Source organism: Drosophila yakuba, chromosome 2L, assembly GCF_016746365.2.
Source record: "Drosophila yakuba strain Tai18E2 chromosome 2L, Prin_Dyak_Tai18E2_2.1, whole genome shotgun sequence".
NCBI lineage: Eukaryota > Metazoa > Arthropoda > Insecta > Diptera > Drosophilidae > Drosophila > Drosophila yakuba.
In genome coordinates this window covers 30,405,886-30,477,974 of record NC_052527.2, presented here as the reverse complement: position 1 = coordinate 30,477,974, position 72,089 = coordinate 30,405,886, and the positions used below count along the sequence as shown (strand labels likewise).

The following is a 72,089-nucleotide window of genomic DNA, read 5'->3' as shown; positions in this document are numbered from 1 at the left end:
GATGGTATCTTTAGAAGATTTAATTTTCCTGCCGTCCATATAATAATAAAAAAAATAAAAAAATCATCCCCAGTGCCATTGGGGGCACTCAAGATCTTCGCGATACTGGAGGCTTATGTTACCCTGGTGCCAGTGGAGGCACATGCTGATGCTATTGGAAACGCACCAGGAAGAGGCGCTGTGGGCGGAGTTAATCCTGGCGCTACATAAAACGCACATGGTAACAGCGCTACTGGCGCATATGGTAATGGCGTTGCTGGTGGCGCATTTAATTATGGCGCTACAAGACAAGGAGATTGTCTCGGCGCTACTGAAGGAAGACATGGTTTTGGATCTGCTAGACATCTGGAAATCAACCCTTTAAAAGTATCGGTATGTACAGGCATTATAATATTGGTGGTAATAATTTGAATGGTAACTTTAATGAAAATATGAATCAGCACTCTCAAAATATAAATCCACGAAAATTAATTGATTTGCCAGTATTTGATGGCAATCCAGAAACATGGCCGTGTTCTCAACAATTTTTTGGGAATCATCAAATGCATATTCGCAATTGGAGAACCTTATGAGGTTGCAAGAGAGTCTAAAGGGGGCAAAAGGGAAGAAGCTATTAATTAATCCTGTTAATGTAGGATTTATTATGGAGCGACTAAAGTTAAATTAGTAGTCAGACGAACATGGTCCATCAACTAGCGGCCGTAACAGAGAATAATTTAAAAAAGCTAGTTTTATTCGCTTCGAAAATAGATAATCTAGTAATTTTCTTGAAATCGGCTAGTGCTTCCCAACATTTACAGAATCCGTCGTTGATAGAAAGCTTAGTAGGAAAGATGCTACTTAGCAAACGTATTCAATGGATTGAATATTTATCACAGATACTGTCATAACCCAATTTAGACGACTTCAGCCGTTGGTTAAGTAATATGGCTAGAAGTATAGCAAGGGCCATAGTTACAGATCCAATAAATAATAAAACTTCAACGGGTGAATATAAAGGTCCGCACAAGTCTGTGCTTCATTCCACAAAAAGAGAGCAAGGTCAGAATAAGGTGAAATGCCTTAAATGTCACGGTAAACATTATTTAAATATATGTGAGCACTATTTAAAGGCTATTGAGAAAGAAAGAAAGAAATCGTTAAGGATCTGCGATTGCGCTATGGCTGCTTACGGAATGGACACACTCTGTCAATTTACTGTAAAAAAATGGATGTAAGAAGCAGCACCATGTATCAATACACCCAGATAATTCCCAAGAAAAAGAAGATAAAATTGAACAGAAAAGGCTACGATCAATACGATTATTACGAAAACCCAAAAATTTTTCTTTAAGGTTTTGGCCGTAGAAATTATGGGTCCAAACAAAAATATACTTCAAACGTACGCATTTCTAGACGAAGGATCATCTGCTTCATTGATAAAAAAAAACATTACAGATATGTTGGGCGTATGGGAACCAAAACGAAGGTTGACTTTGAATTGGATAGAAAATCACGCAGAAGAGTTTTTATCAATGGAATGCAATCTTCGCTTTAGAGCTTCTGGAGCGAATAAAAAATGGTATAACCGGAAATTCCGTACCTAAATTAGATTTACCATTGCAGTCAGTAGATATTGGGAAACTTACAAATAAGTTTGGGATGTCGTGATATTAAAAAAAATCTTATCGATGATATTTTTTTATCAATACAAAATGACGATAATAATTAAAATATCACAAAAAAATCGATATATTTGATATTTTTAATATATTTTTTTAAATACATTTTTTTCCCCCCACAATAAAAATATAAAAGTTTCTCATTAACTTAATTTTCATATTTCATTACATATTTTTATTTTAACTTAATATATCATAACTTAAATACATGGATTTCTAATACAGATCATAATTATAATATTAAGGATAATAATACAGATAATAATAAAATTTCATATATTAATGCGACTCGAGTTTGGAATCGTAGCAGCATCGCAGGTGAACGCTACGTCCTCCACAGAACTCAAAATCTTGTTGTTAGTGCTCCTACATAGATTGAAAATAGATTAAAATTTATGATGATCTATCAGAATACATAAAACTTCTTTAATACTTGCCTTAGATCTGCAAGGCATTTTAAAATGCGACACACATTTTTTCAGGAGCCCTTGTAATCTCTACCCTTCTCTACACACCGCATTGGCATGTTGTCTTTGCAAATCATAAAAACGATTGCTGTTGGGTCACGCAGCCGCCAAAACTGTGCAGTAGACTAATCTCATGCTCTTTAATATTGTAAGCCGAAGTAGTCAGTGGTAGCAGTTGCGATGCCCATAGTGCAAACCGCTGTTCTCGCACGAATTTATCTGTACGGTGCTCATTCCTTGTTCTCTTTGTTATCTACCTACGTTAAGCTTGGGCGCTGCATTTCGGCTGTCTGTCCCGCCATTTGTCTCTTCTTCGTTTTTCGGCAAAGACTCAACTTGTGCATTCGATAGAGCTCTTTGTCGCCCCTAGCTGCCGTAAACAATTCGGAAAATAAACAGTATCGGAAAATAAACAAACATTCTTCGATTTATTATTATTAGCAACAGCAACAGCACACATACATACATAAGCCATATGTACATACAACAACATACAAAACATCGTAATGTTTATTTTTAAGGTGCGAGGACATGTTAGACGTTTTCCACTGGTTTTTAAATTTCTTTCGAACAGTTTGAATTTTGCAGTCCCGTTTTTTATTTCTATGTAATTTGATTTGATATTCATTCATATTCATATATATTCATATTATTCATGTTCAGAGTGAGCGAAGGGAAAATATAAAAAAAAATATCACAATACCGATATTTGGGCAAAAAAAATATCACGATATAAATATATAATTTTAAGAAAAAATATCGATAATGGATATTTTGATATATTATCAGCAACCCTAAAAAAAGTACACACGACTACGAAATTTGCCAATAAGCGGATATACAGATGCTGATCCCAAAATTCTAATTGGAATTAATAATTGTCATTTGATTGCAAATACTAAAAGTATAGGTATAGATACAAAAACGCCATTGGGTTGGTTTGTGTATGGCTCGAACGGAGACAGACAGGACGATTTACCTCGATTATCAGTGGTCCTACATGCGTGTCCAAAAGAAGATAACTCAGATCAAGATGTTAAAATAATGGTTGAAGAATACTTCACAAAGGAGAACTTTGGAGTAATAATACCGAAAAAGCCATTTAAATCGGCGGATATTTCCAGAGCGAGGGATATATTGAAAAATACAACAAAAAAATTTAGAACGAGGTTATGAGACTGGTCTACTTTGGAAGAATGATGCGATTAAATAATAATAGCTACAAGATGGCTCTTCAAAGGATGCTCGGAGTAGAAAACAAAATAAAAACGTAAGAAAAGATGGACGAATATGACAATGCCATAATAAACTTCGTTAAAAAAGGGTACGCTGTTAAAATGTCAGAAAAAGAAGCAAGTCTCATTTGACTAAGGACAAGTACAGGTACAAGTTCAAAAAGAAGATTAGGATTCTTTAAGATTCTTTTGAAGAATCTTTCGTAATGCTCAGGCTGAAACATATAAGATGACTGTCCTTATATTTGGAGCAGCATGTGTAGGAACGCTTGTCGCTGATAATATTGGATCCTATACGAAAAGACGAACAAAACAAATATGCCTAAAAGCAAGCAAGGGTTTTTGAATTTGCCGTTGCTTATCGGCTGATTAACGTATTGAAAGTTAATTAGGGTCTGTCCTTACGTAAAGAATTCTTGGTAGTATAACAACCAATGAAATGATTTATAAGCGTATAATAAATATTAACTATATGTTTAAACTATATTTATAGTATAAATAAATATATAAATAAATTTATAAATAAATGGAATTCAATTAAGATTTTTTAAGCTATCTTAATAAATACGAGATTAGTTAGGATAGTATAGTTGCTCCCTCACAGGGATGATACCATTATTCCAGTGTCAGTGTCACAATGACAAGGGAAAACCTCGTGTCAGAGGAAATAAGGGCCATAAGATAGATCTAGACCCTTAGCTCGAGCTATTGGTTTCCCAAACATCCAGCAGACCACAACGTAGGTTCTCAAGCTAATCAGGGTGAACCTAACCAAACATTGGCCTGGGCAAGGCTTCAGTTGCATCAGCTTCGTTATATTGAAGCCAACCTCTTTGCTATTGCATTCGCCAAAATTATCATTGTGCACCCCCAAAAAGCTGTTGAGCCGCAGAGAGGAGGTTGTACGCCCAAAAACGAGCCCTTCTCTACGTTTTGTAAGCCCACTAGATGAGCGCAATCTAGGCAGCCTTCTTGTTGGATATATGGGCCAGTAGAAACGTTTCAGCAAGCCAACAATTTGAATCCATAAGCAAGTAACAAGTTTCTACAAGCCAGATTCGACGCTGAATTAACCCCAGAAAGCCGCATCAAGACAGCAAAATGTGAATTGTGAAAGTGCGAGAAGATCACTAGTTAACCCATAACCTCACAGAGCTTTAACATTACCAAAAATTGGGAAAAATCAAACAAAATTAGTCTGCAACTAGCTATGTGTGCGTTAGCAACGGAAAGAAATCTGAAGAATAGCCGAAATATGTTTTTTTTTTTGGTTTTCCTTTTTAAATACAAGTATTTCTTAGTAAAAGTAGTCGAAAATGCAAGGAAAAGCAAGGAAAAGAAAAATTATCAGAGAATGCTGCAGTGGAATATAATAAGTTGTAACCAAAAATTGGCAATACTAAACGTATAACCTGAAAAGAAAATATCATGAAAAACTAACCTATATATAATGGCAATTTAAAAGAAAAGAATAAAAGAACCATAATGTCTGGCGAGAATAAATGTGGTGTGCGATTGCCGTAAAAATGATTGAAAATAAAGTATTTAATTGCCTAAATAAAAGTGAATAAAAAAAACTTAATAAGGTGAACAATTAAATAAAAGTTTTAACATCGGAGGTACAAAATATAATGTGTACATCTTCGATCATAACCCCCCTTTTCAGCCAAATCGCCGAAAGCGCTTTCGACCATCTGGAAATGGAGCGGTAAGTTTTCCAACTCTTTTATTTAATTGTGTTTTGACCATAAAATTGAGCTGAAATAAAATAATAAAAAAGTAAAGCTGAATTGCGCCTACGAAGCCAAAAATATGTAAGAAGAAAAGGAATCAAAACAAAGATTCTGCGACGACCACAACTTTTGTCTGCACCTGAGCTAGATAGTGATATAACTTTTATTGTTTACCTTTTCATATACCCTTCTTACATATTATACTTTGAATATCTAAACTATATTATTATTATTATGCCATATTATCTTTCCACAGCGCCATTCTCACGACTTTCTTAGATTGAGTATATTAAAATGAAAGTAAATGAAATTAAAACGTGAAAACTAGATTGATTATTCTTAAATTTAAATTAAATAAAATATATTTTCTCATGAAGCTTATATTAGTTATATAATGAATAAAATGTATAGATTGAAAATGAATTATTGCTAGGGTTTATCGAATAGGGGTCATGCTGATCGAAGATATGTTAGGGTATTAATCGGTTGACTTGAGCATAGAGACCATTTAAAACAATGCTTACATATAGTGTGGATGTAATGGTCATGGATGGGCTTCTTTTGTTCGCTGTAATAACACCTATTACGCTATACGGAGCTGGTCGGAGGGTGGATACATATGCGCTTCTGGCCGAAGGATCCTCGGACACGATGATCGATGACGAGCTGCGAAGGGATCTTGGAGTACAAGGAGAGCGTCGGCAGCTTAACATCCAATGGTTCGGAGGTAGAGCGGCCAGAGAGCCGGACGGACCACTCGCCATGCGGTAAAGAACTGCCGATGCAGACATTTTTCGATAGGATGTCCACGGCGTGCATAGGGATGCGCGTCTGCCGATGAAGCCTAACTGCAACGCGGTCCCGAAGCTGCTCATCGGCCTGGATCACGGACATCTCGGATTGCCACTAAGAACGAGGCGGTTCGCTAGAGAGGGACCGTACGCGGCCGCAACTAAGCTGGGCTGCGTTGTGTACGGCCCTGTGAGTGGGCGATTGCCAAATACGCTACCAGAAGGGATTACTCTGGAAGGACGTCAACGTTAAGTCATCTCATCGTGCGTGTGCAAGTTGCAGCGAGCGCAGCCGATGCCCCCGAAAATGGGACACCATCCGGAAGACAGATTGGAGGCGGGTCGATGGCCATTCAAATTTACCGGATTGGACTATTTTGGGACACTGTTGGTGACTGTGTCCCGCCACAAGGAGAAGCGTGGGGTCGCCTTGTTCATGTGCTTGACGACAAGGGCGATTTATTTAGAGCTGGCGAATCACCTGTCAACGGATTCCTGCATAATTGCGATCAGGAACTTCGTCTGCTGGTTCAAAAGTTATGATTTTAGTAAAGCAAAATTATCTAATGCGCCACTGTGCGGTGTAAGGGGCTGGATGGATCCCGAGGTTTCCTCCAGTGGGCTGGAGTGAAATGTCCTGTGAAGTAGGTGATGCTTTCGTTAGGCCGACATCTTGCTAAGGCAAGACAAACTTTTGGATTTCCTCCTTTTAGTTTTTCCCATTGGCGTATGATATTTTTAGGCGCTTTACAAGGGCTTTTTTCATGTATTTCATTGCATATTCCAGGGTCGTGGAAGATATGGTTTTATGAAACTTATGCACCATATATCGAGAGAAATAGTCAATAAAGACCAGAATATATTCATTGTTGGGTAAAGGACCTAGCAAATCTGACGCCACCCATATCCACGGGCCAGTGGGAAAAAGATTTCTATCCATTGGTGCTGGCCGGATGTCTTGCGATACCAGGCAGCAATCTCTACAAGCTTTAAGGAATTTCTCTGCATCTTTATCGATTTGTGGCCACCATACGTTGGACCTCAGGCGGCGTTTCATTTCTGTCTCACCGGAATGCCCCTCGTGGGCTAAATCCAGTACTCTTAGTATATATCGGGTCGTCAGAATTTGGGGTGTTGTTGTATATCGGTTCTTCCTTGGTCGATTTTGTAAGGCTGCCCGCATCAACGAGTTCACATGTCAGCATTTGCTTCCCTTTTCTCTTTTTGAATTTCTTTATGTCGTATCGCTATCGCACTTTAACCAAGCAGTACAAGTGAACGGGTTCAGCTCTATCGGTCTTGCTTTAACACATTAATGCTCATTCTCAGACAATTTGTTGCTTTACTTACATTAACAATAAATGAAATAAGCAGATAATCCAAGAACACACGGAGAGAAAACAGCACAGACTTGCACACCCGTTACTTTGCCAGAAGCGCAAAAATTTTGTGCTTGAAACTTTTAATGAATTACAATCTGTGTAGACTATCAGTGTGCAATTAGTGCGCAACGTAAAACTCAGCCACTACGTGCTGCATCTTCCAAGAAAAGACTGTAGACTGTTAGTGGGAATTCTTACAGGTCACTGCCTAGCTGCGGCACGCGCAGTCAAACTGGGTATTACCGACAACGCCAGATGCCGGAAATGTGATGAATCCGAAGCAATTGAAACCTTGGAGTATCTCATTTGCAAGTGTCCGGCCCTAACAAGGGCAAGAATAAACTACCGGTTCTGGCATCGCTAGAAGATGCCTCCAGGAAGAAGCCAGGCGAACTACTTGCCTTCGCGGAAAATACCTCGATCCTAAAGGATTTCGAGAACCGCGAAAACATTCTCTTGGTCCATAAAAGAAACATTCGGACAGCTATGGCCTATGCGCGTCCCCGTGAGGGCCTTCCGACCTAACCTAACCCAACCTCAGTGTGCAATTAAATAGAATAATGCGAGTCGAAGATCACCAGAACAGGCGCATTTATGAGAATCGTCACAACTTTGAATCGTATGTCTTCAAGCTCAGCGTTCCATGTAAAGCTTCAGTTACCTGATGATAGTGGATACAGAGGTTTCATAATCTGGGAGAAAGTAGAAACGAATAGGCGAAAGTACGAGGCCAGTGACAGTTTGAGGAGGAGGCAAGGAGATTAACGAAGCTATCTTTCGTGAATTAGGACAAATCTTCCCCACCCGTACTTCATAACTTTAATACTGAACCGTTGTATTGAGAAAACTGCATTTGCTGCTGTTAAGGGTGAAACCAGCATCAGTAAGAACATTCAAAACAGTTTTTAGCCTTTCGAAACCCATCTGCTATGTTGGTGACACCATCATTATATCATTCATGTAAACAATCACAAAGGAATGGGCAAGATCACCAAGAGCATTAATGTCACTGAAGACAAAGGGCGCATTTTTATTGCCAAAAGGACTCGTCTGAAACTCAAATTGACCATCTGGTGTTTCAAGTAAAGTATATTCCACAGATTCAGAGTGAATAAGAATTTGGTGAAAACCACTACTTGCCATATCCAACCATGTAAAATAATTTGCTCCGCAAAGCCTAGCAATTTGGTCACATATAAACGGCCACGGGTATTTATCCGAAATCATATTCGAATTCAGTTCTCTAAATCAACACAGAGACGTTCCTTTCCGTTCTTCTTTTTGCCTAAGGGAAATGCCCCGCAACCTTCGGCAAGCGATCAACAGGACTCCACAGCTGATCAGTTGGCAATCGCAGCAAACCCTCAAATGTTGCTTAGATCGGCAGCTAAAAAAGATTCGGAGCAATCCGATCAATCCGTTGTGGGGGGAGTCCAGCCTGGGATTGCTACAGATTCCGTTTTGTCCGCACTCGATTCCCAACGAGAGATTCCATCCGTCCCGAATAGTTTACCACCACAAAGGAATATTGAGTCCGGACTACAGGCACAAGTTGGCACTTCAAAAATTCAACCTGCAGTGCCAAAACCAGGCTTTCCACTGATCAAACATCATCTGATGTATTGTCTTATATACAAGACAAAACAAAAGCCGACAACAGAAAAGTGGAAAAATTTAACTTTTTTACGCTAGAGACATCTTATCTTTTAAGATAACTGTCCTAATGAGCTTTTCTCGACCATATGTTCTGGTGATTTTTGGCCGGATAGTATGGTTGTGAAAGAAAAAAGGGTCCGTGGGAATTAAACTTCCCTCACGTGGCCAGATCACTGCATCATCCCCCTCTACTACTTCTACTTCTTTATCTTCAAAAAACTAATATCCAGTCTCACTATCTGTTATCAAAATGTATGAGGCTTATGTAGTAAGCTAACTAATTTGTATTCAGATAGCCTTTCCTTTGCATCCCATATTATTGTGTTTACAGAGACTTGGTTAGAACCGAAGGTACCTAACTCTGAAGTATTCCCCGGTATGTACACAGTATACAGGCATGATCGTCCCTCCAGGCGAGGAGGTGGAGTCTTAATTGCTGTTAGGTCTACCATCACGTCAGAGGAGGTACTTTTTGACGAGATCCGTAACTTAGAATTCTTATGAATTCTTATACGTAAAGCTGTCATTTTCTGATAGATATGTTTATATTACGAGCTCTTACATTCCGTCGTCTTCTGAATTTCCGGAAAATATAAACCATTTGTCCGCTATCCAATCCGTTTCAAATAGACTGTCCTATAGAGACTAGGTGACTTTAATATACCAGGCCATGACTTTATTGACGGCTTGCTCGACATATTGTTGTCGCAAGTTAATTATATTCGAAATTCTCCAGGTCGATTATTGGATCTATGTTTTGTTACAATTCCTGAAAGTGTATTTCTGACTAGAGGTGCTACTCTAGTCAACCAGAAGATCCATACCATCAAACTTTCGAGGTGACAATCGACACAGGTACCGTAATAAAAGAGAGACCAGATAAGTCAACCAAACGAATTCAATTTTTTTGTAGGGCAAACTTTCGGAGGCTAAATCTTTTTATATCTGGCTTTAATTGGTCCGATCTTTATTCTTGCAACATAATGGCCTATGCCATAAATATTTTTTATACTGCAATTACATAATTTTTTAACTCTTGTGTTGCGATGTACTATCCATCTATATCTAACAAAAAGAGTTGACACATCTAAGAAATGTTAAGTCCAGACTTTATATAAAATTTAAAAATACCGGTTCTCAATCTATAATTTCTAAATATGTAAGTGCTCTGTTAATTTTACCGTGCTTAATGCTCAGTGTTATAAGAATTATTTAAACCGTTGTAAGTTCCAGTTCGCACAGGATCCCAAACAGTTTTATAATTTCGTTAGCACTAAGCGCAAAACAACCAGTTACCATTCCTCACTATTTTTTGAAAATACTACGGTAACATCGGATCAGGCAATAGCTGATCTATTTGCCAAGTTTTTTTTAAACCACATATTCTCCGTTACCTCATTCCGAACGCCCTTTTTACCTTATTTATTAACGACTTTCCCTTAATTATAAAGCATACGCGTGTACTTATGTACGCTGATGATGTAAAATTATGTCTCCAGTATAAGGACATTTCTCGCCATTTGGACTTACAATCCGATCTAGATAGCTTTCAAACCTGGTGCCGTGATAACGTATTAATCTTAAATGGCTCTAAGTGTAAAGTTATGACCTTTTGTCGTGCCAACTCTATGCACGCGACTTACACTGTAAGTGGGTGCACTTTGGACAGAATAACACATGTTGATGATCTTGGTGTTCTTCTGGACCATAAACTTAAATTTTCAGACCATATTTCGTCTATTGTCAATAAGACCAGGGGTGTGCTTGGTTTTATAAAACAGTGGTCAAAGGAATTTGATGATCCTTACATGACCAAAACCTTATTTATATCTTTAGTCCGTCCGATCCTCGAGTATGGATCACCTGTTTGAAGTCCACAATATGAAGTTTACTCGGACCGAATTGAATCGGTTCAAAAGAACTTCTTACTTTTTGCCTTACGACGCCTTAATTGGGATGCAAACCTTAGATTACCTCCTTATTCAAGTAGACTAATGTTAATTAACTTACCCTCCTTAGCTAACAGTAGACAATGCTTGGAACAGTCTTTATTTTTAACCTTATTCTATGATGTTGATAGTCCCGACTTGGTTAGTCGGCTAAACTTCACTGTTCCAAGCAGATTTACTAGAAATAACGTACCGGTAGTTTTAAATCAATGTAGATCTAATTATGAGTTGTATGATCCCTACAGAGTATTATGTTCTGAATATAATAGATTCTTTTCTATTATCTCTAATTCTGACTCTCTGCCGTTCTTAAAGCGATTACTGTTGTAACGGGGATTTCTTCTATTCCCATATTTCGCCACTTCGTAGTCAGCGTTGTCACAAACCGAGTCGCATACACAGCTTAACATTGGGCACCAGTCTGGCGGCTGTTGAGTAAATTCAAAAACATTGCGGTTTCGCTGGAGAAATACTTCCTGGAACACTTTCCAAGTCATACCGTTATACGAAATTTGCGTAAGCCACGGGGATGCGCTTCCCTTCATGTAGTTGCACAGTGCCATAATAAATTTACTACATTGAAGGGGCTGCTCCGAAAATTATATCAGTAGTTGCACAGCACTTTCCTGCCTCTAAGTTTGCAGATTTCGGTAGAGTTACATCATGACTATGCTGCTGCCCACGTTACGGCGTTGCTTGCACGATTTTCGCAAGTTCAGCGAAATTCCGACTTTGCATTTCTGGACGCCAGGGTGCGGAAAACGGCACACCCACCTATAGGGATCCCACATATCGGGTCGTCAGGATTTTGGGTGTGGTTGTCTATAGGTCTTGCTTTAACACATTTATTCCCATTCTCAAATAATTGGTCGCTTTACTTCTTCACATTGACAAAAATAAGCAGAACATCAAGGAACACAAGGGGAAGATGAAACAGTAATGTCTTACACACCCTTTCCATTGCCACAAGCGCAATAACATGCAAATAAAGACAATGTGCATACCCATTCATTTCGCGACACATATATATATATAAATTTAGCCATATATATATATGTTGGAGCATTGGTAGCATTATTTGAATTTAATTCAATAACATGAATATTGTATGTGATATGATGTATGTGTAGTAAAGAAGAATAGAGAAAACAGAACCACCGTTATTGCTATCTTGTGTTCTTTATATCACCGAGAGTCAGTGAGAGGACTTATTGTAAATTCTCTCACTGAGTGTGACCCGTGCCACGTGTTTGATGTGTTGCGTCTTCCTTTGGTTCGTCTCGTGTACATCACCTGGAGAAGTGTGTGAGCGAGACTGGACTGGCTATTGGCTGTATGTGCGGAAGCGCAGGATGGTAAGTGTAACATGAGCAAGCTGCGCAATAGATTTTGGGGACGACAGCGCGTACATAACAAGAGAGAAGTCAGTCTTAGTAGAATACTGCTAGTACACAGACGATATTAATTGTGAAAGGACGACAAGTGGAACGATGGCACCAACAAAGGGAACGGGGCGCCAAGAATACTGAAGCATACGCTTCGACATATATATTTAATACTTTATGATAAACCACTTTTAGGAGTAGCGTGCATTTTTCTGTGAAGCTCACGAATTGATTTGGAAAATTTTGTAAGGTGGAAGTTAGTGTGGATAAATTTCACTTCGATTCATAAACCTGATTTCTGCAATACATACTTCAGTAGTTTACACACACATTTTTATAATTTTTGATTTAATAAATCTTTAGTCTATAGTCTAACTTACGAATACAAACTCAAAAATGCATACATATGTAATACAAAATATATAAAAAAGCAAAATCAGTAAGGAAGGGAAGGCAGCATCTGCTACCCAGTTAATGTCAATTCATCGTTTCGGAAAGTTTGTTGTTTTGTACATATATAAACTGTGTCTAACAAACACCTTTTATAATTTCACATACGTGTTATCTACCTTAACTTAAAAAAACTATATATTAGTGTTGACATGGGTGTTTAGGTAGGTGCATACATATGTCTTTTGTGATATTTATTAAGTGCATGTCGACATTCTTTGCAGTTCATGATTCTTCTGAGGTAAAGTTGAAACCTTATCAACGTTTTTCATAAAATAATCATACAATCCTAAGCTTCATAAATGGTTGTAGTTATGTATGCCATCAAGAGTATTTCCTCCGCTTAACCCACTGTTATTTACATATGTATGTAGCTCGCTGAACATGTATGTACTTACATATGCATGTGTAGGAATATTGGATTTGTACATCCTGCAACTGCACAATTTATCGTTACTAAATATCATCATTAAGTAGTGTGCGACGTTGGCAGATTCTGATCGGCAGTGTTGCAGTACAACATTTTCGACGGAAAAATACATATGTACAAATGTATATCCAATTGATTTTCCCACTAATGTAATTTTTTAAGTTGGTAAACAACTACCAAATTGATTGCTTTGTGTTTATGATTTCTTATAAAAATTATCTGAATTATCATTAAAAAAATGTGTCCTTCCAAATTGTAAAAGATCTAAAAATAGTTCTTTGAAGCCTTTCGAAGATAACAGGTTAATCACATTCTTTTTCAGGTATTTTTTGTATTGATACGAGAAAAATTTAAAATATAGAAAAAATTAAAATGAACAACAATACAGATCTGCATAATTCCGTTGATCAGGACTATTCCGAATTTCTCAGCGAGTATTTACTGCAAAACAATTCCCAAAGTATCGAACCGGAAGCCAGTTACGAAGGTTTGTATAACAAAAATATTGGGAAAGTCAATCATATTTTCTTTTTCAATGTAATTTAGATGGAGAATTGGAAGCAGAGTGGTTGGTTTCCGCTGGTTATCCAGAATTGACAAAACCCTTCAAACAAGTAAGTAAATCTTAAAATTTACATCGAAAAATTGTTGCTCTGGTTTTCAAAATCGTAATAATTTTTTGATTTGTATAACGGTCACTTTTGTTTGGCGAAATGAAAAGTAAATACCTTTTTTTTATATGAAATCAGATCTTATTTGCTAAGGGAAAGAAATAGTTTACTCAGTGGTCTACTGATGTTGATTCCACATGATTAATTAATTAAAAGGAGGGCCAAAAGTATTGTTTGTAAAATATAATATTTAATTTAATTACTTAAATGGTGAAAGTGCAGTAAAAAAGTAATGTCGAACATCAAAATTAAAACTGTGAAAAAGGTGGCACCTCTAAATTCTATCAAGCCCTCCAATTTCTGCCTTCTCCTGGCTTCAATACAAGCAATTGCAAATATAAAAGGAATTTTTCACGTTGTTTGATTTTGACAAATAAAATAAAACAGGTATTTGAGCAGCAAGAAGCGATGAGAAACGAAACATTCTAAAAACTATCGAAAATCGAATTAAAAAAAAATTACGATAACTGGAGAATTCCTGATTATTACTATTCACTACAGTGTACTGGTTTTGACAATAAATTGTGTCAATGACACATAAGACCCATCTCGCCACCAATCTTACCTTCCAAAAGTGTCTTCTCAACTTCAAAAGATTTGGTTACAGTTGGTGACTCTGATGCCCCCATACTGAATATTTATTGAGTTAGCATTTAGAAAAGCACAAAATATTTTTCAAATCGCAATTTTTTAATCAGGTTTTGGTAAATTCCATTTAATGGCAGAGGCGTCAGCGGCGGCGCTAAGTGTGCAACCTCGGACACTTTTATGTCTGAATATGCCTTACACTTCTATTATCCGTTAACTTACATTCTCTCTGAAGACTTGCAGAACTAATTAGATGTAAAAACAATGATAATTAAATAGTAAAATAAAAAAATAGTCTTTTGTGTAAGGAAATACAAAATTAAAAATTTATCATATTACAGTGTGTGGCCGTCCACTATAAGATGTTAAGTGAGCGAAGGCGGCTAATACCTGTATATATAGACACGAATAAATATCTGCTGTGGTTGTCCGATTCTAACGCGTTTTACACCAAGCGAAAGATAGAGCATAATTTTAAGACTTACAAAAACTTATATGATTTACGAGAAAAAGCGGTCAAAGTGTATTATTAAAATTTAAATAAAATTGGATCTGATGAGGGATGTCGGGAGAACTTGTATAAATACCTACAATGGTATCATTTCCATTGTTTGTTTTCTAAAAGTTGTTCCTTTTAATATTCGCATTCTTTTTAAATTCATAACTGCATTAAATTGGTGAGCCTTCCAGATAAAACTACTCTTAATATATAAAAAATAGTTTTAGAACTTTCTCTTTGGAAATCAGAGTACTTTTAAAAGACTTTTAAAATCGTTTATTACAAAAATTAGTTTAATAAAATGATTTAATAAAATTTAAACCAAAAACCTGCTAATTTATTATATTAAATTAAAGTATTTTCCAATTATGTACTGGTATGAGATCGCTACTTATTGTTTGATGTTCTAGAACACATAGAAATCTCTTTGACTGAATAGTTTTTGCGCAAAACTGAAAACCCAACATAATAGGAAGCTTCATAACACCAAAAATACTTCAAGCTGATGAAGGTCACAAGAATGTCATCCCACATTCCCAAAATACCCGTTACTCAGCTAGTGAAATTCAATTATTTTTCGGGGGCAAAGTATTTTTGGTATACGAATATAAATTGGCTAGAAAAATAATAAAAAAAATATTAAAATGGGTGTGACAGTTTTGGGAGGTTTGTGGAAACAAGCTTGCGCTCCGTCTGGAATATACATCTCAATTTCCTTTCCTTCCGGATCCTAATCCTGATCAAGAATTTGTATACTTTATTTGGTTGGAAACACCCCTGAGACTAGATTTATTTCGGGACTTAAACGGTTTCCGTTCAACACTTTTTTCCTATTTTAATTTTACTTAGTTTTATTGCTATTATTTTATTGCCGTGTTACGTCGGCGTTTTAGTGCCCGTGTCCTGGATAAGGACTAGGGCCAAAGAAGGGGCATCCGATGTTTAGGCACCAGGTTGTCAACGTAAGCTCGTCGATTTTGGGTCGTGGGATCAGAGCAAACCTCTCACTTTTCCAACATAACGAGAATAAATATTAAAAGTGCCGTTCGTACCGTTCGTCAGTCAGCAGTCCTCACTGCCTCATTTCTGAACTACTGCACTTCTCGTTTCAGCAGCCCTTTGAAAAATGTTTACCTACTCATTTTGTTGTAGTTGAATTATTGATTAATATTTGTTGGCTAGTGTCATTTCTAATACAAAAATTAAAGGCTAGTATACAAAGATTATAAGAAGTTAACTATAATTGTTTTTAATTAGGCGTATCGAAATTATTACCGGACAACGATGAACACGTTAACAAAAATTATTGGCTATTCACGACCATAAACGTCGCTCTGAAGGCTTCTGTCTTTGCATATAAAAAACAAAGCGTACTCGCAGATGAAAAGTTTTTATACCCGTTACTCGTACAGTAAAAGTGTATACTAGATTCCTTGAAAAGTATGTAACAGGCAGAAGGAAGCGTTTCCGACCATATAAAGTATATATATTCTTGATCAGGATCAATAGCCGAGTCGATATGACCATGTCCGTCTGTCTGTCCGTCCGTATGAACGCTGAGATCTCAGAAACTACAAAAGCTAGAAAGTTGAGACTAAGCATACAGACTCCAGAGACATATACGCAGCGCAAGTTTATCGATTCATGTTGCCACGCCTACTCTAACGCCCACAAACCGCCAAAAACTGCCACGCCCACACATTTGAAAATTGTTTTCATTTTTATATTAGTCTTGTAAATTTCTATCAGTTTGCAAAAACACTTTTTGCCACGTCCACTCTAACGCCCACAAACCGCCCAAAACTGCCACGCCCACACTTTTGAAAAATCTTTTGATCTTTTTTCATTTTTGTATTGGTCTTGTAAATTTCTATCGATTTGCCAAAAAACTTTTTGCCACGCCCACTCTAACGCCCACAAGCCGCCAAAAACTGTCAGTGTTTAAGACTCTCCTTCTCCCTTCCACTAGCTGAGTAACAGGTATCAGATAGTCGGGGAACTCGACTATAGCGTTCCCTCTTGTTTTTATTTAAACAATACTAAACATTTAGTTTATATCAATGAAATACATTTTGATGGAATTATATATATTTACGAATTCAGTCCGAGAGTTTCATAAAAAAAATAACACGGTTGGTTTGTGATATATTATTAATCGTTTTATTTATTCCAATAGAGGAAGAACTAGAGCCTTTGGATTATCACTTAGTTGGACAATTGATTTCGATGTTGAAATGGGCTGATAGCGTACTCAGAACTGAACTGCCTTATGGGGACATGTTTGCGTTTATATAGACAGATTGGGATAGCTTAAGAGTGAAGTTTAAAATAATTAGGTTATAATTGTTTATTAAGAGAGAAGCTCTCGAAAAATATGAAAGAAGCTCCCGAAAAATAGGAGTAATTGGAGAATCCTGAGACCATTGCGTGGGCGGAAGTTTTTGTTATTTCACTTGGCCTCGCCAAGTGGTCAAATGTTTATGATTTGTTATTTCAGTTGGCTTCGCCAAGTGATCGAATGTTTAGGGGACGACGTTGGCTTGCCACAGAGTCTAGACTTTGGAATATGATGCTATGCGTAAATGACAGCTAAGCTTAATCGAAGGGCTCTCGATCTTTGATTATATTTTGTTCTTAGACATTAATGTGTGCGTGTGAGTTGTTACAATAGTGTGTGTGGTTTTGTACTTAGACATTAAAGTGAGTGTGTGAGTTGGGGAGTTGTGGGTGTAGAATTGATATGTTACTATATACATATATATTCGTGCACCAATAATTTGTAGACTGAACAATAACGTAATACACACAATCAAAAAAAAAATACAAAAAGTAAAGATACTCTATGTTGAGATACATATATATAGGTGTATTTTGGTATTTATGTTATTCTGCGACACGCTTCAGTCGCTATTTGATCCTCAGATTGCTTGAATTCCGCACTTGTTTTGGAAGTGACTGCTTTTACTTTGTCTTTGCTGGTTTTATTTTTCATTTATTTAATTTTAGTATTGCCAGCAACATTAACAACACTGCGATGCAATAAAGTTTATGTTGTACGCCTAGGACGACTTCAACGGTTTAGGAGTATTCCCTTTTGCCGGCCCTTGATTCTTCCAGTCCAAGTCCTGGTGCACTGGGATTTTGTGCAGGATTAGATCTTTGCTCCTCTTGACACTTTACTTTGGACCGAAGTCCTTGGCTCTTAAGACAGTCTTCAGTCGAGTATGATACCGACCAAGAATAGACTTTCCGAAAATTGCTTCCCGAGTATTGAACTCCCGAGAATTGAACACTTTATCGGTGGGCTGAGACCTTGTTATACCGGCTTAGAGATTTTTTTCTGTACTACTCCGGTGATTGGTCTTCTAGGCCAAGTGTTTCCACCTAGGAGTTATAATTCTATATTTTCCCCATTTTGGAAGTTAATGCCCTGTTGGTGAACTGTGCCCGTGACTGGAGTAGAATTTCCCTGTGACGGATTGCGGCCACTGAACTGGTCATCGGACCATTTTCTTTGTGGCGTTCAAAGTCTTATGATCGTACAAAAAGAATGTACGTAACAGCCGTTAATTGTTATATTCTTATTTACTATTTCGTTCTACAGTAGTGTCGTTTATATTCCTTATATATAAATTAACAAATTTCGGAGTATATTTACTTGAGAGGCTACAACCGTCGCGTTTTATTTCCAAAAATGCGTTTTCTACTAAGTACAATATAGGCTGTTAGGCAACGTTTGCTGGGGCAATCGTGTTAGCTTATATATTCCAAATATTCTAATGTACAAGGTGCTTACGAAAGTAAACAGGACTTTTTGCATCTAGCGCCCTCTAGTGGCGCCATCTATATGTCGACTTGTGCAATAGAATCAGCTATCCTTTATCGACTTCCAGTAAAAATGTCATGACATTTCATCAATTGGAAGTGAAGTTATTGCGTTTTAAGTGCCAGTATGTAAAGTCAACATTAAATTTTGTTTTAATATTGATACAACTTTTACCGAAATGTTTTAACTGATGAAACAAGTTTATGGCGATAATTGCCTATCCCTGCTACGGGATTGGTTCGGTTTGAATGTTTTTAAATGTGGTCGTGGGGACATAAATGACGATGTGAGCTATGCGAGCCATCAAAATCGGGCCTGAAGAAGTCAAAAGTGGATTCAATACTGATTTGTTTTTAAGGTTCCAAGGGTATTGTCCACAAAGAATTTGTTCCACCCGGCCAAAAAGTTAATGTGTAGTGTGTAATCTTTGGTCAAATAATCGGCCGCAAGCGTCGATTGATGAGACGGCGCATTATCGTGCAATAAACGCTAGTTTCCATCTTCGCGGTATCAAAAGCCTACTATGTAACATACCTTAACGCCCAACTTGACGAGTAACTTACATGGCGGAGGTACATTAATACTATGAAAACTTACCTACATACTGTACTTTGAGGTCCAGCCTTGAAAATCTCTGCTGCTTGGGAACGCGGTTTTTTAGAAACGACAAGATTCATAGAAATTTTGGTATTCTTCTTGTAACAGATGAATTATCCATACCTAATGCTTTTGTGACATGGCAAACAAACCAAACGTCTTGACACTAGCGTTTCAGTGTTTCGTTGAATTGGATGTGTATAACTGTATCTTCTTCAGGATTTGCCGTAAGAACCCGTTTATTATTGAAGCACCAGCAACTTAAATACGGATGGCAACAATATTCGGTTAAACTTGTGTTACCTTTGGGTTGTTTTCGAAACGACGTAAAAATCTATTTTTTATATTGTTGCTCCAAGTAACTAGCCAAACAATCAAAGCCATTTGTTGCCAGAAATGGATTTGACATAAGTGACGGTTTTAATTCAAGAGCACCGGAGTTCCTAAGATGCTTTCTTTTTACAAACAATAAGTCAATAAAACTGGTGATCGGGGTTCACTCACACCTGGCGATGTCTCTTTGTTTGCTGTGAGCACGTTTGATTTGCTAGATTGGATACATCAAACCGTACCTGTCCTGCTGCTGTCAGTTATAAGCACATCATGATTTGGGATAAAGTAGTCATCGGCAGGTATAACTCTTAGATCCACTTCTGTTATGTCTTGTATTCTCAACCGTGAAGACTACGTATCCCTTCCAAGTTTTAGACAACGTCCTTCGATCTATTGCTTTAGTGTTCAAGACTTCATTATTAATAATAAAATGATTAATTTATCTTTTAGGGGATAGAGGTTTCTAAAACTGACTTGGATCCCATACTTACTACTTTATCTAAGCCACATGCTGAAGCGATTGTACAACTGGTAAGGACCCTAAACAAAACGGTACGGGGGCGTACAAAAAACCGACAAAAACGGAAACCTGATATAAGAGATGTATTTCGCGAATTTGATGTAAGTATATAAATTCTTTTAGTTTACCCGTTATTCTACAAGTAAGGTCCGTTCGTGTGCCCGTCTGTATAAATATAAAATATATTAAAAATGCTGATTCTACTGACGGCTACGCTGTGCAAATTTGTTTCAGAACGTTTACATATATCTTCGGTATCCTTTGCTCTTGTACCTCTGCAGTAATTATATATTTGAAAAAAGCTGATGTGAACCAATACTTTTTTATTGCTTTTTATACCCGTTACTCGTAGAGTAAAAGGGTATACTAGATTCGCTGAAAAGTATGAAACAGGCAAAAGAAAGCGTTTCCGACCATATAAAGTATATATATTGTTAATCAGGAACAATAGCCGAGTCGATCTGGCCATGTCCGTCTGTCCGTCCGTCTGTCCATCCGTTTGATTAATGTTTTGGTCAATTTCGACCCGTTATTCGTAGAGCATTTCTTACCACCCATAATTACGCGCTTTTTTAAAAATATCAAAATAAAATATAAAAAAATAATTTAAGTGAATCTTATTTGCATTTTAAATACTGAAAATTGGTAATTATACCCGTTACTCGTAAAGTAAAAGGGTATACTAGATTCGTTGAAAAGTATGTAACAGGCAGAAGGAAGCGTTTCCGACCATATAAAGTATATATAAAGATCAGGATCAATAGCCGAGTCGATTTGGCCATGTCCGTCTGTCCGTCCGTCTGTCCGTCTGTCTGTCCGTATGAACGTCGAGATCTCAGGAACTACAAAAGCTAGAAAGTTAAGATTAAGCATACAGACTTCAGGGACATAGACGCAGCGCAAGTTTGTCGAATCATGCTGCCACGCCCACTCTAACGCCCACAAACCGCCCAAAGCTGCCACGCCCACACATTTGAACTATGTTTAAATATTTTTTCATTTTTGTATTGGTCTTGTAAATATCTATCGATAGAACTTTTTGCCACGCCCACTCTAACGCCCTCAAACCGCCCAAAGCTGCCACGCCCACACTTTTGAAAAATGTATTGATATTTTTTCATTTTTGTATTAGTCTTGTAAATTTCTATTAATTTCCCAGAAAACTTTTTGTCACGCCCACTCTAACGCCCACAAAGCGCCAAAACCCGTCAGTGTTGCAGACTCTCCTTCGCACTTCCACTAGCTGAGTAACGGGTATCAGATAGTCGGGGAACTCGACTATAACGTTCTCTCTTGTTATACCCGTTACTCGTAGAGTAAAAGGGTATACTAGATTCGTTGAAAAGTATGTAACAGGCAGAAGGAAGCGTTTCCGACCATATAAAGTATATATATTCTTGATCAGGATCAATAGCCAAGTCGATCTGGCCATGTCCGTCTGTCCGTCCGTCTGTCCGTCCGTATGAACGTCGAGATCTCAGGAACTACTAAAGCTAGAAAGTTAAGATTAAGCATACAAACTCCAGGGACATAGAAGCAGCGCAAGTTTATCGATTCATGTTGCCACGCCCACTCTAACGCCCACAAACCGCCCAAAACTGCCACGCCCACACTTTTGAAAAATGTTTTGAAATTTTTTCATTTTTGTATTAGTCTTGTAATTTTCTATCTATTTACCAAAAAACGTTTTGCCACGCCCACTCTAACGCCCACAAACCGCCCAAAACTTCCACGCCCACACTTTTGAAAAATGTTTTGAAATTTTTTCACTTTTGTATTAGTCTTGTAATTTTCTATCGATCTACCAAAAAACTTTTTGCCACGCCCACTCAAACGCTCTCAAACCGCCCAAAGCTGATACGCCTACACTTTTGAAAAATGTTTTGATATTTTTTCATTTTTATATTGGTCTTGTGAATTTCTATCGATTTGCCAAGAAACGTTCTGCCACGCCCACTATAACGCCTACAAACCGCCAAAAACTGTGTTTAAGACTCTCCTTTTCCCTTCCACTAGCTGAGTAACGGGTATCAGATAGTCGGGGAACTCGACTATAGCGTTCTCTCTTGTTTTTATACTAGTAATTTGACTAAATAACTATAGTAAATAATTAAAACGTATACAAAGTAAATTATTAAAACTGATGTAATTTAAAACAAAGAATTTTCAAAAAAAAGAAATTACATTTAAAATATTTCATAAAAATAATTCATAAACTAAAATATTATTTATAAAATAAATAAAAATATGGAAACTCTTTATTGCAAAATTGATTTCATTGATGCACGAAGTGCGGACATAAGCACCGAAGAATCATTGACGTCTTATATTTTTCACACGTCGTACGGTGAATACTCTAATGAAAACTATTCTAATATAAAATCATTTGAAAATTATTATGCATTATTAGGTACATAGATTGTGCTAATATTATTTCTATGTTGAATTTAAATAATTGTTATGTTAAGGCAATGCAAAACTAGAGTTTTTAAGTGGTGGCAATTTCTAAAAAATAATATAGATTTAAAGTCTAAGAACTTCTAAAATGAAGGGCATATTTTGTCATTTTTAAAATGCATGTGCATACGTGTGCACCAATACAGTGCACTGCAGTGGTCAGCTGTCGCTGTGTGTGCTCTAGAGCTCTCTGGCCTTTGAACAAAATTTCGAGAGAGCTTGGAGCCACTTGAAAAGCCACCACGAAAAAATCGTGTGCAAAAAAATCGTATGGCGTTACGCATCTTGTTATTCTAATGTCTTTGGTCCGTTTGTCTTTCCGTATGAACGTCGAGATCTCAGGAACTACAAAAGCTAGAAAGTTGAGATTAAGCATACAGACTCCAGAGACATAGAAGCAGCGCAAGTTTGTCAATTCATGTTGCCACACCCACTCTAACGCCCACAAACCGCCCAAAACTGCCACGCCCACACTTTTGAAAAATGTTTTGATATTTTTTCATTTTTTTATTGGCCTTGTAAATTTTTATCGATTTGCGGAAAAACACGCACACTTTAACGCCCACAAACCGCCCAAAGCTGCCACGCCCACACTTTTGAAAAATGTTTTGATATTTTTCATTTTTGTATTAGTCATGTAAATTTCTATGAATTTGCCAAAAAACTTTTTGCCACGCCCACTCAAACGCCCACAAACCGCCAAAAACTGTCAGTGTTGAAGGCTCTCCTTCGCACTTCCACTAGCTGAGTAACGGGTTTCAGATAGTCGGGGAACTGGACTATAGCGTTCTCTATTGTTGCTTTTAAATTATTTTCAATTAATTTTCCAACTGTTCCTATGCTGGCTAACTAATTATGATTAAATTAAAAGCCATAGTCAGCAGATCGAGACAGAAAGTTTAAAACTAGGGAGCTACAATAAATGATTAATTAATTTAGATTAAGATTCTTTGGGCAACAATTCCTCGTGCAGTTCGAATACGACTACACGGACATTTCCATCGCCTTCTGGAGAAACAGATACAATGTTGCAAAGCCGCCACTCCTTTAATCGCTCGTACCATTACACACAAGGGTGCTACTAAACATTCTCAAGTGGTGCGGCTTGGAGCTTAAGCACGCTCCTTTAACGTGTATGGCATCTTACTGAATGATAAGAAATACGATTTTATTTAAAACTACGTTTATGTAATTAATAAAGAATATTTATTTAAAATTTTGCACAGCATACTCATCACTTCACGAAGTTATGTAGAAGAAGTGTCACATGCAATGACGCATTCAATTATTTAATCTTTAAATCATCTAAAAAAACATTATTTAGCAGCAATTGTCTGAGCAGTAGATCATTTAAGACATTATATTTATTTTATTACGGTATCTATGTCAATTGTCACCTTAAATATGAAAATGCCGATCTTAGCAACATTTAAGGATTTGCTGCGATTGACAGCTGATCAGCTGTGGAGTCCTGTTGATCACTTTACTTTAGCTACGCCAAAACTACTGATTAGCCACCTTTAGATTGGCGCATAAACGATTTTATATCGTTTGCAACCCCTAGGCAAGCACAACAGTATTTTCGTTTTGGGCCCTTAGCTAGGTCATTACAAGTTCGGCAGCTCAGTGTGCACCATTTTATAACACAGCCAACACGTCATTTTTGACTGCTTAGGCTTTATAACATGTCTGCACTTCTTTTTTTTTCCAAATTTTTATTGATTCAGACCACTGTAAAAAAAAACAAAATGGAAACTTTGAATAGAGCTTAGAACTTTAGATTTTGTGTGAGAGAGCCAGAGAGTGGGTGCACCTAAGCAACACCAAAAACAACTGCGGACAACGCATGAAAAAGAAAGTAAACAAAACACAAAGACAGAAAAGCAAAAAATTTAGTTAATTTGTTTAAACTAGTGCACGAATCCAAAGAGATTCAATCGCAAAGCAAACGGAGTTGTAATAATATTGATTATAGAATGGAATTATAAAGAATTTATTAAAAATCGCAGCTGGTTTTGACAAACGTAAAAATAAATTCGGAACACAGAAAAAAAGGATGACCGTTCGCTTTATAGCTAGAACGTTGAGAGAGATCGAAAGATGAGACTAATTCATTCGTGTTACCCAGAGCAAACTCTTATCTTGACTTTGTAGTGTTTTAGCGCTTCGTCGAGCTTGAAAGTGCCGATTGAGTGACAGCAACGGCTAGAAGCTAGTTAAATCGTAGATCTTGGCCCTGAAGACTTCAAGGATTAACGGTTAAAGGACGCCTATAACAGCAGACCGAACGGTGAAAGCGACACAATTAAGAAGAAGTATAACGCTAGTGAACAGAGTACAGCAAGTAAACAGAGAGAAAGATGCAGCAGTGGAATTCAGCAAGGAGCAAGATCGTAAAGCAAGCCACCGAATTGAGAAGCAGGTAGCTGGAGCTCCAGACCCTGGTGTACTTGTCGACAGTACGATATATATATGTAAAATATATATATATAAGTTATGCAACCCATGGTTGCTAGGGGGAGTGACGAGCTCTTGTCACTGAATAGCTCACCTAGTGAGTGTAATCAACATCCTTCTTATTCTACAAATGGAGAAGGTGGCGATCCTCAGAAATAGACGAGACGATGGATTTCAACAAAGGGAAAGGGAAAAGGGTTCATAACTCCTCCCCCCTCAAAATCTGCGTCCCGCAGATTATTGGGCCTTGGGTGCCCTGTTAGCTTGTTGCACCTCCAGGTCCACTGTGCCGTCTCTTATTATTGGGATCCCTTTGGTCGATGTTAGCTTTCTCCATACGGTGTATAGGGCCACTCCGACAACCAAGGCGACCTATGCTTCCACCAGGAAGGAGAAAGAGACCTTCTCGGACATACCGGAGAGTCTCTTCAGGTTCTCCATATTAAAGGCGTTGACGTAGTGCAGTGAAGGCGCGTATCCCGTGGCAGTTATTGAAGTGAGTACTGCCGGCATGACTGTAATGTGCGTCGAGGAGTAGCTCGTGTAAGTTCTTCCGGCCACACTGATCGTCTCATTTGCGAACTGGACTATGTAAGTTCCGGCCAAGTGGTGGGTCCTGGATCCGACTTCCATCGTCCCGTTGAAATTAGACAGGAACATTCTCCCATCTTCGACCAGTTCTATGCGCGCCTCGTTGTTCCTGAGAAGTTCGCATTTAGCCTAACCGCCCTTTAACAGCTTGGAGATGCATCCGTTCTCGTCTAGCTTCAAACAGTCGTGTTCCCCATGGAGAGGCAGTCGTCTACTACGGCGTAGGTTTCTTCGGTGATTACGGCGACTTTGTCATGTTTGACCATGACTTGTTTCCCTCCATGCGTTGCCGGAAGAAGAAGAAGGCGGTAGTCCTTGGGGGCGACCTTGGGCATAGACAAAATGTATAGCAGCGCCGTTCCATTTGTTAGCACAGACGGGCGGGAAAATTCCAGTGCTTCTACTGTATTCTGGTACGGCAAGTTCCTGACCTCGGTCAAAATTGTTTGTACCTCCCCGTGGTCAAGTAAGCGGGAGTTTACAATTCCTGTCTTAGCTAATTGGCAAGCTTGGGTCAGCTCGCCGACCTGACTATCGATGATCAAAACCTTGTGCAGTAGCGTCGTTGCCGTGTGTACATCTCCATCGATGGCATTGACCGTCGCAGCTACTTCGTTCAATAGTCTCAGGGACTCATGTGAGGCGTCGAACAGGCCAGCGTTTATCCTTACTTGCTGGTCGGCCGTTTTGACGACGTTTTCCTGCGCACAAAGTATGGCGTCCCAATCCGATGCGTCCGGAGAATCCGCAATCCACTTCCACGCGGACCCAATCCAGTCAAGTGAACGACGTCCGCGCCGCGTGCCCATCAGTTTTGACAGGCCCTCCCGCGATTCTTCCAGGTAGTGCGTTACCAGCGCTTCAATCCTGGGATCCATTAGCTTAGCCTCGCGTTGAACCTCCTGAACCAGTGCCTCGAGCTTTGCCAAGTCGATTACATGCGCCAGTTTGAATTGACCGTTGACCCGCCAGACTGTGCCCTCCTGCAGCGGCACAACCGGTGCTTCATACTTGAAAATGTCCACAGCTCCCACCATTTGGGCCACGATGATGCTTGCAATTAAGAAATGTAGCTTGCAGTATTAAGTAAAAATTTTTTGGGGTAGGTGTTTGATTCCTTATTGTGTGTTATGTGCTTAGGGTTACGTGTAGTAAGGGAAGGGCACAAAGTGTGTGAGTGTAAGAAAGTTTCTACTCCCTAGCGCAAACGTCAAAGTTTGGTGGACTGTATAAACCTGCATCTGTTAAGCGCCATATAAATAGTACGGTGTACTATTGTACTATGTACGGTGTACCGAAGTAAGGTCAAGTGTTGTAAAATATTTGGCTCCGCCGAGGCTAGCCAGTGTGGAATTTATGTCCGGGATCGGGTAGGTGTCGGAAATCGTGACCGCATTCAACCGTTTGAAGTCGATGACTAACCGCCATTGCTTTTCGCCATCCGGTTTTGACTTTTTTACTATCCACACCGGAGAGGACTTTTAGACGGACTTATGATACCCTCAGTCAGGAGTTCTCTGATTTGCCTATCCACTTCAGACCTCAAGTTCGCTGGGTAGGGGTAGCTTTTCGCGTAAATTGGGTCTGAAGTGTTTGTGCGGATTTCTGCCTTTACACAAGTATCGACGGCCTCTCCCGGTGACAAGGGATCGAAGAGCTGCGAATACTCATCAATTAAGGCCTTTAAGGTCTGTTTTACACCATCCGGATGTGTTGGGTCTATTAAAGCATTGACGTTGGGGGACCTTTTAGCAAAAAGGGGGATCTTTATCCCAGGGGATATGACCAAGCAGTTGTTCTTCCTGTATACTAAGGCCTTTAGATCTGAGGCCTTTAGATTTGAGGGTGTCGTCCCCTATGATACCATCAAAGGTATTCAGTCCGGGGAGGACAAAGAAGGTAAGGGTCAAGTTGTTTCCTAATTTCTTAAAAAACTTCCCGGCTACACAGCGCGTTATTGTAACGGAGCCCGTAGCCGATTGGACGCGGAAAGGGATAGGAGGGACAGTCGACCCGGCGGCGATTCTGGGGCTGATGAAATTTTTGTTTGCGCCGGTATCGATCAGAAATTGTAATTTAGTCCCATCTTTCCCTTCGTATTCTACGTATGGGACGCTGGAGAGGCCTCGGTCATAAAATTTGGGCCCCCAGTTCCCATTTCAGGGTCGTCCCTCTCTTCCACAGCCTCCTGGCGAGGCATCCTAGCGTCCTCAGTACCGAGCTGATCGTAGTAGGGGTCAGCTAGAAGGACCTCGCTATGATCAACAGGAATTGTAATAGAAGGGTCGGGTATGGGCTCCATGTGGTATAGGTTTGTTGCCCTTTGGATCGGGTTTTGGTATTCGTTCGATGTTCGCTTTATTCCAGAACCCTCGTTCTGTGGGGACCTATAATCTGAGCGGTGGGATTGGCCCGACCGGTTCGACTTCATTTTTATGGCTGGTCTCGGGCCCTGGAAGCGGTAGTTGTTTTGGGGCCCACCATATCCCGAGCCTGGTGAAGGTCTACCGTTTCCCTGATAGGGGGAAGAAAAGCGAGGAACGTTTGGCGGCCGGTAGAACCGGGTATTTGGTACGAAACTCGCGGAGGACTGGGTAAAGTGACCCCCTCTTGGGGCAACAGCCTGTAACTCCTTGCAAAAGAAGTATGCTTCTTGTAAATCTTTTGGTCTGCGCATGACCAGTAGCCTAGAGGCATCATTGCCGACTCCCCGGATAAAGACGTCAAGAGCCTTGTCCCTCGAGTGTTCTGAGAGGGCCCTAACTGCCTCCATTGGATAACCCATAGCCTTCAATCCGTTGAGGATAAGGGAAAGGTGCTTATTCACCTCCAAATAATATTCCTCTAGAGTTTTATTCCTCTGGGTCAGTTGGCCAAGCTGATATTCCAGCGTACGCACATCGCGCTTGTCCGCGTAGTGCAGTGCCAGAACTCTCTTAATTTCCGGCCAGTCGTCGTCTTGAACCCCATAAGAGTCAAGAGCTTCCTCAGCCTCACCTCTCATTTTTTGCCTAATGTGACAGACTATGGCGCGGAACAGAGGTCTCCCTTTGATAACTTCGTAATCGTTTAGAATTGCCTGCGCACGGTTAACCCAAGAAACGTATCTCTCGGCTTGACCTTCGAATGTTTGAAGTTCTTTGACGCAATCTGGCAGCGTAAAGACTTCCTTCAATTCGTATTCATTGCGCGCACGCGCCAATGGCACCGGAGGCGTGACCACCGGATTACGACTTTCGTTTTCGGTTTCTAGCGTAATGAGCCTACCATTTATCTTTCTCATATCATCCTGCAACCCGGTCAACTGAGCAAGGAGCGCGTTAAGGGATTCTTTAATTTCTTCCATTATTATGAGCGTGGGGTATCGGAAGTAGATAGGATCGGACAGGCAGACGGTTAACCAAGGGTTCGTTCACTTGATATTTAGAATGTATTTTTAATTTTTTATTTTAGAGAGTCAATATTTAGGGCGTATTTAATTTGTTATTTTAGAAAATCAATATTTAGAACGTATTTTATTTTTTATTTTAGAAAAGCGCAAACTGGATGTAGATATGGTTTCACTCACCCTTGACAATTGATGTATGCGTGTTGAGGTGTATTGTTGTCTGTTGTGTTCTTCTTAAAATCTGAGGTAAAGATGTTTTTTTTTAGAAAATTTTAGTATTAATTGTGGGCAATGGTTTATCGTTTTTTTTTATATTCGTTTTTGTTTCATGTTTTTTTCTTTCTTTTTTTCATGTGGTTTTGGTTTTTTGGACAGTGACGAGTGAATTTAGTGAACAGTTGAACTGGGTGCGGTGTTCCGTATTCTTCCCTTTTTGGCCTTGGCCTACTAATGGTACGGTTGCCACACAATCTACTGGGCAGCTTCCTCGGGTGCTTCCACACCACTCAGCCTATCCAGCAGATTACCACACGTTTTAGTTAGAGTTTATCTGGTGATTATTTCATCTTTTCATTTTATTTATTCCTTTTCTTCCTCTTCGGCACTATGTACATTGCACTCGCGAATAGGTTACAAAGAGTGTAGGCAAATCGCCGCAGTGGGTCATTTCATAGGCCTTCATTATTATTTTTTATGAAGACGCTTTTGCGCCCGCGTATATTGCTCCTGGATGGAGACAGTATTAACGCTGTGGCGGGTGGTCTTTTCAGTTAGTTATGTGCGACTTTTTTACGCCCGTGCAGAATGTTGTTCCCGCTACAGACTGTAGGGGCATTCTCACCGCGGCGGGTGGTCGTTTTTATTGTTTAATTGTTCACTGTCACATCACATTACTGTCACTCTAATTTTTCTAATTTTTCCACATTCCATTTGTTCTTGTTTTGTTTCAATTTTATGTATCTGTTTTATTTAATCTATTGGTTCGGGCGCCAGTTATGCAACCCATGGTTGATAGGGGGAGTGACGAGCTCTTCTAAGACAAGGGAAAGGGAAGAGGGTTCATAACTTATATGTAATTCTCATTTTAAGATCAATATGCCTTTCAAACTTCAGCCACTTTTGTGACTTTTCAGATAACACATCTTCTGTTTCGAAGGCATGCTTATGTCATGCACTATGCATTCTAAACTACTAATCTCCATCGAATTTTAGAGTGCTGACTCTGGCCAAGTTTGTTTTTGCCTCTAGAAACTATTGAATCTCAATTTCTAATCTTATGAAGGACTGATTACGATATTCTCCTTTGAGAATATGGGTCTGCATATTCTTTATGGACTTATAACTAATATCTTTTAACGGGTGCAGAGAAATACCTACGGAAGAATGGCCTGCCTGCCAACAAAGCGCGTAGCAACGGCAACGCCGTAAAGATAAGAGTTGGGCGATTCAGAGCTTTGAGAAAGATAACCTAACGGCAAATCGAAAGGAAACAGTGTTCTGTGATAGGGTGAAGAAAGTAAACAGCAAGGGGGATGCGGCAGTGAAAGTCAGCAAGGAGCCACAGGATTGAGAAACAGGTAGCTGGGACTCCAGACCCTGATGTACTTGTTGTCAACTTACATTTTTGTTCCGCTGAATCTCTTTATAGTTGCAATTACATTTCAAAATCTCATTACTGATATCTTCTTGTAGGTCTAATGCCTCTCTGCCTGCTTGCTCCTCTTTATATAACTTTACGTTTATGTTTCTGTGCCGGTTCGTTTTTTATTTGGTACGAAAGCTCTTTACGATAAGCTTAGGAGGCTGGCATACGAGAGGAGGGAGTACATAAACGGTCTGCCTTAGACCGTCGTCACTAGAACATAAAACAGTTGGTGAGCATATGAGTGTATAAAGAAAGCCTTTGTTGAAAGCAATCTGGTCAAAACTATAACAGATCTACGTAACTTAGCGGTATTTATAGGTAACAATGTATTGAAAATATGATATTCTCAATATAGTTGCAAAACTGCAAAACATTGCTGAATATAGCATTGGCCATACGCCAACTAGACTTCGTCAATTTTTTTTTTTTTGCCAAAAATAATTTCGATTTTGATATGATAGAATACAGACAACCATATCATATTGCTGCACTGATAGCAGTCGGGAAATTAAGTAATGCAGACGAAATTTTTTTTATCATAAATTCGGTAAAGTCCAGTTTTTGACAATATATACTTTCAGCTTTAAATTAAACAAAGTTGATCACCATAAAGCTGTTAAAGGGGCAGTCGGAAGATTAAAGGTAAATAATAGAAAAGAATTCTTAACTTGATTGCTTTTGATCATTAATTTAAGAAATTTTGTATATACAATTACTATTATCATAAAATAAACGCATAAATTTGTTTACTTAAAGGAACGAAGTACAGGAACACGCTCACGAAGTGCCACACCAGATTCTCTGGACTCTTTACAAATTGATCAAGTTTGGACAAACAATTATTTGTATGTATTATTGAATTGCTTGAGCACAATTACTAAACTTGAAATTTTTTCAAATAGACCCAATTTTGTAAATAATTATGAAAAAAATTGTGAACCTGGTAAACGATGTGTAGAACAATCTAAAGAAATATATTTAAAACAAATCCTTCGACGAACTCCTAGCGCCCCACTTAAAAGCGGCACCTGTGTGGATATATTTCGTGGTTCGCATGTGCGATGTGATATACCTTTGTACTCGACGCATGGTGTAGAATTGCTTGGATATTCACGGATTAGCACCATACAATTGCCACGAAACCGATCCGGCTCTGATCCCTTTTGTTCTATTGGGTATGTTTTTCCATTTTAGAGGACTTCTTAAATCTTAGCATTTCTAAAGATATATCTTTTCAGCCGATCGAAGGATTGTCAAAGTGAAAACGATACACCATCACAAAAGAATACATTGAGTGAAGTGCTGTCAGCTTCAGAGAATGAATGTATTCGCCTATTTCCTATGCCCTACAATATTCTGAGCTTTGAAAGTCTTTGTCGAGATTCCTCTAGTACTGATAGCTGCGAAGTACTAGGTAACTGTGATACCCCTTCAACAGTATTCACAGATATTGCATCAATAAGCGAAAATGGCATGAAACGTTTACAGACAATACTTTGGTTAGAATTAGCCACAATATTTGATCGCAACAAAGTTTCTTTAGATAAAAGAAAACCTTTTAAACGTCGTCGCAAAGAAGAGGGTAATCTCTTTGGGGTATCTATAAACGCGCTTATACGTCGGGATCAGCAAGTTACTGGCACTGACTCATCTTTAGTCCCACTATTTTTGGAAAATCTAATTGGCGAACTTCTGCGTCGTGGCTCTAGAGAAGAAGGATTACTGCGAATAGGTGGTCATAAGCAAAAGGTAAAAATAGTGCTAATGATGTGGTAATCAAATTATAATATATATATTTTTTTTTTCAGACTGAATTACTTTATAATGAATTAGAATCAGCCTTTTATCAGAATCCGGAAAATCTAACTAATATTTTTTGCACAGCTACTGTTCACGAACTTAGTTCGTTGCTAAAACGATGGTTGCGGGAACTTCCTCAACCTCTACTTACTAATGAGCTGATAAAACTGTTTTATCAATGTCACACACTTCCATCAATGGATAAAGTGAATGCACTATCGATTTTATGTCACCTGCTTCCACCCGAAAATAGGAACACATTACGTTCTTTATTAAGTTTTTTTAATTATATTATTAATCTAAAGGATATAAACAAAATGAATGTTCATAACGTAGCAACAATAATTGCACCATCACTATTCCCACCACGTTATATACACCCAAGTGACAAAAACAGCATTTCAGAACAAGTAACAATGGCCGCACAGTGTTGCCATTTAACGAATATTTTAATCTTACGTGGTGAAAGTCTTTTCCAAGTACCCAACAATTTAATTATGGAATCACAGAAAACAATTATGGTATGTGTTATATTTCAGTTATGAATTGACCGTAATGATATGTTTCCATAGGGTAAGAAAGGATGGCAGCGGCATCGGAATTTAAATGAAATTACTCCAAACCCAAGTGGAAAGGCGAGCAATGTTGGTATCGGAAACGATTCTGCAGTTATAGATAAATACTCAACCAATTTAAAGCATTTACATCCATTTGTTATTTGAACAATCGGTTGCTAACGATTCTTAAGTTGTAATTTATGTTGATTATATATTTATGTATTTTTAAAGAAAATATATGGAATATTCTTTAATTTAAATGATCCTCAAATTTAAATTATATTTAAGATTTATACTAAATGTGTCTGGTATGTTTATGGTATATATGTATGTAACAGGCAGAGAGGGAAGCGTTTCCGAGACATATAGTCTTGATCAGGATTACTAGCACAATCGATTGGCCATATCCGTCTGTCTGTCCTACCGTATAAACGTCGAGATCTCAGGAACAAAAAAAAGAAAACAAAAATAAGATTAAGCATTCAGATTCAAAGATATACTCGCAGCTCTTGTCTTTCCTTGATGTTGCACCGACCACTCTTACGCCCACAAACCACCCAAAACTGCGACGCGAGCACCTTTAAAATATTTTTTATTTTCGTTGTATTTGTCTGGCCAATTTCCATCGGTATACAAAAAACATTATGGCCCCGCCCTCAAACCTGGAACTGCCACGCCCTTACTTTTGAGTGCTTCGCCGAGCTTGAAATATGAATTATATCTTCAACGGGAATTTCAGTAAGAACCTGTTTCCGCAGATGGAATCCGGATGGTAACAATATTCTGTTTAGCTTCTGTTGGTTTTTGAATGCTTTCGCAATGCTGTTTGCTCCAGTTAGGCAGTCCTCGATGTAAAACTACCCGTTACTATACCCGTTACTCGTAGAGTAAAAGGGTCTACTAGATTCGTTGAAAAGTATGTAACAGGCAGAAGGAAGCGTTTCCGACCATATAAAGTATATAAATTCTTGATCAGGATCAATAGCCGAGTCGATCTGGCCATGTCCGTCTGTCCGTCCGTCTGTCTCTCCGTCTGTCTGTCTGTCCATATGAACGCTGAGATCTCAGGAACAACCAAAGCTAGAAAGTTGAGATTAAGACTCCAGAGACAGACGCAGCGCAAGTTTGTCGATTCTTGTTGCAACGCCCACTCTAACGCCCACAAACCGCCCAAAGCTGCCACGCCCACACATTTGACCGACCTTAAAGCGGGCTTTCACCAAAGCGAGTAAGCAGAGAAAGACCGAGAAAAACAGCTTTCTCGATAAACAATGGCAAATACCATTCGGGCTCAAGAACGCCCCAACTATTTTTCAGAGAGCTATAGATGACGTCTTAAGAGAAGGAATCTCGAAGATATGCCACGTGTATGTCGACCATGTTATTATTTTCTCAAAAACAAAAGAGGATCACGTTAAAGACATACATTGGGTCCTCAAAAATCTCGAAGCAGGCATGAGGGTATCTCAAGAAAAGTCGAAGTTTTTCAAAAAAAAGGCTCGAGAACTTAGGATTCTTGGGTTGGAAAAGGTGAAAGCCATAAAGGAGTTCCCCGTGCCAAGAACTCGTTTCAACGTCAGATCTTTTCTGGGTTTAGCAAGTTACTACAGGTGTTTTATCAAAAACTTCGCGTCAATCGTAGGGCCCTAACGGGAATCCTTAAAGGCGGAAAACAAGCAAATATCAGTAAAAAAAAAAATGTATATAAATATGACTAAAGCACAAAAAACAACATTTAAGAGGCTAAGAGAGATCATCTTTCAAACGTTGGAATGGGATTATTGAAGACTGTGGGGCGAAACTTATTTACACCCCAGGAAAAGAAAACCTCGTAGCAGATGGGTTATCTCGCCAGAACGCATTATCTCGCCAAAGCAAAAGGGTTTGTGAAGACACATACGAGTCGGACCCAGCCACAATACATAGCGAAGAATCACTGACCTATACCATCGGCACAACGGGCAAGCCAATTAATTGTTTCAGGAATCAGAACATTATAGAAGAGGGTAAAAATTCTTTAGTGAATAACCTTATTTTCTTTTTAAAAACAAAATTTCCGACCGATCGTTTTGGGCCCTTAGCTAGGTCATTACAAGTTCGGCAGCTCAGTGTGCACCATTTTATAACACAGCCAACACGTCATTTTTGACTGCTTAGGCTTTATAACATGTCTGCACTTCTTTTTTTTCCAAATTTTTATTGATTCAGACCACTGTAAAAAAAAACAAAATGGAAACTTTGAATCGAGCTTAGAACTTTAGATTTTGTGTGAGAGAGCCAGAGAGTGGGTGCACCTAAGCAACACCAAAAACAACTGCGGACAACGCATGAAAAAGAAAGTAAACAAAACACAAAGACAGAAAAGCAAAAAATTTAGTTAATTTGTTTAAACTAGTGCACGAATCCAAAGAGATTCAATCGCAAAGCAAACGGAGTTGTAATAATATTGATTATAGAATGGAATTATAAAGAATTTATTTAAAATCGCAGCTGGTTTCGACAAACGTAAAAATAAATTCGGAACGCAGAAAAAAAGGATGTCCGTTCGCTTTAAAGCTAGAACGTTGAGAGAGCTCGAAAGATGAGACTAATTCATTCGTGTTACCCAGAGCAAACTCTTATCTTGACTTTGTAGTGTTTTAGCGCTTCGCCGAGCTTGAAAGATTGATTTTATCCTAAACCGGAATTTCGGTAAGAACCTGTTTCCGCACATTGAATCCGGGTGGTAACAATCCGGATGTTTACCTCCTGCTGGATTTTGAAAGCTTCCGCAATGCTGTTTGCTTCAGTGGGGCAGTCCTCGATGTAAAAGCAATTCTTTAGTAATGCATTTGCCCCAATTAGTTTGCTTTTTGACTTTTCCGACCAAGTAGTCCAAACTTTTGGTTGCCAAAAATAAGGCTAATGTTTTGATGATACCGGTGTACATCAGACGGTTTCTTTCTCTAGACGGTAAAATAATTAAACTGGTGATCGGGGTGCATTCACACCTGACGATACATTTCAATACGAGCGAGACGACACGAGATAGAGCAAGATTTCAGGAGAGCAAGGATCTTATACGTGCCGATTGAGTGACAGCAACGGTTCAAAGCTAGTTAAATCGTATACCTTGGCCCTGAAGACGTCAACGATTAACGGTTAAATGACGCCTATAACAGCAGACCGAACGGTGAAAGCGACACAATTAAGAAGAAGTATAACGCTAGTGAACAGAGTACAGCAAGTAAACAGAGAGAAAGATGCGGCAGTGGAATTCAGCAAGGAGCAAGATCGTAAAGCAAGCCACCGAATTGAGAAGCAGGTAGCTGGGGCTCCAGACCCTGGTGTACTTGTCGACAGTACGGTATATAAGTTAACTAAAGTTAACCGGGCGACGGCTACGACCGATCGTCCGAAGACTCGCTCCGGCCAAACTGCTGACACAGCGTCTGGCCGGAAGCCCGTGCAAGTTAACTAAAGTTAACCGGGCGACGGCTACGACCGATCGTCCGAAGACTCGCTCCGGCCAAACTGCTGACACAGCGTCTGCCCGGAAGCCCGTGCATAGCCGGCAAACACTACCCGTTGGAGTGGCCGCTATGAGTTTCATATTTTGTTAGCCTTAAGTTCAGTTCGTCTTGGACATTCATAAAATAAAGAGCCATCGCTCATGAACCAACAACTCCGGCATTCTGTCGTTAACTTTATATATTGATCATAGCAATCTGAGTCCCTAGGCCAGTTGCATTAAGGAAGACAGTCATCTTCCCAACATAATCGTCATAATTCTCCAAGTGGATTTATCACCCTCTTCCCCTGTGCGAGGGACACCATCAGCCAACCGGCACATCATCGGAGACTGCAGCGAGGGATCCCCCTGTGGCCACCCGAATATTAATTAATTGGCGCCCAACTAGCGGGAAACACGCACCCGCCCATATCATACATAATAGACAAAATAATTACAAAACATGTAAGTGGGCCCGCTGGTCAAACCCTTTACGTCTTCGATACATATTCCATAGTTCAGACCAGTATTAAAATATTAAAATAAACCAGTCTGAAGAGTATTTTTCAAAAATCTCAATATTGAATGTGACGACTAATAGGTGTTTGGTGTTAATTTCCAATTTTTTATCCGGTGGAGGAGATTTACCCGAAACCCCATTGTTTAATAAATAAATATTATAATATTATCACATATTTTCACTGCGAAAAAAATTTAATTAACATCATAATCCGTTGCAAATACGGCGTATAAAAAATTAATTTAATTTAATTCGCTCACAGTTTGTGTTACGGCGCATTGCTATTTCGCCGAGCAGTTAAATTTTTTTTCGCAGTGTGCACCCAACAGACATTATATGCTGTTACACTGCAAATATTTTTGGTGATCAGAGCCATGGCTCTCACAATTTAATACACCAGATTTGAATTTTTATTGGACATTTATTTGGTTTTGAATAACACATCGCTCGAGTAGAAATTCTTGGTATTAGCTTCGCAGTCCACTTTGTATCTTTTATTGTCCCCACTCCCCCGTTATAGTGGCGGAAGCTCAGCTCCCGCATACCCCCTACCTTGCCGCTGCTCCGCGAGGCGACGGCTTTATTCGAACAGCTTCATACATAGTTGTTAAGGCGGCGGCCCCGTCCCCGCGTACTTCTTGCATTGCCAGCTGCCTTCATGGGCAAAATAGCTGAGCGGGCACTGCATACCAGTGCAGTTTAACTTAAACACATACATATGAGCTCCCCGTTTACACAATATAGAGAAAATAAACGGTACGCTAGCGGCTCAGATTCCGACAGTGAAGGGCCCCCGCGCACTTCCACCCCAATACGGGCACCCGCTGACCCCCCTTCAGTTAGAACCATGGACCCAGATCAGCTTAAGGCTGTGATTCAGGCCGCCGTTAATCATGCCTTGGCAGAAGCGGCCGGTGAAGCCATGCGCAGAGAAGAAGAAATGCGCCAAACTATACGACAGTTGGCTACCCAAATTGCAGCGGTGCAAATCGCACCCACACAAGCGGCAGCCCCTATAATCAAGGTATACCAACCCATTGATATCACGGGCAACGTCGAGTGCAACGAGCCTCTGGATGCCGTAAAATGCTTGCCCGAATTTACGGGAGCACAAGAGACATATGTCTCTTGGCGACAGGCGGCGGTAGCCACATATTACATATTTAGAAATTATGTAAATAGCTCACGCCACTACCAGGCGGTTGTTATAATCAGAAGTAAAATAAGAGGCCCTGCCGATGCGGTGCTATCTTCGTTCGGCACTGTATTGAATTTCGATGCGATCATAGATCGCCTCGATTTCACATATAGTGACAAACGCGCCATTCACGTCATCGAGCAGGAGATGGGCACCCTCAGACAGGGGAGTCTGACTATATTACAATACTACGACGAGGTCGAGAAAAAGCTCACCTTGCTTACCAATAAAGCCACCATGTCGTATGAAACGGCGGCGGCAAAAATCTTATGCGACAAGTTTCGGGATGATGCGCTCCGTATATTTATTTCGGGACTCAAGCGCAGTCTTTCCGATGTCCTCTTCTCGGCGAAGCCGAAGGACATGCCAACTGCGTTGGCATTAGCTCAGGAAGTGGAATCAAACCACGAAAGGTACACCTTCGCAACATCGTTTGCAAAAAGCCTGGAAGGTAGGGATAGGAAGCAATACCCAATGGCGCAAGAACGCCAACAAACGCCCTACCAAGCGCACTCCCAAGTAAGCGGGGGAAAAAACCCACACTTTACTAAGCAGGTTAAGGCTCAGGTACACTCGGCTCCGCATAACGACAGGCGCCGTGAAAACACACCAGAACCCATGGAGGTTGACCCATCTATGTCCAGGTTGAGACAACCTACTCAGACACAGGCCTACCAAAACGGGAAGCCCGCCCACTCCGGTCGTTCACACCCTCACAAGAAACAGAGGGTTAATCACATCGCTTAGAGCGTGGATCAGACCGAGGGCACGTACGCAACCACAGCCTCCAGCGCAGCGGGCAAAGTCGACGACGACACCATTTCTGAATATGATTTAGAAGTGATTAATTTTTTAGGGAAAAATCCCTGCTGCCCGTCATCAGACGAAGAGTAGCGGGGAAAGAGATGAAGTTCCTGATCGACACGGGTGCGTCAAAAAATTTTATCCGGCCTCACAAAGGCTTAAAAGGCGTTCGCCCCGTCGATTCCCCATTCACCATCCATTCACTCCATGGCGTTACCAAGATCACGAAGAAATGCTTCGTGTCACTTTTTGATTTGAAGGCCACGTTCTTCATTTTACCTGATTTGTCTTCCTTCGACGCGATCATTGGCCTCGACTTACTTAAACAGGCAGGGGCATCGCTTTGTCTGGCTTCCGGCCACCTCAGATGGGGCAATGGAGAAGAGAAAATTGAATTCCACCCATGCCCCGACGTCAATTTTACCGAAGTGGACTGCTCAGATGCGCCACCCTTAGCCAGAAACGCGTTCTTAGAAATGCTGAAGACTAGAAAGAAGGCTTTTGCAAACCCTAACGAGGCTTTGCCCTATAACACATCGGTGGTAGCTACCATCCGAACAGTTAGTGAGGAGCCCATATACGCTAAATTATACCCGTACCCAATGGGGGCGGCGGACTTCGTCAACAAAGAGATTGAAGATCTGCTTAAAAACGGGATAATTCAGAAGTCGGTATCCCCTTACAACAACCCGATATGGGTTGTAGATAAAAAAGGGACCGATGACCATGGCAACCGGAAAATGAGACTAGTTATCGACTTCCGCAAGCTTAACGAAAGAACAGTGCCCGATAAATACCCCATGCCAAATATTAACATGATATTGAGCAACCTAGGCAATGCGAAGTATTTCTCCACGCTGGACCTCAAGTCTGGCTATCACCAAATCATTCTTGCAGAACGCGACAGGGAAAAAACCTCTTTCTCTGTGAATGGGGGAAAATACGAATTTCGCAGACTACCGTTTGGCCTCAAAAATGCAGACAGCATTTTTCAGAGGACAATCGACGACATCCTATGGGAACAAATCGGCAAGTTCTGCTATGTTTACGTTGACGACGTAATTATCTACTCCGAAGACGAAAACTCTCACATCAAGCACGTAGATTGGGTTCTAAAGAGCCTGCACGATGCGAACATGAGGGTATCGGTAGAAAAGTCCAGCTTTTTTAAGAAAAGTGTGAGCTTTCTTGGGTTTATAGTCACTTGTAACGGTGCTACAACAGACCCAGAAAAGGTTAAGGCTATAAAAGAATTTCCGGAAACCAAAAGTGTTTTTGAGGTACGGTCATTTCTAGGCCTAGCCAGCTACTACAGATGTTTTATTAAGGACTTCGCGGCAATAGCAAGGCCTGTATCAGACATCCTAAAAGGGGAAAACGGAACAGTTAGTAGACACATGTCACGAAACATTCCGGTTCAGTTCTCGGAGACGCAGCAACAAGCGTTCCGGAAACTACGAAACATCTTGGCATCCGACGACGTGATGCTAAGGTACCCCGACTACAAAAAGGCATTTGATCTAACGACAGATGCCTCGGCCCATGGCATTGGCGCAGTATTGTCCCAAGAGGGACGCCCAATAACAATGATCTCAAGGACATTGAAAGACAGGGAGGTTAACTACGCCACCAACGAGAGGGAACTCTTAGCCATAGTCTGGGCTTTGGCCAAGCTACGGCATTACCTGTATGCGGTTAAAGATATCAACATCTTTACCGACCACCAGCCGCTAACCTTTGCAGTATCGGAATCCAATCCGAATGCAAAGATTAAAAGGTGGAAAGCGCGCATTGATGAATCAGGGGCGCGTATTTTCTACAAACCCGGCAAAGAAAACTTGGTCGCCGATGCATTGTCACGGCAACAAATTAACGTCATGGAGGAGCAAGAAGCTCAATCGTGCGTGGCCACTATTCACAGCGAGCTCTCCTTGACGCACACTATCGAATCGACGGATAAGCCCCTAAACTGCTTTCAGAACCAGATAACTCTGGAGGAGGCACGCTTTCCGTTAAAGCGCAGCTTCGTCCTCTTTGGAAACAAGAGACGGCATGCGATTAACTTCCCCTGCAAAGAGTCATTGATTGATGAACTCGCAGATGTAATCGTTCCGAAGGGCGTAAACGCCATTCATTGTGACCTGCACACGCTGGCACTAATACAGGACGAATTGGTTCGGAGATTTCCAGCCACCAAATTTTGGCACTGCAAAAACCGTGTAACGGATATTTTTGCAGTCCCTGAGAGACGGGAAATTCTTACCGTAGAACACAATAGGGCCCACAGGTCGGCCCAAGAAAACGTTAAGCAGGTACTCTCCGAGTACTACTTTCCGAAGATGACCAAGTTGGCTACCGAAATCGTAGCAAACTGCAAAACATGCGCGAAAGTCAAATACGATAGGCACCCAAAAATACATGAGCTAGGCGAGACTCCGATCCCCTCTCATGTGGGAGAACTACTGCACATCGACATTTTTTCTACGGATAAAAAATATTTTCTCACTTGCATTGACAAGTTTTCGAAGTTCGCAATTGTGCAACATGTCCACTCTAGGACAATCGAAGACCTTAAACCGGCCATACTACAGATTATGAATTTTTTCCCTAGGGCTAGAGTAGTTTACTGCGATAATGAACCTTCATTAAATTCGCATACTATCTCGACCATGCTTGACAATCACTTTGGCGTTAGCATTGCCAATGCACCGCCACTCCATAGCGTGTCAAATGGGCAAGTGGAGCGCTTTCATAGCACCCTTTTGGAGCTTGCTCGTTGCCTAAAAATCGACAAGGGCAAACCCGATACTGTGGAAATTATTTTGTTGGCAACCGCCAAATATAATAAGTCAATTCACTCTGTCGTTGACAAACGACCAGTTGACATCGTGCAGGAGCACCCAGATGACCCACAGACGGAAGTTCGGAACAAAATCATTAAGGCACAAAACACGCTCAGGACCAGGGAAAACGCCTCCCGACAACACAGAGTATTCGAAGTCGGCGAGAAGGTATTGGTTAAATCCAATAGAAGGCTGGGAAATAAACTCACACCCTTGTGCGAGGAGAGAGCCGTAGAAGCGGACCTGGGGACCACGGTCCTCATTAAGGGGAGGGTGGTCCACAAGGACAATCTTAAATGATATAACCGACAATGTCCTTTATGGTTTTTTTTATTATTCATTTTTTATATTCATTTTTTATATTATATTTTTGATCACACCTTCAAGCCGTCTGGCGCACTTTATTTTCTATATTCATTAGTTATTACACCTTCAAGCCGCTTGGCGCACTTTGTTTTTTACTATAGGTTCATAGCCACTGGCATAGTTGTTTCAGGTTCATTTTATCGGTGGTGGGAAAACCCTCTATAAGCATAAAAATAGCTAAAGTTTAATTTCACAGGATCGGACCAACATTTTGCATACTCCTGTCCTTGGCGTCGGCCCACGTTACCGATTATTCACAGGCCAGGTACATCCCCGTTGTAGATGGCGAAATCCTAGTATGGGAGGAGTTTGCTTACGTCACGCACACAGCAAACCTCTCAGAATATGGGCGCGTAATAGAGGAGACAACCAACATGATAGACAGGTTTCCGCTATCCCATATGAAGAAGCTTCTGAGCGTGGATACCGCCCACCTCCAGGACTTGTTGGAGTCGTTGGGCGTTCATCACAGAGTAGCTAGGAGCTTGGATTTCTTAGGATCTATGCTAAAGGTTGTAGCAGGGACACCAGATGCCAGCGACTTAGAAAAAATCAGGTTTTCCGAAATGAAATTAGTCGAGTCTAGCAATAGACAGATCGAAATTAACACCAAAACCCAAAATCAAATTAATCAACTTACCTCTACCGTCAATTCAATTTTGAGATCAGCCAAAACCTCACAAATAGACACTGGACACCTATATGAAACACTGCTTGCTAGAAACCGCATGTTGATGGCGGAATTACAAAATTTAATGCTTGCAATAACCCTAGCCAGGATTAACATTGTTAGTCCGAACATTTTAGATCACGAAGACTTAAAAACAGTTTGGCTTGAGGAACCCACCGATACACCTATAGGAGATCTTTTGTCCGTCTCGTCTGTTAAGATTTTACAGTCCCGTAACATTTTACACTTTATCATTAAATTCCCCAAAATTAAATTAGCCTGCAAGAAGATCACTATTTTCCCAGTTGCCCATGGTGGAACGATGTTGCAGATCATAGACAATGTCATAGCCGAATGCAGCGGAGAAGTTTACGCCATCAAAAACTGCTCCGAATCACCGAGAGCCACATTCTGCCGCCTAGCTTCAGAGAGTTCGTGCGCCAAAGAACTGCACGCCGGTGGGGTAGCACACTGCCGAGTACAAGAAAGTGACCTGCATCCGATAACCTACGTAGATGAAGGAATCATTATCATCAACGATAGGTCTGCCAAAGTGCGAGTGGACAACGGCACAGAAATCTGGACTCATGGCACACACCGCATAACCTTTGACAAACAGGCCACTATAAATGACACACTCTTTATCAACCATAATAACACCCAGAAGAGAGCTCCAGGGACAGCAAGTCTTCCCTTATTGAACATCACCGCCACCCAAGATGTCCTCAGCCTCCCGTATCTTCACCGTCTGAGTGAACGAAACTTGGAGTTCATCAAGGAGTTCAGGGAAGAGATTGACAACCATCGAACACGTCTCGTAGCAACTATTGCAGGAGCAATATGCTGCGCACTCATCTGCATCGGGCTCATTTTTAGGCCTTTCACCGAGGCAAGAAAATCTTCAGGCCAAATTAGGCAGATTATCGCTGAACTACAGACGGCCGAGGGCGGCCTTAATTCCGAGGGGGGAGTAGTTAACTAAAGTTAACCGGGCGACGGCTACGACCGATCGTCCGAAGACTCGCTCCGGTCAAACTGCTGACACAGCGTCTGGCCGGAAGCCCGTGCAAGTTAACTAAAGTTAACCGGGCGACGGCTACGACCGATCGTCCGAAGACTCGCTCCGGCCAAACTGCTGACACAGCGTCTGGCCGGAAGCCCGTGCATAGCCGGCAAACACTACCCGTTGGAGTGGCCGCTATGAGTTTCATATTTTGTTAGCCTTAAGTTCAGTTCGTCTTGGACATTCATAAAATAAAGAGCCATCGCTCATGAACCAACAACTCCGGCATTCTGTCGTTAACTTTATATATTGATCATAGCAATCTGAGTCCCTAGGCCAGTTGCATTAAGGAAGACAGTCATCTTCCCAACATAATCGTCATAATTCTCCAAGTGGATTTATCACCCTCTTCCCCTGTGCGAGGGACACCATCAGCCAACCGGCACATCATCGGAGACTGCAGCGAGGGATCCCCCTGGGGCCACCCGAATATTAATTAATTTATAAAAATTAATATATGTAATTCTCATTTTAAGATCAATATGCCTTTCAGCCTTCAGCCACTTTTATGACTTTTCAGATAACACATCTTCTGTTTCGAAGGCGTGCTTATGTCACTATGCATTCTAATAAATTGAAAAATTGTTTTCGCATGATCTCCATCGAATTTTAGAGTGCTGACTCTGGCCAAGTTTCTTTTTGCCTCTAGAAACTACTGAATCTCCATTTCTAATCTAATGAAGGACAGCTTACGATATTCTCCTTTGATAAATAAAGCTTCAAAGCGAACGGTCGTGTTGTTTTTTCTGCGCTCCGAATTTATTTTTGTTTTGCTAAATCCAGCGGTGGAACTTAACAAATTCTTTAGTAGTTCAATTTCGTAATCCGTACTAGTTAAAGTTCTGTTCGCTTCGCGAGTGAATCTTTTGTGATAAGTGCATTATTTTAATAAATTAATTCAATCTGTTCTCTTTCTGTCTTTGCGTTTTGTTTACTCTCTCTTTCGTGCGTTGTCCGTTGTGCTGTTTGGTGTTGTTTTTGTACTTAACTGCACGGTGCACCCGCTCTCTCGCTCTCCCACACAAAATCCTAAAGTGCAGACTGCGCTCTTGCGGTACATTTTCTGATTTTGTCTTTTGGTACAGTGGTCAAAACCCAATTAAACCTGCAAACCAATGTCAACAAAGCGCGTAGCAACGGCAACGCCGTAAAGATAAGAGTTGGCCGATTCAGAGTTTTGAGAAAGTATAACCTAACGGCAAATCGAAAAGAAACAGTGTTCTGTGATAGGGTGAAGAAAGTAAACAGCAAGGGGGATGCGGCAGTGAAAGTCAGCAAGGAGCCACAGGATTGAGAAACAGGTAGCTGGGACTCCAGACCCTGATGTACTTGTTGTACAGTCAGAAGTCAACTTACATTTTTGTTCCGCTGAATCTCTTTATAGTTGCAATTACATTTCAAAATCTCATTACTGATATCTTCTTGTAGGTCTAATGCCTCTCTGCCAGCATCTTCCAGAGAGCCATTGATGACATTCTCAGAGAGCAAATCGGCAAGACTTGCTATGTCTACGTCGACGATGTAATAATCTTCTCAGAAAACGAGAATGCTCATGTCAAGCACGTGGATTGGGTTTTAAAAACCATAAGCGATGCAAATATGAGAGTCTCAGTAAAAAAGTCAAGTTTTTTTAAAAAAAGCGTAAACTTTCTTGGCTTTATAGTCACCAGTGATGGCACTACCACCGACCCAGAAAAAGTCAGGGCCATAAAGGAGTTCCCTGAACCAAAAACAGTATTTGAGGTTAGATCATTTCTAGGTCTCGCGAGCTATTACAGACGCTTCATTAAGGACTTTGCAGCCATAGCAAGGCCTATTTCGGACATCTTAAAGGGCGAAAACGGAAGTGTAAGCAGACACAGATCGCGACACATCCAAGTACAATTCAATGAAGCGCAAAAAAATTCTTTCGAAAAACTGCGCAACATTTTAGCATCCGAAGATGTTATGCTCCGATACCCGGATTACAAGAAGCCATTCCATCTAACGACGGATGCTTCAGCCTACGGTATTGGAGCAGTGCTTTCACAGGAGAACCGTCCTATTACAATGATCTCGAGGACATTAAAGGACAGGGAAATGAACTACGCCACAAATGAAAGGGAATTATTAGCCATCGTTTGGGCTTTGGCCAAACTGAGACACTATTTATATGCGGTGAAAGATATAACCATCTTCACCGACCATCAACCATTGTCATTCTCAGTATCAGACTCTAACCCTAACGCGAAAATTAAAAGGTGGAAGGGTCGCATCGAAGAAACGGGTGCGAAGGTAGTCTATAAACCGGGAAAAGAAAACTTGGTTGCTGATGCCCTGTCTAGGCAGCAAATTAATGCCATAGAAGAGCAGGACGCAGAATCATGTGGTGCGACCATTCACAGTGAGATTTCCCTCACTCACACCATAGAAACTACGGATAAGCCCCTAAATTGCTTCCAGAACCAACTAATTCTGGAAGAGACCAGCTTTCCGCTAAAACGCTCTTTCGTTCTCTTTAAAAGTAAGAAACGACATACAATCAACTTCACTGACAAGGAATCATTACTCAATGACCTTGCGGACGCAATAGTCCCCAAGGGCGTAAACGCCCTCCATTGCGATTTGCACACGCTAGCAACGGTGCAGGACGACTTAGTCCGGAGATTCCCGACTACAAAATTCTGGCACTGCAAAAACCGTGTTACAGACATTTTTGGGGTCGAGGAAAAAAGGGAAATCATATTGGCAGAACACAACAGGGCCCACCGATCGGCCCAAGAAAATGTGAAGCAGGTTCTCACAGAATACTACTTCCCAAAAATGGCCAAACTGGCCAATGAAATTGTCCAAAACTGCAAAACATGCGCTAAAGCTAAATATGATAGGCATCCTAGGAAGCAAGAGATTGGCGAGTCTCGGATTCCCTCTCATGTAGGAGAAATGCTACACATATACATTTTCTCAACAGACAAAAAATATTTTCTCACTTGCATCGACAAGTTTTCGAAATTCGCCGTCGTACAGCATGTACCGTCAAGAACAATTGAGGACTTGAAACCGGCCTTGTTACAGGTCATGAATTTCTTCCCAAAGGCCAAAGTGATTTACTGCGATAACGAGCGTTAAAATCGCACACGATCACGGCCATGCTAGACAACCATTTTGGCGTCAGCATCACGAATGCGCCGCCCCTTCACAGTGTCTCAAACGGGCAAGTGGAACGTTTTCACAGCACCCTACTAGAGCTCGCCAGGTGCCTAAAAATTGACAAGGGCATGAGCGATACCGTGGAGATAATCTTGTTAGCCACGACCAAATATAACAAAACAATCCATTCGGTCATCGATAAGAGGCCAGTCGACGCAATACAAGAATGCACGGACGACACACAAAAATGGATTGCTGACAAAATTAAGAATGCCCAAGACGCGCTTAGGTCTAGAGAGAATGCTTCTCGGCAAAATAGAGTCTTCGAAGTGGGCGAAAAAGCCATACAAGCAGACCTGGGGACCACGGTCCTCATTGAAGGGAGGGTGGTCCACAAAGACAATTTAAAATGACTCTCTCCCTTAATTTTTAATTTTTTATTATCACTACCTATTATCAGCCGTTTGGCGAACTTCCATTTAATAGACATTAAGTACGCTGCCAAAGGCGCGATGTTTTAGTTTTAATTGGTATTAATATAGTATTAATTGGTGATGGGATAAACCTTAGCGAACAAGAAAAAGCGACTAAAAAATACATTTCCACAGGTGCAGAATTTTCATCCTCCTCTCACTGGCATTAGTGTCAGCGCACGTCACTAACTATTCGCAAGCAAAGTATATCCCCATCATAGATGGAGAGATCCTGGTATGGGAAGAGCTCGCATATGTGACCCACTCTGCAAATCTCTCGGAATACATGCGCGTAATAGAAGAAACAAGCAGCATGAACGAGATGTTTCCGCAGTCCCATATGAGGAAATTGCTAGAAGTGGATACCTTGCACCTTCGAGACACGCTGGATTCGTTAAAAGTCCACCACAGAATAGCAAGGAGTTTAGATTTTCTAGGCTCAATGCTAAAGGTAGTAGCGGGGACGCCGGATGCCGGCGATCTAGAAAGAATTAGGTTCACAGAGTGGCAGTTGACACAATCAAACAATAGGCAAATCAAAATTAATACTAGGATACAGAGTCGAATCAACCAATTAACAACAACAGTAAATCAAATCCTGCAAACACATAAAAATACCCAAATTGACACAGGCCATTTATACGAGACACTGCTGGCTAGGAATAGAATACTAATGATGGAGTTACAGAATTTTATGTTGGCTATAACGCTGGCAAAAAACAATGTTGTCAGTCAAAATATCCTAGATCATGCAGACTTAAAATCAGTTTGGCTGAAAGAACCCACCGATACCCCCATAGGGGATCTTATGTCCGCATCGTCTGTAAAAATACTGCAATCCTCTAACATGATGCACTTCATTATCAAATTTCCCAAAATAAAATTATCTTGTAAGAAGGTCACTATTTTCCCAGTCGCTTGCAAAGGAGTTATGCTGCGGATAACCGACAGCATGGTAGCAAAGTGTGGTAGTAGTCCACACAATCAAAAATTGCATCCCAGCACCGGGGGCTACCTTTTGCCAACTATCAACGGAAAGCTCATGCGCCAGGGAACTACACGCAGGCGTCCTAGCGCATTGCGAGTCGCAACCAAGCGACCTACACCCGCTCACCATCATCAATGACCGGCCAGCCAGGGTCACGGTAGACAACGAAACAGAAGTCTACCTACGCGGCACACATCTCATCACCTTCAACGATCGCGTCGTGATAAATGACACCACCTTTGTAAATCATGACAAGGCCCAAACAAGAGCTCCAGGGGTAGCGAATTCCCCATCATTGAATATCACCGCCAACAGAGATATTCTGAGCCTCCCCTACCTTCACCAGCTAAGTGAACGTAACTTGGAGTTCATCAAAGAGTTCGGGAGAGAAATTGATACTGATCATTCTCATCGCATAATATTTGTCGCAGCAGCGATTTGTTGTGCATTGGTATGTATCGGCATCGCCTGTCTACGGTACATCGGAGCGCGGAGATCTGCAATCCAGTTAAACGGGATGATCGCCGAATTAGGACCAACCGAGGACGGCCGTAATCTTGAAGGGGGAGTAGTTAACACGAGCCAACGAGCTAGACCAGTTGGCTCAGTGCATGAAACATAACGTTAAAGTGCTGACCCAGCATCGGGCCGGAAACCCGTGCGCAGCCGGCAAACACAGCATATTTGCGTTGCCGCTGCGAGTCTTTTGTTAGCTGTAAGATTCAGTTTTAAGTTCAGTTTATATTTGACATTAATAAAGAGCGGCTGCTCGTCAACCTTATTACTCCGACTGAACGTCGTAAAATATATTTGTATTAATTACTCTGCCAGACCACAAGGCTGGCAGCTAAAAGAGGAAAGTTCCTCTCAACATAAAATCTGTGACTGCAGCGAGGGATCCCCCCTGCCACCCCCAACTTTAATTACATATACACCCAAGTGACAAAAACAACATTTCAGAATAAGTAACTATGGCCGCACAGTGTTGCCATTTAACGAATATTTTAATCTTACGTGGTGAAAGTCTTTTCCAAGTACCCAACAATTTAATTATGGAATCACAGAAAACAATTATGGTATGTGTTATATTTCAGTAATGAATTGACCGTAATGATATGTTTCCATAGGGTAAGAAAGGATGGCAGCGGCATCGAAATTTTAAATGAAATTACTCCAAACCCAAGTGGAAAGGCGAGCAATGTTGGTATCGGAAACGATTCTGCAGTTATAGATAAATATCAACCAATTTAAAGCATTTACATCCATTTGTTATTTGAACAATCGGTTGCTAACGATTCTTAAGTTGTAATTTATGTTGATTATATATTTATGTATTTTTACAGAAAATATATGGAATATTATTGAATTTAAATGATCCTCAAATTTAAATTATATTTAAGATTTATACTAAATATGTCTGGTATGTTTATGGTATATATGTATGTAACAGGCAGAGAGGGAAGCGTTTCCGAGACATATAGTCTTGATCAGGATTACTAGCACAGTCGATTGGGCCATATCCGTCTGTCTGTCCTACCGTATAAACGTCGAGATCTCAGGAACAAAAAAAGCAAACCAAAATAAGATTAAGCATTCAGATTCAAAGATATACTCGCAGCTCTTGTCTTTTCTTGATGTTGCACCGACCACTCTTACGCCCACAAACCACCCAAAACTGCGACGCGAGCACCTTTAAAATATTTTTTATTTTCGTTGTATTTGTCTGGCCAATTTCCATCGGTATACAAAAAACATTATGGCCCCGCCCTCAAACCTGGAACTGCCACGCCCTTATTTTTGAGGGCTTCGCCGAGCTTGAAATATGAATTATATCTTCAACGGGAATTTCAGTAAGAACCTGTTTCCGCAGATGGAATCCGGATGGTAACAATATTCTGTTTAGCTTCTGTTGGTTTTTGAATGCTTTCGCAATGCTGTTTGCTCCAGTTAGGCAGTCCTCGATGTAAAACTAATTTTAATACCCGTTACTCGTAGAGTAAAAGGGTCTACTAGATTCGTTGAAAAGTATGTAACAGGCAGAAGGAAGCGTTTCCGACCATATAAAGTATATAAATTCTTGATCAGGATCAATAGCCGAGTCGATCTGGCCATGTCCGTCTGTCCGTCCGTCTGTCTGTCCGTCCATATGAACGCTGAGATCTCAGGAACAACCAAAGCTGGAAAGTTGAGATTAAGCAGACAGACTCCAGAGACAGACGCAGCGCAAGTTTGTCAATTCTTGTTGCAACGCCCAAAGCTGCCACGCCCACACATTTCAAAAATGTTTTGATATTTTTTCATTTTTTTATTGTAAATTTCTATCTATTTGACAAAAAACTTTTTGCCACGCCCACTCTTACGCCCACAAACCGACAAAAACTGTCAGTGTTGAAGACTCTCTTTCGCACTTCCACTAGCTGAGTAACGGGTATCAGATAATCGGGGAACTCGCCTATAGCGTTTTCTCTTGTTTACTAATGCAGCTGCTCCAATTTGCTTTTAGAATTTTCAAACCAAGTATCGACGCATTTTGTAGCCAGAAAGCTACAAGCTGACGTTGTCTATGACTGATGATCGTTGTGCATTCAACACCTGATGATACATTTCTTCTATGTCCGCTCTAGGACATTTGTGGGTTCAGGATTAGCACTTTCAAGCTTTGGACAGCGGATCCCGTCTGCGCAAGCGAAAAAATTTCTTTCTTCTTCACATTAACCCATGCTCAGAGACGATAATACCGACTCGTCAGAGGAAGACATAATTCGGGAGTATAAAAATTTGCTAGCAACAAGAGAAAAGAAACCCGAAGCGGACTTAGAAGAGAAAGCAACAGCAAGCAGGGCCATACACAGTAAACCATTATGGAAAAGTAAGTTAGATTTTGTAAACGCGGAAAGTACTTAACAAAAACAAAAAATGAAAAACGACCAAATCGCTAGTAAGAAGGCAGCCATCAGCGCTGCCTTAGATCGACAAAAAATGAGTTTGACGAAAAACAATCAGGGGGGAGTTGAAATTATTAAAAAACAAGAGAAAACGCTATAGTCGAGTTCCCCGACTATCTGATACCCGTTACTCAGCTGGTGGAAGTGCAAAGGAGAAATTTCCATACTGACAGTTTTTGTCGGTTTGTAGGCGTTAGAGTGGGCGTGGAAAATTTTTTTTTGGCAAATCGATAAAAATCAACAAGACTAGTACATGTGAAAAAATATCAAAACATTTTACAAAAGTGTGGGCGTGGCAGCTTTGGGCGGTTTGTGGTCGTTAGAGTGGGCGTGGCAAAAAGTTTTTTGGCAAATCAATAGAAATTTACAACTCCAATCCAAAAATTAAAAAAATATCAAAACACACAGTGTGGGCATGGCAGTTTATGTCGGATTGTGGGCGTTAGTGTGGGCGTGGCAACATGAATCGACAAACTTGCACTGCGCCTATGTCCCTGGAGTCTGTCTGCTTAATCTCAACTTTCCAGCTTTGGTTGTTCCTGAGATCTTAGCGTTCATATGGACGGACAGACAGACGGAGAGACAGACGGAGAGACAGACGGACATGGCCAGATCGACTTGGCTTTTGATCCTGATCAAGAATATATATACTTTATATGGTCGCAAACGCATTCTTCTGCCTGTTACATACTTTTCAACGAATTTAGTATATCCTTTTACTCTACGAGTAACGGGTATAAAAACACGACTCAAGTTGAAGCCAAAGTTGAAGTTGAAGTCAAAGAAATTACCATCCTACCAGGGCTGGACTGTTGTGAGCCCCTAGATATTATATAATAAAATCTGTCCCGGAATTCGAAGGGAAACAGGAAACTTATGTTTCTTGTAGGCAGGCTATTCAAACCTTATAATGGCAGCAGCCGACATTATCACGCCGTCGCAATTCTCAGAAATAAAGTAAGAGGGCCAGCGGCAGTTGTATTAGCCTCATTTTATACAGTATTAAACTTTGATGCCATACTGGCGCGCCTCGACTTTACATATGAGGACAAAACCCGGACACATGTAATTCAGCAAGAACTGGATTTGCCGTTACTCAGGTATTACGATAAAGTGAAAAAGAAATTAACACTTCTAACAAACAAAATCGTAATGACTTACGACGCAGCGGCTGTTTTAAATTAACTGTTCCGAAACGACGAGCTGCATGCGTTCGTGTCAGGTCTAAAAAAATCACTGAAAGTAGCTGTTTTCCCGGCACAGCCTCGGAATCTCCCAACACCTTTAGCCCTGGCCCAAGAGGCCGAATCAAGCAATGATAGAAGTGTGATCGCGGCTAGTTTCGCCAGGCATAACGAAAAAAAAAATTAACAAACCAAACACTCAACGACCCATCGGGTGGAGAAATCGATCACAGCCAAATTCATATAACTATGAGCAGGGTCAAAACCTAGGGGCAATTAATAAAATCCCCATTTCATAAACACCCGAAGGGGAGGAAACCATCAAACCGACTACTTGGCAAAGGGGCCAGTCCATACGGACTCAACAAAAAACTAACTATATGCCAGAACAGAGGTCAAAGTTTTTAAGTACTAGAAACTAGTAATGAGGTAGAAAAAATCTAATTCTACAAAACCGAAAACATGAACTTCATCCAAATAGACGACAAAGACGTCCCACCGGCAATAAAAGCAGCTTTTGACAATATAATAGCAAAAAATTTTAGGGCCTTCGCCGACACAGACGAAGCCCTACCATACAACACAAATACAATGGCAACCATGAAAACAGACGGAACGACGGTATACTCTAAACCATACCCGCACCCCATGGGCCACCCATGATGGGAATTTGTTAACGCGGAGGTTAAACAACTTCTAGCGAATGGCGTAATAAGGCCATCCCGACTTGGGTTGTAGACAAAAAGGGATTTGACCAAAACGGGGTAAAAAAGAAACGGTAGGTTATCGACTTTAGAAAGTTGAACCAAAAAACCGTGCATGATAAGAACCCTACTCCTTCAATTTCGACTATATTGTCAAATATGGGCAAGTCAAAATATTTCTCAACACTCGACCTTAAAGCGGGCTTTCACCAAATCGAGTAAGCAGTGGAGGACCGAGAAAAACAGCTTTCTCGATAAACAATGGCAAATACCATTCGGGCTTAAGAACGTCCCAACTATTTTTCAGTGAGCTATAGATGACGTTTTAAGAGAAGGAATCTGGAAGATATGCCACGTGTATGTCGACCATGTTATTATTTTCTCAAAAACAAAAGAGGACCACGTTAAAGACATACATTGGGTCCTCGAAAAGCTGCTCGAAGCAGGCATGAGGGTATCTCAAGAAAAGTCGAAGTTTTTCAAAAAAAGGCTCGAGAACTTAGGATTCTTGGGTCGCAAGGGGGTCTTCGAACCTCACCTGAAAAGGTGAAAGCCATAAAGGAGTTCCCCGTGCCAAGAACTCGTTTTAACGTCAGATCTTTTCTGGGTTTAGCAAGTTACTACAGGTGTTTTATCAAAAACTTCGCGTCAATCGTAGGGACCTAACGGGAATCCTTAAAGGCGGAAAACAAGCAAATATCAGTAAAAAAAAAAATGTATATAAATATGACTAAAGCACAAAAAACAACATTTAAGAGGCTAAGAGAGATCATCTTTCAAACGTTGGAATGGGATTATTGAAGACTGTGGGGCGAAACTTATTTACACCCCAGGAAAAGAAAACCTCGTAGCAGATGGGTTATCTCGCCAGAACGTAAACGCATTAAAAGACACATACGAGTCAGACGCATTATCTCGCCAAAGCAAAAGGGTTTGTGAAGACACATACGAGTCAGACGCAGCCACAATACATAGCGAAGAATCATTGACCTATACCATCGGCACAACGGACAAGCCAATTAATTGTTTCAGGAATCAGAACATTATAGAAGAGGGTAAAAATTCATTAGTGAATAACCTTATTTTCTTTTTAAAAACAAAATTTCCGACCGGAAAACCTTATACACACTTCTAATCCTAGCATTTATTTAACTCTCACTAATAGAAGCATTCAGATATTCAAAACATATAGTGCATGATATTACAGACAAAACGGAACAAAGGGAAATCGCCACAGCCGAACACAATAGGTCCCATCGCGCAGCTCAAGAAAATGTGAAACAGATCTTGCGAGACTACTTCTTCCCAAAAATGCTTGGCCTAACAACGGAAATCTAACTGCAAGATCTGTTCTATGGCCAAATATAGTCGACACCCCAATAAACATAAAATCGGACAGACGCCAATTCCCTCTTATGCTGGAGAAATACTTCACATCGATATATTCCTAACAGATGGGCCCCTTTTCCTTAGGTGTGTCGACAAATTTTCAAAATTCGCTGTTGTACAGGCAATCGCATCAAGGGCAATCGAGGACGTTAACGAGGGCAATAAAATCGGACAGACGCCAATTCCCTCTTATGCTGGAGAAATACTTCACATCGATATATTCCTAACAGATGGGCCCCTTTTCCTTAGGTGTGTCGACAAATTTTCAAAATTCGCTGTTGTACAGGCAATCGCATCCAGGGCAATCGAGGACGTTAAGTCACCAATATTAAATATATAGACAAAACGGAACAAAGGGAAATCGCCACAGCCGAACACAATAGGTCCCATCGCGCAGCTCAAGAAAATGTGAAACAGATCTTGCGAGACTACTTCTTCCCAAAAATGCTTGGCCTAACAACGGAAATCTAACTGCAAGATCTGTTCTATGGCCAAATATAGTCGACACCCCAATAAACATAAAATCGGACAGACGCCAATTCCCTCTTATGCTGGAGAAATACTTCACATCGATATATTCCTAACAGATGGGCCCCTTTTCCTTAGGTGTGTCGACAAATTTTCAAAATTCGCTGTTGTACAGGCAATCGCATCAAGGGCAATCGAGGACGTTAACGAGGGCAATAAAATCGGACAGACGCCAATTCCCTCTTATGCTGGAGAAATACTTCACATCGATATATTCCTAACAGATGGGCCCCTTTTCCTTAGGTGTGTCGACAAATTTTCAAAATTCGCTGTTGTACAGGCAATCGCATCCAGGGCAATCGAGGACGTTAAGTCACCAATATTAAATATAGCCAAAACTTCTTTCCAAACGTAAAAACCATCTATTGGGACAACGAAATTCAGAAATTCTCAACAATTTTAACATTTCATTCTCAAACGGAAGAAAGTCAAAACGAGTTAAATATAAAATTTCATGATAGACTAAACGAGGTAACTACCTCGTTCAATAGAATACAGAAGTTAGATGGAGTTACGAAGCTCACCTCTTAGAGATCATCTTAGCGAAAAATAGAATAATCATCACAGATTTGGAAATAGTAATGGGTTAACCCTGGCAAAACTAAATATTGTAAACCCAGCTATCCTGGATAGCACCGATATAAGCCAACTCAAAGACAAACAGACCACAAATATTAGTTTGGTAGAAACATTAGAAGTATCTAGTGTAAGCGTTTTTTAAAATTACGAATTAATTAATGTCCTCATTAAAGTACCAGACGCTAAGTTAGTCTGTAAAAAAATCACTGTTTACCCGGTTCAACACCACAGCCGGATCCTAGATTTCGATGACGGAAATCTGGTCGCTGAGTGCGCCGCTCGGATTATAAACTTTGGGGACTGCAAGACAACAGTCGGAGCAACTTTCTGCAAGGAACTCCAAAGCAGCAATTGCGCACGTCAAATGGTTGCGGGGACACTGTAGTACGCTTCCGGCGCATCATTGTGGACCATGCCAAAATCATCATCAATGATTCCAACATGACCATCATAGACGATAACGGTCTCGTCCAGACGGTAGCTGGTACCTACTTAATTACTCAAACAGAGTTGCCCTAAATGGAATGGTATGTCATCCAGCTAGGAAGCTTAAGAAAAAAATCCGCAGTGGCGCCCATGACCATGAATACACAGTCTGTGGTGCAGTGCTCGATTCTCTGCCGGATCACGCCGACAACAAGTGGCCGTCGTCAAGCGGACACAAAGTCGCTGACACGGCACCTAATGGACCGCGCAGTCGAGAGTCCGAAACTCCGCCGAAGAGCAGCTAAACATTTAATTTTTATAGAATAACTTCATAGATTAACAACGATGCAACAATTGTGAACTTAGAATAATTTGAATCAATAAAGAATAAAAGAGCAATCTATTAATTTGAATCAATAAAGAATAAAGAGCAATTAAATAATTTATATAAAGAAACATATCATATTTATCATTTGCAAGGTCACTCTACGTTATTCACCTCGCCATTCTGAAAGACTTGGTACGTTGGGCTTTGAAGCTTTTTGTATCGATTGTGGCTTTCCTGCGCAAAATTTTTGTCTCTTTGTAATAGCTTAGTGACTTTCTAAATATTTCCGGTTATTTCTTTTAATTCTTTGATGGATATTCTGGATAACGGATTAATAATTCATCTACGTGATTTTCCTTACCTCTCAGATACTCAACTGTAAAATTATATTCTTCTATTTCAAGTCTCATACGTGTTAATTTTGAGACAGGGTTTGTCATTGGAAATAAACTGCTATCTCTTGCCCAGTTGTACTTGTATTACTCTCACCCTTTGTAAACGATCTTGATACTGGCAGTTGGTGGCTATTATGGACTTCACTAAAAACTGCTCCACACGCCATCTTCCTGTTGTAATACAAAATTCTTTACTTAAGTCAGGGTATTGTAAGACAGAGTAAATAGCCGAAGAAAGTTTTGTCTATTTTCCGATACTGTTTATTTGGTTAATTATACTGCCAGCTAGGGCCGACCAAGAGCTATATCGAATGCACAAGTTAAGTCTTTGCCGAAAAATGAAGAAGTGACAATTGAAGAAACAGAGAGCCGAATGCTGCGCCCAAGCTTAATGTAGAGAGATAACAAAGAGAACAAGGAATGAGCGCGAACAACGGTTTGCACAATGGGCATCGAAACTGCTACTACTGACTACTTCGGCTTACAATATTAAGAGTATAAGATTAGTCTACTGCACAGTTTTGGCGGCGGCATGACCCAACAACTGTAAAATCGTCCATATAGAGGAGTGCTTATGAAGGCTTAAGCCCTGAGAATGTAATGGTCATTATTTTTTGAAAGGAATTAGGCGTAATATTTAGAGCAAGCGGTAATCGTGTAAAACGATATGAACCGCTTGTGATTGAATATGTTATGAAGTTATGTTTCTTAAGCTCTTTTCTAGTTCAATTTGGTGACAACCTGACATAAAGTCAAGGCATGAAAAATATTAAGCCAGACCTAGTTGATACAAAATGTCATCAATTCTTGGGACTGGAAATTTATCGGACAACCATTTTTATCTGAGTCTGGAAGAGATTTTTTCGGTACTAGCTTTTTACCTAGTGCTTGAATCACACCTTCTTGACTGTGACGATTTCTAGAATTTTTATACCCGTTACTCGTAGAGTGAAAGGGTATACTAGATTCGTTGAAAAGTATGTAACAATGAGAAGGAATCGTTTCCGACCATATAGAGTATGTATATACAGGCATGCTCCGGTAATCGTAATTTATTTTTAATTCGATTTGGGCGAAATCGTACGATTTCGTTTTTAGGTGCTCTGGTTTTCGCAAATTTGTTGCTATCGCACCATTTTTATTTCATTTGTCAAAATCAAACAACTTGAAAAATGCCTATTACATCTATTTGCAATTGGTTGTTTTGAAGCCAGTAAAAGGCAGAAATTTGAGGGCTTGAGAAAATCTAGAGCTGCCTCCTTTTTCACAGTTTTAATTCCGATGTTCGCAATTACTTTTTAACTGCACTTGGACCATTTAATTAATTAAATTAAATAGGATTCTATACAAAAAATATTGTTGGCCCTCCTTTAAATTAATTAATAAATTATTTTTTATTTTATTAGTATTTTTATCTGTCTGTTTCGTTTCACCAACAGTATGGCAACAATCGCGATAGCTTTTGGCGACGTACTGATCGACCCCTTACCAAATCGTAAATTGTTCTTGCCGACGTCAACATTTTGTATGTCAAATATGAGGTGGGGCTAGATTTAAAATAATCAAGTGGCAGAATGATTTTGTGGTAATGAGGAATAAACATCAATAGACTCCTGAGTAAACTATTTTTTCCCTTACTAAATAAGATCTGATTTGATATAAAAAAAGGCATTTACTTTTCATTTCGGTCAGACAAAAGTGCCCATTTTACAAATCGAAAAACGATTTCGAAAACCGGAGCACCAATTTTTCGATTTCAAATCGAAATCGTAAAAATCTTACGAATTTGATTACCGGAGCATGGCTGATATATTCTTGATCAGGATCAATAGCCGAGTCGATATGGCCATGTCCGTCTGTCCGTCCATATAAACGTCGAGATCTCAGGAACTACAAAAGCTAGAAAGTTGAGATTACGCATAATAAATGCATAAGCATTTATAAATTACAAAATTATAGTTACTCTTTTTTACAAAACATATATGTTAATAACTTCAGAATCGGGAACAGCACAATATTTTTATATAAAAAGTTCAGGCCAGGATTCAATACAAAGATTTTTGTTTACTGTTTCCCAAATTAGAAGGAAAGTTTAAAGGCGTATTGAAAAAATTTAAAAAATTTCAATATAAAGAAGGAGATAAACTAACATTTACAAATACCATTAAACACATACTAAGTCACAGCAGACAAAGAGGGGACGTAATGCGGATGGATCCGAAAAATTTCCGATAAAGATATTAAATACGGACGAGTTTTCGCACTAGGTTTGTTGAATGCTCAAAGACAGACGTTAAAACGGACAAAAATCGAAACTGTGGCGTCCCTGGCGCAATTGTCTCGCTAACGAACACTTAAACGGACGGCACGCGACAAAATCTTGTTGCCAACTCATTTTTTAGAAATAAGTGAACGGTTCTTCTCCTTCCTTCTTTTGTCACGTGCCTGTTTTTTATTATGTTAATATTTTATTTTATTGTTTATTTTTTGTTATTTAAATTTAAATATATTATTCCTATTTACAAGATCCCTGACAAATGATTAACTTAAGAATCGTTTTTGGATCTGAAATCGGACTTTTCGTCCGCCTAAAGTTCGCAAAACTATCGATTGTAATATGTATCATAAAGGAAGTTTTTGTCTGCTGGGATACAACACATAACTCCCCAATATATTCAAAAAACTAACACATACCCCTTTGTAATAAGACATGCTCTTCCCGTATAGTTCTTTATATCGAACGGACCGGCGTAATCCATGCCAGTATACGTGAATGGTCGGGAGAACGATGCTGTTTCTTTGGGCAGGACACCCATCAGTTGGCTTTACAACCTCTTTTTGTGGATCACACATACTTTGCACGAATTTACTTTCGTGCTTTCATCAGGTTCTTTATTCTCGGAATCCGGTATTTCGACCGGATGAGGCGCACCATTAACTGGTTACCACCATGGAGAGTTATGCGATGAGTGAAATTCGCAAGGAGGCGAGAAAGCAGGCAGTTATATGGAAGAATCACTGGATGCCGTTCATTTTATTGAAGGCTTTCGGGAGCCGCCACACGGCCGCACGCCCTGATCAGTCCTTGCGGATCTAGAAACGCGTTCATGCTTAGGATGGCACTTGAACTTGGCACTGGACGCTTTTCACTTAGGCAGTGATATTCCACAGGGAATTCTCTGCGCTGAGTGTTTGAAATTAGGAACCGCTCGGCGGCGGCGATTTCAGTGGCCAGCAAATGCACATCAGTTGGAGATGTCTGCTTCCTGCACCGCTGAATAAAGCGATGAACATAAGCAAGGACACGTAGAGCTTTCTCAAGCTTGAAGAAACGTGCCAACAACTCTTCAGAAGGAGCTTTTGCGAGATGGACTTTTAGAGCACGCTTCTCCAGGTCGGTCACCGGAGCGTTGTCGACCTGAGTTGGCCATTGGTTGCGTGGATTTTGCAACCAAGTCGGTCCGTGCCACCATAACTGGCTATCGGCTAGATCTTGGAGGGAAACTCCTCTACTTGCCAGGTTTGCTGGATTATGCTCAGATTGAACATGATACCAATTCTCTGTTTTTGTGGCCTGACTGATCTTCGTCACCCTATTGGCGACAAATGTGGTCCACTGGTACGCTGGCTTGCTTAACCATGCAAGCACTTTCGTGGAGTCCGTCCAACAGTAAAGTTCGGAGTTGATCGTAGGCATCTGCGGAATGATGGCTGCAGCCATTTCGGAAAGCAATAACGCTCCGCACAGCTCCAGTCTTGGGAGCGAAACCGTTTTGACTAGTGCTACCCGGGTTTTCGCGGTTAGGAGTTGCACCATAATGGTGCTGCCCACTTATACGCGGACATATATTGCCGCCGCAAAAGCCTTTTACGATGCATCGCAAAAGCCATGATGCTCGACCTTGAAATCCGGATGAAACGATAGCCAGCGTGGAATGCGTATCTGCTTTAAAACCGAATAACTTTGGAGAAAATTAAGCCATCGCTGAAAAAGCTCATTTTAAATGTTTTCGTCCCACCCAAGCTCCTGTAGCCAAATCTCCTGCATGAAAATGCTCGAACGATAAACGGCGCTAACCATCCTGCAGGGTCGAACAATTTGGCAATTTGGGACAGGACTTGGCGTTTTGTAAGGGACGTTTCAATAGCCAACTCTGGCGGGACGAAGAAGAATTCGTCGGAGGTTGCCTTCCAGCGAATACCGAGGGTTTTGGCAGTGCTTTATGCATCGATCTCGAGAAAATCAGTATTTAATAGATGGTTGCTCTGAATGGCCGCTAAAACTTCCTTTTGGTTGGAGGTCCATTTCCTCAATGGAAATCCGGCGGAATTCAGAGCGTCTCGGAGCTCTTGCACCATGAGCTGAGCTTCTTCCGTGGAGTCCGCTCCAGCTAGAACATCATGCACATACATGAAATTTCGAATGATATTGCTAGCTTTTGGATGGCTGAGTTCTACGTCAGCTGCTAGCTGCTGCAGTACTCGGATGGCCAGGAAAGGCGGGCAATTGACTCCAAAGGTTACTGTTTTCAATTCGAAATCTCTGATTTCCCCTCTATTGTTACGGAAAAGTATTCGCTGGAATGGAGTGTGTTTCGGATCTACCCAGATCTGCCGATACATTTTTTCGATATCGGCGCTAAACACGTATCGGAAATAGTGCCACTTCAGAATTAGAATGGTCAAGTCGGACTGTAAGACAGGGCCAGCATGAAGGATATCATTTAAACTGGTACAATTCGATGAAGGGCTGGAGGCATTGAATCCTACACGAAGTTTAGTAGTTACGCTCTCCGGTTTTAAGACGGCGTGATGTGGCATATAATAGGCGTTGCAATCATGGGTAGGAAGAACTTGTCGCATGTGCTTTAAGTCGAGATATTCTTGGATCACCGAATCGTATCTCGCTTTTAAGGCCTCATCTCTTTTTAGACGCTGCTCATTTCTTAAAAACTGAGCCAACGCGAAAGACCTAGAATGCCCTAGCCCTGAACCGATATGTTCTGGGTCGCGAAAAGGCAGAGAGTATTTGCCGCACTCGTTTCTCGTGGTCGTTTGAAGGAAATTCTTCTCGGACATGGAATCAGATTCTTTTACCAACTTTGTTGGTATATTCTTCACCTCCCAACATTTTGTGAGTAGTTTATCCAGTGAATTATCGTACGCGTGGGAGATCTGCGTCGCTTTGTGCTGAGGCTGACACTGGCCCAGTTAGTACCCAGCCGAAAATGGTCTCTTGCCCCAAGAGAGAGCCACAGATGTTGGTTTTTGCTCCACTCAGAAGCACCGAAGGCAGAATGTCGGCTCCGATAAAGACATCTATTTGTGCGCTCTCATAGATTTTTGGATCCGCCAGTGGAAAACCGGGAAGATCCCGAAGAAAATTTTACGGAATTGGGTACAAAGGCAGATTTCCGGCTAGTTGAGGTAGGATATAGGCCGTCGTCTCCAACTGCAACGCGGGCCTAGTCGGAGATCGAATGGTGAAACTGCAGAGCTTCTTGGACTGAGCGGCTACTGTTTGGTTTAAGCCTGAGACTTGGGCTTGAACCACCTGGAATGGCAATCTAATTAGATTGAACAGTCGATCGGTTATGAATTTTGCCTCTGATCCGCAGTCGATCAGGGCGCGTGCATTAAAGTTAGTGCCAAGATGGGAAATATAGATTACGGCAGTGCCAAGAAGGATAGCTCTTGAGCCCTTGGCGTAATAATTTTGAACACCGGCTTGCCCATTTGGTACGAAATTGGCCTGATTAGCGGAAATTGGCCTCGCAGGATATGAAGGGCTTGAATTGCTGGAAAAGGGGTTGTTTCGGTGCAACAACGTGTGATGCCGGCCACGGCAAGTAAAACAATTGTGCGTGCTTTTGCACTCACGAAGCTGATGTCCCTTTACAAAGCAGTTTAAGCATAACTGCTTCTTATGGAGTGACTGCTCCCATAAGGAGAGTTATCTTCGGGAGCTTGGATGAACACAGATATACCAGCAGGCAGTCAAAGTTCTCAGTGTTGATGCCTGACAGTTCTAAGGCAGTCAAGCAACCTTGAACAGTACTTTGCAGAACCTTCAAGGCCGCCCCAGATTCCTGTGGTATCGACTGCACATTAAACAGTATTTTCAATTGACTGTTTACCAACAATCGTTTCTTTTCGAAGCGCTCTATTAGGTTTTTCCACGCAGAGCGGAAACCCTCGTTGGTGAGAGGCGAAATCGAAACGATGGCATGCGCGTCGCCACTTGTTTTGGCATTTAAATGGAATAGCTTTTCAACCGAAGGCAGCCGTGGATTATTGATATAAATGGCTGTGAAATGATCCCAGAAAGTCGGCCAGCGAAGATAGTCGGCTGGAATGGACTGAGACGTGCCCTGTTCGATTTTATCAACGAGCTGCGCAACACACCTTTCATAGACTGAATAGCAATAACTGTATTTAGCCCTGAGAATAGGCATGTTGCCTGCTGCCGCTTCGCTTGCTGACACAAGGCACTCTGAGCAGAGGTCGAATTCCTTTTCAACCTTGTCCCATAGGGTTCGGACTTGGTCGCGACGGACGCTGAGCATCGTGACAGTTGGAGCTGCGGATTCCGGAGCGTTAAGCGTTAATCTGAGCCTCAAATTCGCTTAAGCGGTCAGAAACCGAAATGAATTTGGCTAGCGCTAGATCGGAAGCAGCCATATTTTTATCTGTGCGCTGTTCTGTGGCTTTGGATGGAGTAGCACAGTCGTCGGAAAGCTGCGCAGGCGTTTTCACCGAAATGCTTGTGTCCGCTTTGTCAGCGAACAATTTCTTCTTATCGTCCCCGATGGGCATAATCGAAGAAATGCGAAATGGATGGGAAGCACGGATTTTGGAGCACGGTCACACTTTTGAAAATGTGGACAAATTCCTTAGACTGCACTTAATAAATTTAAGCTTGCCGCCGTGAACGGTATAAAGCAGCGGAAAAAGACCGTATAGGATGTAATGGGTGAGAAAGTGGTGTAAAATTTACGAAGTGGAAACGCCGTAGTTTCGACTAATTGGACAGGTGACTCGGACTGAACAGCGAATTGTATAAATGACCTGTGATTTATGGTAATTAGGTCCACCTGAAACACGGTGAAAAAAATGTCTATTAGAACGTTGAAAATTTTATTTTATTGTTTACAACTGGAAACGGAGAAAATGGAATGGTGGAATTGGAATCTTTTCTCCGCGTTGTAAGTACTTCTAAAACAAACACAAATTAATATCCAAGCAATACAGGAAAAAATATTTGTCGGGTGAACGACTTATATTTGGCGGTCGTATTATTTATTTATGGATAAAAAAATTATTGAATTTTTTTAAAATTTTTTGAAAATTAAAAATAATTGAATAAATATTGAAAAATTTGTTTGTTAAAAAAAAGAAAAAAACCGCTTTTAATTTATTGCTTGGAAATTGATTTGGCCTTTTCCGCGTCGGCACTTGGAATAAATTTTATTTGTGGTTTGGATTTGCCGACGGGAAGCAATTTACACTTTGGTATATGTTTAAAAGGAATGCAGATAATATGCGCAATGTATGTCGGTAATATATGTGGATGTAATATATGTAATGTATATGTGATATATGTGGATGTAATATAAGTAATGTATATGTGATAAATGTAAATGTAATATATGCAATGTATATGGATGTAGTATATGTTGATGTAATATATGTTGGTAAATGTTTAATTAATATTTTATTTGGAGTGGCCATAGGGTATGTGTTGTTTGTTTCGTTATTGTATTCTTCGATAGCAAAGCAAATTGTATTAAGTGGACTGCGGAGTTAAAGCAAAAATGTGTTGCAAAAAGAATTTGGCTTGCGTTGGACACAGTGAAACGAGAACAGAATTTTTGCCACTTTTGGCAGAGCTTTGGACTTAAAAATTTGTTCTAAACTTGGCACCATTTTTTATTACTTTTTCACATTTGGAATTTTGCACTTTTCGGACTGGATTTATATTTAAATATATTCTGAAATTTGGACTTAGAAATTTTCACGAATAAGGGTGAAAGGAGAACGGTGGGTAATATGGCGGCGCCCGTAGGAATAAATAAGTACTTTTCTTTAATTGCCTTTTGTCGGAGAAATCCGTTAGATTTGACAATAAGTCTTATAGCAAATTGAACGAAATTGGATTTTCGAACCTTTTGCTGCAGACCGGCAATTAAAAGGAATGGAAATTTCGTACTTATCTTGTAATTTGTTCGCTGGTGGACAAACTTGAAAATCCAGGTGATCCGGCTCGAAGGACCAAAATGTTGGGTGTGATGGGGATTGCTGTCCTGGAATTTTCAAATCGGCTGAAATAGAAAACACTCGAAAGGGCGAACACTTGACTTTTCTTAATTGCGCGGGCGCGACCGGGCGTATGTTTATTCGTTAGTAATAGTTTTTACACTGAAGCTTATTCTTCTTAGCTAGGCTCTCGCGCAGCGGAGACTCCTTGGAGACTCTGTGATGAAGAGCGCGATAGCGTAAGAGGGAGCGGAGAGCGGGCGACAGTCCAAGCCCCGTAACTGGGACAATCAGTTTATTCATAGAAACCATTTATATTGAGGGCGATGTAGATTTTGAAATTATTCAAAGAGCACATGAAGAAATTTTTAATACCACCTACACTAAAGTAATTCGCAGTTTCTTTCTATAAAAGAATGTAAGTTCATACGCCGTGTTTAAAGATATTATACTTCAATCTCATGAAAGACTTTTACAGCTAGGTATACAGAAAATGAGAAAATTATTTAAAGAAAATCACTTCTTTCCCAATAACCAACTAATAATTCAGAATATATTAAACGAATGCTCCATATGTAATTTGCCTAAAACAGAACATAGAAACACCAAAATGCCTTTTGCCGAGACAAATTTGTGGTAGACATTTAGTCATTTGAGGGAAAACATTACATCAGTTGCATTGACATTTATTCTAAAGTCGCTACACTTGAGCAAATTAAAACAAAGGACTGGATAGAATGCAAGAACGCATTAATTCGCATTTTTAGTCAGTTTGGTAACTATCTAATATACTAAAGGTAGACTGAGACGGAGCTTTCTCCAGCTTAACTTTAAGGCGATGGCTTGAAGCAGAAGGAATGGAATTGCAACTCAACACGGCGAAAGACGGTGTAGCAGACATCGAAAGACTATATAAAACAATATATAAAAAAAATCCGAATGATCAATTCATCTGATGACGAAGAAGTAAAATGAAGCAAGATAGAAACAATCCTTTACACATACAACCATGAAATTAAACATAACTGGACAAATTTTCTTATACGCTGGGCATCCAATATTAGACACTCAAAAAATTAAAGAAAAGAAAATAGATAAAATAAATGAAGATCGACAGAAATTTAATATTGACACTAAATACAGAAAAGGTGCAAAGAGGAAATTTAGAAAACCGATTTAAACGAAATAAAAATGTAGAACGAATTGATGAAGACTATCGTCGCGCGAAACGAGTTGCCTTTAAACGGCTACTCCACCATGTATCCCGAAAGAAAGGGCAGACTTATTCCGTGGTTGTAGATTCGTTAGGATTAAGGGTTATTACAGTTGAAGTTCCTAGCTCACCGCAGTGTGTCCTCCAAGCTTTCGCGCGATAATGAAAAATGCTAAGTTTTCCCGGCTTATTGGAAACTAACGATCGCGACAATCAGTGTGCCCGCACACATTTTGGCTAATAATTCTAACATTTTCGGACTAGTTCACAATAGAAAGCTAAATAAAAATACTATATAATACAATGTTCGATCCGGGACAAAGACTATTATAAAATCACTAATCGAAATAGGGAAACCAAATACTACAAAACACAATTTAAAAAAAAAAAGATAACTAATACCGTTAAACTACCACTGGAACCTTGTGTATAATGATGATTACCCACGGGCCACAGTCAACTAACTCATATAACCAACCCAGATTCCAACCATGGCTACTTACTCATCTTAAGCAATCAAATTCAAATACTAGTAGTATATGAACATCGCTGTCTAAAAATCAATATAACGGAAATCAATGTCAATAAATCAAACAGGCAGAAAGGTGTACAATTTGACATAATAGGTTCATCTTTTAAATCAGTTTTTAGCACACAATCAATATGCCAAGCGGGCGATATCTTTTTTGTTTATATGTAGGGGGGCTCGTCCTCCAAGATGTGTAGAGCTGTCGAAATGGGGACAAATTTCCACGGCGCAAACGAATATATCGCAAAGGGGACCACCGAAGAAGAAGAACAGCAAGCCGGGTCGTCGTGGGCATGTGTTGTTTATTCGGGTGCATACATAAGACTTGTTGTAGCTTAAAGCTTTAGCGGCGCTCTTACCCGCTTTACATCGCTCGGGTGATCGGATGCGCTTGGAGAGCGCGAGCTCGGATGAGAGCGAGAGCGTAAGTGCGTAAGAGGGGTGAGCGCGGACGAGAGCGAAAGCTCTGTGCGCAGAGGCCGTACAGTGGCCCCTCACATAAACATTCCGCCCCCCTTGCAATCACCCGGGTTGCTGTGGCGAGGAAGACGACGGCCGCGGAGCGTCTGAAGAACGCTGTGGGGCGGCGGACGGGAGCCGAGAAGCGGCTGACGAGTTCCGCGGGCTGTGCCTCGGCGCGCCTCCTGACGCGACTGGCGCTCGAAGAGGTGCAGCAGCGTGTGATGACCCTGACCGCACGTTTTGCAGCAGTCCCCCTGTTAATGGGCCAGACAGCGAGGGCAGTACCGATTGGCGAGGACAGCCCGTAGCCGCTTCTCGGCACTCAAGCGCAGAAATCGGCGGCATTTCCGTAACGGGTGGAGCCCACTGCAGACTCGGCAACAGTAGGAGTTAGTACCTCGAGTACATCTGCTTTCCAATGCGGTGGCGGTGCACGGACGTGGAGACATCGTGCTTGATATGACTGGAGGAATTTAACGGAGAGAATAGCGGAATTCAGTACTGGTAAAACTACAAATTGGACTAACTAGACAACGACACAGTGACGAGGAACATTTGAGTGGGCAGGCTATGTGACCTAAGCCAAGGTGTTCTGGGATCACAGCGTCATTCTGGGGCTGGTCCAGCGGATCCTCGAAAGCGCAGGTAACTCGCGTGGAGAAAGCAGAAAGCAGGGGTCTGCCGAATGGACTGGGCCTGTCAACACGCAACAAAAAATTGGTTTCCTGGCCGGAAAGGGATCCACAAATTTTTATTTTGCAGTTGCCCAGGAGACGAAAGAATGTCTGCTTCTATCAGGACATCAATCTGGGAGCTCTCAAAGAACTTGGGGTCCGCAAGGGGGATGTCCGGAAGATCCTTAAGAAGATCTTGTGGAATTGAATACGAGGACAGATTTCCGGCCAGGTACGGAAGAACATAGGCTGCGGTCTCTAATTGTAGCCCAGGTCTGGAAGGCGATCGAATCGAAAAACTACACATCTTAGTGACGTGACCGGTCACGGTCTGGTTTAGGCCGGACACTTTGGCCTGGATAGTCTTGAAAGGGAGTCTGATTAAGTCGAACAGCCGTTCTGTAATGAAGGTTGCTTCGGACCTATGGTCAATCAGAGCTCGCGCTTGGAAGCTGCCCCCCAGATGGCACACGTAAATGAGGGTAGTGCCCAGTAGAACGTCTTTTGAACCGGAAGCGAAGCATACTTGCACATCTGAGGGATTCTCTGAGGCCCCCGTGCCCCCGGGCCCCCTCTGGAATAGGTGCAGGCCGAGTCCTGGCTGTCGCAGTCGAAGCTGGAGCGGTTGCAAATGGATCACCGTGGTGCAGGAGGGTGTGATGCCGGCTGGTTTTAGGAAGCTTTGCGGACACCATAAACACCAAGACGCAATCCCAAGCCTCGACTGGAAAGGAGAACGTCTTCAATGCTGCCAAACAGCTTAAGGCGGTCCCGGAATCTTGTTGGACAGTTAGGAGGCTGTGTAAAATCTTCAAGTGGCTGTAAACCAGCAAGCGTATATTTTCATAGCGATCCGTAAGGCCTCGCCACGCTGAACTAAACCCTCCATTCGTCACCGGTGCTTTCGACACAATCGCGTGTGCATCGCCACTCGTTTGGCAAGCAGGTGAAACAATCTTTCCACCGGTGTGAGACGGGGATTCTGGATATATATCGCGGTGAAAAGGTCTCGGAATGTGGGCCACCGAAGGTAATCACCAGCGAAAGCTTGGTGGTAGAAAGCCACTGGCGGTAGACGACACCCTGTCGTCGAAGGTGTGGGAACACTGACGGAATCCTGAGTGGACTGGACTGCCGCCTTTTCTATTATCTCTTGAAAATTGGAAACACACCTCGAATAGGCGGAATAACAGTAGCTGTATTTGGATTCCAGCACTGTGAAGGTGTCGGGATCCTCCCATAAGGCCTTGATTTCGTCCAGATGGACTCGGCACATTTGCCGCGAAAATCTCTCAGGTTCCGAGGCTCCTGGAGTGTGGAGGTTAACTTCGAATAGGCTAACACGGTACGTCGTGGCAAGGAACCATTTTAGGGCGACATCTACCGCACTTTGCGCCATTTTTGCGACCGATCGAGTCAACCTTGATAAGGGACCGGGGGAGGTATTGACGAATTCGTCACTTTTTGCCCGTTGACTGGTAGCCTTTGGCTTTAACTGAGACGGCCACGGAGATGCGGATTGGGACCTGTCCAAGCGGATCGAAGGGATCGTATGCGGCTTCTTGTCGCCTCCCGTGGGCATTCTCAGAATCGACTTCTGCTGATCAGGGCTTGTCACCTGACTTGGGCAACGGGTGCCTTGGAAGAAGCGGCCAGACAGTCACACTAAGGATCTTGGCGCTACAACCTTGTCGTCGCCGAAAGAAGAGACGAGTTACGTGAACTCGAAAAAAGGGTTTAGAAAACGCTTGCCCGTAAATAACTTGACTCCAACAAACCAACGGGCTAGAAAATATACTCGCCGTCGGCGAACGAGGCCACACGGCCTGTGTGGCAAATAAATAAATGTGCGCCGCGGCTCCGGAGCGGATCCGAAATTGGCGAAAGTTGCGCGGGCGAATGGTGCCCTTTGCGGAATGGACAACAGAATTGGAAACGGGCGTGTAGGCAAGATGATCCGAGATCTTGATGTCTTCGGACATCAATATGTGAATAAAAAATAATAATTTTTCGTTGCTTGGACGTTGAGCTTTCTTATATTCTGTTCGGTCAGAAAACCAAATTAGGTCCACGAAGGGTTGATCTTGTCCCGTAATTCGAAAATAATTAATTAATAATTCAGAAAATCACAATCGCAAAAACCTTGGCTGTTATGCCGTCGGCAAGCGGTGCGTGCGTAAGGGACGGAAGATAGAGGGAGAACAAACAACAACAACACCGTGGCCTTTGTAGCGGTTAACTCGAAACTGGACAAAAAACAATCGCGTTCCCGCCCTTATGGATTTGTAATAAAGTTGTTGTTTTTGTTTCGATTTTAGTTTGTATTTATATTATTTCGTTATTTAATAATTTATTATATTTTTTGCAATTTATTAAAAATTAATAATTTATTAGCAGAAAATTAGTTCCTGGAAATGGCAGATAACATACGTATACGGAATATGGGCATGCATGTAAATGTATGGGCACAGTAAAGCATCGAGAAGTGGACTGTATTTAATGTCTGTAAAAGGACAGAAAAATTATGTGGCGAAAAAATGGCACACACCCAGATGAGAAAAAAACAAGAGAGATAGTCGAGTTCCCCGACTATCTGATACCCGTTACTCAGTAGTAGTAGTAGTAGTAGGAGAGTCTTAAACACAGTTTAAGACGGTTTGTAGGCGTTAGAGTGGGCATGGCAAAAAGTTTTTTGGCAAATCGATAGAAATTTACAAGACCAATACAAAAATGAAAAAATATCAAAACATTTTTTAAATGTGTGGGCGTGGTAGCTTTGGGCGGTTTGTTGGGGTTAGAGTGAGCGTGGCAACAGGAATCGACCAATTGCGGTGCGTCTATGTCTCTGGAGACATCTGAGATCACAGCGTTCATAAGGACGGACAGACAGACGGACATGGTCATATCGACTCGGCTAGTGGTCCTTATCAAGAATATATATACTTTAAATGGTCGGAAACGCTTCTGCCTGTTACATACTTTTCAACGAAATAGTATACCCTTTTACTCTACGTCACACAATTTTACTTTTTACTTTGAAAATTCCCGGAGTTAGAATTGCGTTGACATATAAATGTGTACATATGTAGGTACATACGGGATGACTATGTATGTAACTATGTATAATGTATATGAACATATGTTTATATGTATGATGGATGAACATATGACCATATGTATGTTACATACATACATAAAAGACCGTTTGCTCGATGTACGGAAAAAGAATGAAACAAAGCGAAGACGGATTGAAAAGGAAAATGTCGATCTATGAGGAAAACTGAGTTTCTTACCTGCCGTTGTGTCGGAAAATTCACGGATGTGGAATTGACACGGAAAATAGTCTTACAACAGTGCGACCGAAATTAAATGTTGATGACCGGCAGTAGGAAAATTTAAGAAGGCTCGTACTTATCTTGGCGAAACAATAGCCGGGAACTGCTGGCAGAAGAATTTCCTGGTTTGAAGGACCAATGTGGAGGGGGGCTCGTCCTCCAAGATGTGTTGAGCTGCTGTTGAAATGGGGACGAATTCCCACGGCGCAAACGAATATATGGGACCACCGAAGAAGAAGAACAGCAAGCGGGGGCGTCGTGGGCATGTGTTGTTTATTCAGGTGCATACATAAGACTTGTTGTAGCTTAAAACTGGAGCGGCGCTCTTACCCGCTTTACATCGCTTTGGTGATCGGGTGGGCTTGGAGAGCGCGAGCTCGGATGAGAGCGAGAGCGTAAGTGCGTAAGAGGGGCGAGCGAGGACGAGAGCGAAAGCTCTGGGCGCAGAGGCCGTACAGTGGCCCCTCACATAAACAGTTTATTTTTATTTTAGTACGTCATAGTTTGAAAGTAATTTATAATTTTAATTA

At 41.0% G+C, this 72,089-nt stretch overlaps 1 protein-coding gene and 1 long non-coding RNA gene across 8 annotated transcripts; both read left to right on the top strand.

The window, feature by feature from the left end:
- Positions 1-12,555: 12,555 nt before the first annotated feature.
- On the top strand, positions 12,556-33,328 carry LOC6529139 (rho GTPase-activating protein conundrum). Of its 7 annotated transcripts, none has more exons than XM_015198689.2 (9): positions 12,561-12,873; positions 13,462-13,626; positions 13,686-13,753; positions 20,104-20,274; positions 31,468-31,556; positions 31,614-31,886; positions 31,950-32,460; positions 32,520-33,032; positions 33,084-33,328. In XM_015198689.2, the coding sequence occupies exons 2-9, from the start codon at positions 13,512-13,514 to the stop codon at positions 33,231-33,233; spliced, it is 1,890 nt and encodes a 629-aa protein (XP_015054175.1). In that variant the 5' UTR covers positions 12,561-12,873; positions 13,462-13,511; the 3' UTR covers positions 33,234-33,328. The 7 variants fall into 7 exon arrangements, 5 of the variants coding, with proteins under 5 accessions (XP_039226339.1, XP_039226338.1, XP_015054175.1 ...); XM_002090112.4 differs by lacking the exon at positions 12,561-12,873 and adding an exon at positions 12,902-12,950; XR_006245125.1 differs by lacking the exons at positions 31,614-31,886; positions 31,950-32,460; positions 32,520-33,032; positions 33,084-33,328 and adding exons at positions 30,759-30,940; positions 31,293-31,353 and having other exon boundaries at positions 12,557-12,873; positions 31,468-31,522.
- Positions 33,329-48,364: 15,036 nt separating this feature from the next.
- Positions 48,365-49,952, top strand: LOC120320702. The gene is made up of 2 exons (XR_005560222.2): positions 48,365-49,688; positions 49,740-49,952. It is a non-coding gene; the product is annotated as an uncharacterized LOC120320702 (long non-coding RNA).
- The last annotated feature ends 22,137 nt before the right edge of the window (positions 49,953-72,089 follow it).

Coding starts and splice junctions, on each gene's coding strand:
- LOC6529139 (XM_015198689.2), top strand. CDS start 13,512: ATGAACAACAATACAGATCTGCATAATTCCGTTGATCAGGACTATTCC. Junction 20,275..31,467: donor ATGTATTTCGCGAATTTGAT/GTAAGTATATAA, acceptor GTTTACTTAAAG/GAACGAAGTACAGGAACACG. Junction 31,887..31,949: donor GATCCCTTTTGTTCTATTGG/GTATGTTTTTCC, acceptor ATATCTTTTCAG/CCGATCGAAGGATTGTCAAA.